At 35.2% G+C, this 59,033-nt stretch overlaps 1 protein-coding gene across 2 annotated transcripts; it reads left to right on the top strand.

Annotated features, from left to right (window-relative positions):
• The first annotated feature begins 10,488 nt into the window (after positions 1 to 10,488).
• On the top strand, positions 10,489 to 45,720 carry LOC121427726 (coiled-coil domain-containing protein 50-like). 2 transcript variants are annotated; one of them, XM_041624262.1, is made up of 11 exons: positions 10,489 to 10,635; positions 20,785 to 20,847; positions 30,174 to 30,312; positions 32,034 to 32,127; positions 34,347 to 34,518; positions 36,150 to 36,388; positions 37,084 to 37,176; positions 38,309 to 38,410; positions 41,201 to 41,293; positions 42,352 to 42,493; positions 45,475 to 45,720. In XM_041624262.1, the coding sequence occupies exons 1-11, from the start codon at positions 10,578 to 10,580 to the stop codon at positions 45,600 to 45,602; spliced, it is 1,323 nt and encodes a 440-aa protein (XP_041480196.1). In that variant the 5' UTR covers positions 10,489 to 10,577; the 3' UTR covers positions 45,603 to 45,720. The 2 variants fall into 2 exon arrangements, with proteins under 2 accessions (XP_041480196.1, XP_041480197.1); XM_041624263.1 differs by lacking the exon at positions 41,201 to 41,293.
• The last annotated feature ends 13,313 nt before the right edge of the window (positions 45,721 to 59,033 follow it).

Genomic DNA, 59,033 nt, shown 5'->3' with positions numbered 1-59,033 from the left:
CAAAAGTTGTCGAGTAGTTTAAACAACCATGCTTAATTTTACTGAGAATTAAATATTGAAAAATAAACTTTGTTGTAAAAGAATACTTGTTTAACAACTATTAAAAACAACTATTAAACAACTAGGTGTGATGTTCTTATTCTAAACAGCATTGGATAAAAATTTCAAAGTAACCAGCGCTTTTACTGTGTAGCTTTGGCATGCAAATAGCGGGTTTCATCACAGAATCCTTTCAAACATACAGTAAAAAAAAAGCTTGTCACATGTTCTTCACAGATGAAAATCATTCTATTCTGTTTTGGTCCATTTTCTTGATAATATGCAGTCGATTGGAAACAATTCCATCATGACTGAAGGTCGGAATTCATGAGTAACAACAATACATCAGTAATCGCTCCCTTTTTAATTAAAACAGGAGAAATTGCATGATGTCATCGGTTGTCATGAGTAAAAAAGGGGGAATGCGTGAGGCGAGTATTTCTAAAAAGGTCAAGCCTGCTTTGTATGCTGTCGTTAAAATGGAGATACTGTGAGTGATCATGATTCAGAATACTTCAGACTGTATTCTGATGTGATAGTTTCATTTTGCTTTTACATAAGGTATCAGTTTTTAAAAATCATTTCATCGGGTTGAATAAGAATCGATTGCGATGGCTGCCATAAGCTATGCTATTGATTACCAGGTGTTACAGGAGTTTTGTTCTCAATTTCTTTGTTTCTTTGGAAGAATTACCAATGGGCGTGATGACAAATGTCCTACGTACATGACTGTATCTGTTATATAAATAGACTGATTACAAACTTCCTACTGTTTTTCTGTTTCACTTTGTTTTGTTTCCAAAAGAATGACCTGATATCAACTTGAAGACAATAATAATTGAAAAGAACATAACATAATTTTTTTTCTCAGGATGTGTCATACTTAGCCCCCTCCTCCCCTTCTACCTCCTTTTTATCATCCAATGTCTCCCATTTGTCTCTTCCCATCTGCTATCGAGGCCTACATGTAGATGTACCCTTTGACTGAAGTATTTTATAAAGAAAGGCATGGCGGGGGGGGTTATACTTGTCAGAATTTGCTTCTTGAGGGGGGTTCTAAATTCTTCCTTTTCTCCCTCCCACTTCACGCTCTCTATGTCTATTGTCTCCCTCACTTCTTCTCATACCAAGCTCTCTCCATTATCTAGGTATTATGGTAGCCATTACAATCAATTCCTATCAAACACTACATACAAATTATATTTTTAAAAAAATTATACTTTATGTAAAGCCTAGCTATCAGATCCTCTTTTGGGTGGATATTTTATTGGATTTTGTACGAACTCATTTCGAAATTGTTACTAAATTGTACATCTGGCATTTATCTTTGAAGTTCCTGAATTCTGTAACAAATTTCTATGAAATCTCTTAAAGGCTTGAATAAAAAAAGGAAAATAAGAAAGGCAAAATCTATAGGATGTCATTTTAATTCATGATTCAGGTTTGTTTAAAGGACAAGTCCACTTCAACGGAAAGTTGATTTGAACAAAAAGAGAAAAATCCAGCAAGCATAACACTGAAACTTTCATCAAAATCAGATGTAAAATAAGAAAATTACGACATTCTAAAGTTCTGCTTAATTTCACAAAACAGTTATATGTACATCCTGGTTGGTATACAAATGAGGAGACTGATGACGTCATCCACTCACTATTTCTTTTATATTTCATAATTATATGAAATATGGCATATTCTAATTTTCTCCTCATTGTCAAGTGAAATAACCAGTAATTCCTCCCTGAACATGTGGTATAAGCATTGTTTGATATGGTTCAGTCAAGTTGTTCTTTATTGTCATATCTGTAAAAAATGAAATACTGTATAATTCAAACAATAAAAATAAAAGAAATAGCAAGTGAAGGACAACATCGACTGTCTCATTTGCATGTCATGGAATTGTGCATATCACTGTTTTATGAAAAATAAGCAGAACTTAAAATGTCACAACTTTCTTATTTTACATCCAATTTTGATGATATTTTCAGCATTGTGCTCATTTGATTTTTCTCTTGTTATTCAAATCAACATTTTTCTGGGGTGCACTTGACCTTTAAGACTTGGTTAATACGTTCATGCTAGCTATGTAATCAGGCCATCTATTGTGAGCTTTATTACTATTTACAGTGGTTATGGAACTCAATCAGTCATTCTCACACCTAATGTATGCACATCCTCCACTCCCTAGGCAGTATTCCAGCCATGAATGTTCACCCAAAAATTACCAACAAGCATTCTCATATGAGATGCTTGTATACAAAGGATTGTCAACCCTAGGTCATTTCCTGAAAAAAAAAACTGGACAAACAATTTCCTATTCCTGCATGTTCACTTCTACATTGTATGTCTTTATAACCAAAAGGACATACATTCAGTTTTTCGCAATCTTACAGTATAAAAAAATAAATAAAATCAAAAGATAGAACCTTCATTATTACATTAGAATTAAGACTGGCTGATTGCCAAAAAGCACTGCAGGTATAGAAGTGCCTGCCTCTCCCAATAGAACCTAAGAATTCTGCCCATTTCATTCTGAAAATGGTCTGGAAAATCTGATGTAAGAGTAGTAGTGTATTAAAGAGTGATTCATAATACAGAAATAATATTTTAAAATACCCTATTAAACTTGTTTTCACAAAAAAGGTGTTATTTTTCCATCCTAATTCAACACATGTTCTCGTTCTCAGTGAACCTAAAAAGTCCATATTGCGTTATTAACAGGTAGAACCAGATCACACTCTCTAGTACTCTCCAAGAAGAAAATGAAAGCAATAATGCCCTTTTGCCTGAGAGGAGTATGGACTAAAGCGAAAGTTTATCCAGACAATCACATCCCAGCTGGAACAACAGACTCTCCCTCCCCTCCTTTATTTTTATTATATTTTTTGTTATCTCCCCAGCACTATGAGGGAACAGAGGAAACAATACAAGAGGAAGAAAAACATTTCTGGAAATCTATTGTTTGCAGACGACTGTCTAAAAACTATGCACATAACAGCACTTCAGTTTGCAGAGTGTTGGGAAAAATAACAATAAAATCCATATTACAGTTCTGAAAAGATCAATTGGTGGATATTTTCAACAATCTATCATTTGTTTGGATAGGATGGGAAGAAAAATAATTTGTTAAAAAAATAAATATTGGAGACAATTTTGCTTCATTCAGTATTGTTTCAATTTCAAAGGAAATACTTCCTTAAAATAGAGCTAAAATATGAAAAGCCCTAGTATAATCTAGAGTAGCATGGTCATAGACTTATACACTGTATTTTATAGTAATTTTTACACAGATTCGAATCCTTTGTTGTTTGTTGCCATATATACGATGCCAGGCATTGTACTCTCATCAACTGAAACAGCATAGAACTGAACATAACAAAAGATTCACTTTTGCAGCAAAACCATGGAACCATTTTTTCAATTCTACCATTCCAATTGTATTTCTAATATAGTGAGCATCACATCACTTTTTTTTCATAAGCATAGCCAAAGATGATTCTTCATAAAAATATTGATTTGACAGCTTATCAGAAAGAGTTCCTTTTGCGACAACCACCAATAAACCAAATGCTTTGCATTTCTCTCAATAATGGGCTTTCATTTCTATGGGTATGTAAATTGCTTCACGAAGGAAATTGGTATTTGGCAAAACAATGCAACACTTAAACAGTGGGTTGTTATTACCAGTTTTTTTAATTTAACGTTTTCACATTGAATGATAAGAATTTATAGCAGCGTGTCTACAGTGAAATACAGGCCTGAAAAGGGTACCAGATACCACTTGTTCACTGCTACCATCTGGCCTGTGGAGAATCTACAGGTAGGACTATGGTATGCCAATGTTGTATTGAGCACACACTTTAAAAAATGATTAAAATATCACTTTTGTGACCAAAATTACTAATTTCCATACAGTTGCAATTTATTTTTCATTAGTACCTTGGAAATAATTTTTGTATTCACTAAAGCGATCAAAAACTTGAGTTTTGGGCATATTTTTGTGTACGCCCTCTATAGGTGGAAAGTAATATGGCAAGAAAATTTTCATTTTTTCAATCTATATTTAATTAAGAAAAAAATAATTCAAAAAATTAAATTTACAGAAGAGCCAAGTTATATGATGAATAGCTGTAATGAAAACTGACAGTGTAAGAAAGTCAAGCATTTATCCCATAGCAAAAGATAAAATAAGCCAAACATCGCCACCCTTTATTTTGCCACACATGGAGATGTAACTGAGAACAAGGTTATATCATAACCTTATTCATTGAATGGCTACCAGATACAAGATACACATGATATTTGATTTTGTCCTTGCAACATAAATACAAAGAAAGTTGTTTTCCACTGGTATTTATCCATACATTAACAAAACTTCACTTACTTTTCTTACAGCTTGGGGAAAACGTGTATTATGAAAACTGAACACAGAGATTGCGTCCTGATATTTTGACATATAAATCCTTGCTAGAACATGTAGATAATTGATTAAGAAAAAATACATTTAAACAAATAAAAAATTGTCAAGGACCAATCATTGTTGTGAATTTCCCACAATAACATTGGAATTTAAAATCACATCTAATAACAACTTAGACAGGAATAACCGTTGTTTCTTTGGATTTATTAAAAATTTCTGACATTTTACGGTTGAGTGGAGCCAACGATTTCAGCAGAACAACCGATGAACAGAGACTGAATCTTTTGGTCTAATCACAACTCAAGTAGATCTAGATTTATAAACTTTATTTTAAAATGTTACAATGTAGACCTCACCAAGTCTAAAAAAATATATTTAAAAAATGAGTCTTAATATAGACATAGTGGATTCACACCTTGAAAATTAATATGCATTTGGTTAATCTAAACTTTTCATAGTTCATTTTCAATTCAACTGACAGTGTGTATGTTAATTCTGAGCTCCCTGGGTGGGTTAGACCCATCCCATTGTGTTGCCGTTGGGCCTTGGGTTGGTCCGCACAGGCCACAGCTCAGCTCAGAGAGTGCCAATACAAATTTACACGTCGAAACAGCTGATAGAGAGCATACGTTGCACACGGCTCCAGCCGCCCAGCCGGGGCCTTGGCCTGGGCCTGCATGGGTCAGGGATATATTATAAGACAGTCTGATCAGAAACAAAGAAACTACTGAATAACTTACCTCGCCTATCAAAATGCAGTGACTTTGGCTCATGAAAAGGCACAATATCGATGCACAGGGTACAAATTTCGATGTAGAAAAACTTGGAGCCAAATTATTCCTGAATTTTATTCGAAATTGGTTAAAATATGATGCGAAATCTGCCTTCTGCTGGGGGCTAAGAGCACCGGTGATTCACAGCAGGTCAAGGGTCGCAGCTAGCTCGCTCGCGATGCATGATCGTCGTGAGCACATTTTTATGTTTCTTTGTTTTCGTTCGCCCATTGGTGCAAATCTTATGCAAATGAGTGGAACAGATGTTGGCTTCCGGAGACGAACCAATGAAAACATCGAAATAAATCGATAATTGATTGAATATGAATATTCATGAGATTGCTTTCCTTTTCTGTCTCTTGCCTTCGTAGATTACTATATTTATGGAAGAGCATCAAATTACAAATTGCAAAATATAGTTTTATAAAAAACGGTGTTTAGATGGAAAAAAAATTATTTTGCCTTGGGCTAGATGTGGTTGTTTCTTGGAAAAAGTTCAATAATCTTTTTTTATTTCATCATGACTTGTGAAATTTGCTTAATAAATTCGTTGACAATCTTACAAAATATTACTCTATTGCATTTTTATTCATGAAATTAATATTGATCAGTATCAGTGGCGTACCGAGGATTTTCCACACAGGGGGGGGGGCAAATTCGTCCGCCCAAAAAAAATTGACAAGCAAAAAAGGTCTTCAAGTTCAAAGGAGCGGGCAAAGGATAAGTTTTGACTCGTCAGGGGGGGGGGTGGCAGGGATACGTCCCTTGTATGGGTTGTGACTCGTCAGGGGGCAGTCTGCCCCCTCCGCCCGCCGCCCCCCCCCCCCGTAGGTACGCCATTGATCAGTTTAGTATACTTTTTGACCCAACATAGGATGTAGAGGATTATTTTCATTTGGTCTAATGCCAATTCATCCAATTGCCAACTCGTCTACGAACTGATCGTAGACCCAATGATAATCATTGGGTCTACGATTAGTTCATCCAATATCCACATGGTCCACTTGCCATTTCATCCACTCACCATTTCGTCTAATAACCATTTCGTCCAATGGCCATTAGTCCATATACCATTCGGTCTAATTATAGACTTATAAAAAGACTTGGCAAATGAATGAAAATAAATTAGATATTAGACCAACTGGTTATAAGATGAAATGGTCATAGACAAAATGGTGATTAGACGAAGTGATGATTGGACTAAATGGTTATCGGACCAAATGAATGATAGACGTAATGTTGATAGATGGAATGGCATTGGACTAAATGAAGGCAGACCATGTGGTGAGTGGACGAGTTGGCAGTAGACGAATTGGCAATTTATTCCAATGTAGATACTGTATTGCATGATTTGATTGAGACTTATTTTTCATTCTGGAATGACCAGAAGAGGTGCCCTAGAGGGGGCTTTTGGTTTGATTTTTTTTAAGATTGTGATAAGCAAGCAAAAAATGGCAAAAAATTAAGGTAAAAAGTCACCACAATATTAGACTTTCCTGACGATTTTTTATTTCTTTTGGACAAAAATGGGGTCCAGCGGCGGTTCATGGGATTTGATTATGCACACAAATTATATATATTCTATCACTAGGGGCGCTTGAGCGTTTTTTTTGGGGGGGTGTTTGTTAGTTTGTTTTTTTACTTTGTCCTGTGCGGAAGGCTTGAAACCCCCCCCAAAAAAAAAAAAAAAAAAAGGAAAATGAATCAACTGCCGCCCTAGAAGATATAAAATAATACCTTTTGGGGTAAAGTTGGGAGGCTCACCCTGACAAAAAAGTTTATGATAAAAAGAGCAAAAAAGTAGATTGCCGAATGTTTGAGAAAATTCCATCAAAGAATAATCAAGTTATTAGAATTTTAATCATTTGGTTTGTGACGTCATTAAGCGAGCAGCTTTCCTTCATATCGTATGGTAAAAAATCAATGAAATGTCATTTTCTCCGAAAATTTTCATTTTTTCTGTACCTTCATTATATCAGAATGTAGACAAATCACACCTGCTCCTAAAAAGAAAACAAAATTAGGTCATCACGAACCGTTCCAAAATTGAAATTTATGCATTTTCTAGTTGCATTAACATGATTATGGGGCAGCTAATCGCTTATGACGTCACAAATCCAAAACTTAAAATTGTAATAACCGTCTCTAACGGATTTTCCTCAAACCTTCAACAACATTTTTTTTTAGCTATTTTTACAACAAACTGTTCTTCAGAGTGAACTTCCCCTTTAACAGCAATAATACTAAGCGGCGTTAGACTATATATATGGATTAGAGCCTAACTGGAAAGTACATTAAAAAAATCATTGGATAATTAGACCAAAATTGGCTAGGTATATTACAAAAACTGGTCATGCTGGTTGTAGAGATAAATTAGGATAATACCACGTGGGACTGAGTCCAAACGGAAAATAGACGAATCCAGCAGGTATACCTATATATTCTAGGAGATTTTATTCTTTTTTTAAATAACACATTTATGTTTTTTGTCAGACTTTCAAGACTATCTTCCTGAAATTGTAGAATGAAATCCCAAATAAGATATCAAATATATATTTTTTGTATCACAACTCTGTTAAGGTTCAAGGAAAGTATGAATATAAATTTATCATTATATTTATATTTATTTATCATTCTTATAATTATACAATTCTTATAATTCATTCTCATAATTATATTTATCATTCTTATGTTGTGAAACGGAAATCAATAAAATAAAATCAAAATAAAATCAAATTTGAAAATAAAAGACGGTGCACAAGAGGAGGCAACCAAAACAATGTTGCTGTTTGAAATTGAACTTGTGTAAGAAAACTTTCAAAAGAAATAAAAGCTAACAAAAAATCTAAGAGTAAATGTTTTTTTCACACAAGTTTGCCCTTTACTTATTGTCCTTGCTTTTATTTATTATCATTTTTTAAGAAGGTTTGGGAAATAATTATGACACCACTTATACCTCCCGCAAGTATGGTTTCCTAAATATGTGGAAGAAGAAAAATCATAATCTGTCGCCCTTTTTTGATTAGTACATTATAGTGACTGTCGGAGGTCTGACATTTATTGTGTCAAAATACTATTACATGTATGTCTAAATTTTCTCCATAATTACGGAACTGATCGAAATATTATCAGCCGAGTCACAAGCAGACATCAAATCTGATATTCCTTGATAATGATGCCCTTCTTTTTTTTTTTTTTGCTTGCCAAATGTTTTTGAAAGGTATAAATGACATTGTTTCGGAGTGATCAACTTTGTTGATATTGTCGATTTCGCCCCAAATGGGATGTTTTTCTTGCCAACATAACGGGATGGTGCGGGCTGAAAATATTTATATCTTAATACATAGAGTAGAATTCACTGAGCAAAATGCCGAAAATTTCATCGAAATCGGATAACAAATTATAAAGTTATTGAAGTTTAAAATTTAGCAATATTTTGTGAAAAAAAAAGAATATTCATTAGGTGGGCCGATGATGTCACATCCCCACTTTCTGTTTTCTTATGTTATTACATAAAATCATATTTTTTTCTTTATTATTTCATACTTGTGTGAATAATATGTCCCCCTTTTAATGAAATAAGTTGCAGCAATGAATATTTAACGCACCAAATCAGTTGTCAATCCAATTTTTCTCGTTCTTATTAGTGGATTGGTAAGATTTAGTGGATTGGTAAGATTTCTGCTCTTCATGAACTCCTAAATCAGTCCTTAAAATGTCAATTTTTCTGATCTGAATATCAAAAAATTTTAGCTCGCGCTTCGCGCTCGCATTAGATTACTATGGTGAGATATGTATACTCTGACTTAATGGATTCGTAACTATAGTCCTTCAAATATCCATGTTTGGGATCAATATATACAAAAATTTCAGCTTGCGTTTCGCGCTCGCATCATTTGGTTAGTCAAATACGTAGGGTCTTAGAGAATTCCTACAAACAACCCTTAGAATGCCCCTCTTCAGGTCTATATTTCCTAAATTTTCAGCTCGCGCTTTCGCGCTTGCAGTATTTGATTAGTAAGATACGTATGATAATCATGATTACATGACTAGAAAAGGTGCTTCATGGCTGTGTTTAGATGTAATTCTAACAAAATCAGCAAAGGATGGCACTAGCATTAGATGACTATGGTGAGATATTTATACTCTTAATGGATTCTAAAATATAATCCTTAAAATTTCCTTGTTTAGGGTCAGTATATACAAAAATTTTAGTTCGCGCTCGCATTGTTTGTTTAACGAGACAGTTAAGTATCATGATCACAAAACAACTTGCTTATAATGTCAATTTTTAGCCCTCAATATAAAAAATTTTCAGCTCGCGCTTCGCGCTCGCATTATTTAATCAGTGAGATACATATTCGTTTGATGGCACTGCATGTCCTTAAAATATCTCTATTAGGTCAGTATACCTGACAACTGAGCGCGCTTCGCGCGCTCCCTAAGTGACCCGAAATTTTTGCTGGTGCCCCCCCAATGCCGTGACCCACGGTACGCCACTGCCAATAATAATGTGTGAGCAAAGCTCGTTCAAAATCTACTTCAATATAATAATAGGCCTATAGGCCTATGTACATACATCTGGAATTTGAACCAATAAAATGTCTTGTTGTTGCATTTATAACGAAATTACCTTCAATCTTGCATATGTTATGTAATTGTCCTTTACCAGAGACTCAGAGAGTCTTATTTTTAGTTGGGTGAAAGACTGATACACTTTAGAAAAATCAAAAGTGTATCAGTCTTTCAAAAGTTCTAAGGGCACGAAGAGAGAGTATACTCTTTCTTCGTGCCCTTAGAACTTTTGTCTCTAACCCTAAACATGAACCCCGCTTTTTTTTTTAAATTATCCCTCCAATAATTATGTCCTCAAATCATTATGGCGTAGATGATGTGTAAGATTGAACAAAAAAATGTTTCATGGGGAAGGCTGAGATCCCGAAAAGAACAAATGCATTTTAATTAATGCCCTAGAATAGTGACCATCAATTTTGATGGAAATTTCGGCGGTTTTGCGTCTCCGACTCCACTAAACTTAAATAGACATTTGGTTTCAAATGTAGATGTGACATCTCTATTTTCGTCTCAACTATTTGGGTAAATTCTAGTGGTGTTGATTCATCAGACATTCCCATGGACTCTACTGTTCTATGATAAATGTGTAGGCCTATTTAGACAATAATTATTGGTGTGGACACGTCATGCCAAATGAATTTTGCCGTGTTTGCGTTTCGTTTTCAATTCAAGTCTAGCGCCATCTTCTGTTGAATGGCAGCACAACTGTATTGGCTGGCAAGCGAAGCAAAGTTTGGATTTTCGACAGGAATCTCCTTACTTTTTGTGCCAAAATGGCTGAAAGCGGAGAAAGTGCCATCATAGAAGCTAACAACCCTGGTGTCAAGGAAGGTACGTGTATTATTTCAATCATCATACATACGGTAACAATTGAATTTTAATGTAGTGAATGAGAATTTAGGTTGTGTGCGAAATTTATTGTTGTTATGATAACGGAACGCCAAGTTTCCCGGACGGGGCGTTTCGGGCGTGGATGATTGAGGAATGTCGAAGCTGTCTGAAGTTGAGTGCGTAACGTATGCGATGCCATGATTGGCAATGAAATCGGCCTAGCCCTATCGCTGTGGCATGGAAAGAGTTGCCGATTTTCATTTAAGGTGATGTTCCTGTGGTATTGAAGGATTGTTATATTTTTTGGAATTTGTGCCACACATCTCAGTTGAGTACCAGTATGGTAGTGGATCGTATTACCGAACACTTTTCATGAATTTGATCATATCAAACACATTATTCCAATAAAATTCACCAAACTTTCACCATAAATACACAAATACCTACAAAATATAAATATGTAGATATTTTGCCGAAATTGTTTTTCATTTTTACGACATCAGCTTCCAATCGGACCCCTCTTCGCAAGTGAAATATTTTGGTCACTTGAAAAGGTATCGTATTACCGAATGTGTGTTTTCTATGGGAAAAGTTGGGAAAACAACAGTCAAAGTCACTGATGAGCTATTTTGACCATATTTTATTGTTTTGAGGATATAAAGACTTCGACATTGTGTTTTTGATAATTTTTCATCATTTTTCTATTTAAGTTCCCTTTGGAAGGAAGTTGCAAAGGTTTGATTATTTTCTGACGCATATGATGCGCGCGTTCGGTAATACAAGGCCGGTCGGTAATACAATCACTCACTATACTGGTAATGTTAGTCAGAATATGTTCGATAAAATGTTAGGCCTACTTGATCTGAGCAATTCGGAGCAAAGTTGATTGGCAGTTTTTGACTGAGGCGCTGAGCCTGATGTTTGTTAAACTAATTTTTGCATCTCAAATAAACAAAAATATTAAAACAGAATCTAAAAACTAAATTTTCTGAAATTAAGTGGTGTTTCTTGTCTTGGACAAGGTCTAGATTGCCGGGGTGGGGGGATTCAAATATATTGCTGTACACACGCGTGACCCAAAAAACTTGTTTAAAGGGGTGTTCAGTTTTGGATGTGGGCCGCGCATGCACTCGTTAAGGGTATCAAAAACACCAATTAAAAAAAATGGGTAGTTTTGAAAGACTGGTCTATGGTCAATCGCAGGGTCAAACGTATTTAGGGTATGTTCTTTTTTCCCAATTTATTTTTTTGAAAGACTAGCCAAACGTGTTTAGGTTTTTTTTTTTCCCCCAAGCTTTTTCCCCGGGGTCAACTTGTTAAGGGGCCAAAATGAATAAATTTTGCACATAGAGAAAAACTTGTTTAGGAGGTGTGTGGAAATAATTTGGCCATGCGTGTGTACAGCAATACATTTGACTGCCCCCCCCCACCCCCCGTGCTAGATTGCTCGGAATTCAGGTAATTATCTATGATAGAGAAACATTGTTGAGTCACTGTGATGAGTTCAGCTCAGATCTGCTATTTCTCTGTTAGAACATGCAAAAAGGGACAAAGTTCATTTTTTTAATCAGTTGTCAATTTTTGCAGAGATATTCACCATGTGCATCAAACTTACTATAATTCAACTCCCAAATGTTTAAAGAAATAATAAAAAATTGACATGAAATTTACGTTTTCATGCATAAGGGACTTTAGTACTTCTTTCTTCATTTATCCAACTTTTGTCAGTCTTGATGTTGAAATGGTTTACTGGTCTGTTTATTAGTTGCAGGTAGAACCTGGCACAGCAACAACTTGATATTAGTTTTCATTCAAAACGGACTAAGTCCATAAAAATTATAAATATAAAAGAATCATACATGGAAACACATCAGCAGAATTTTTTTGGTCATTTTTGTTACCAATATCGATGACTCTTAAACATAGTGTAAGAACTTCCTGAAAGGAAACATAGATTTGGGTGAAATAAAAAATGTTGATTTATGAAGAATGAGCAAAAGTGGATTTAGTCCCTTTTGCATGACATAAACACTTTATTTAGAGATTTAATAACATTGACCAAATATGAACTCGGAAAAAAAGTAGAAAAAGAAAAATCATGTTTTGGAACCACAGGCATAGCCCTGGGCTGCAATCCTGGACGTTTAGGGTCCAGAGAGATGTGTGAAGATTATGGTCTGTATTCTGAAGTCAGGTTTAACTTTAGACCATGGTCTAACTCTGTGCTAAAATTATGGAAAGACAAAAATGTCAAAAATTTTCCTTACTTTGTACATGTATGTTTCTTAAGTTTACTGTGCTCTTTCCTAAATCGTGAATGGTGAAGAAAGCTATCTTATTCATCCTTCAGAAACAGTTAAGAATTATTTGAGAGAAAAAAGAGCTGATACATTGAAATTATAATGTTGGACATTCATGCCACTATTTGGCTATCCACTTTAAACCAGAGCTTAAACTTTAAATTGAATTAAATATGGGCCTATGAAAACAACTACATGTACATGTAATGTACAGAATGAAAAAATAGTGAAATTGATAAAATGAGCACCTGCCCACCCCCCACATGTAGTGCACTTTCCATCTTATTTACACATGTACATTTACGTAGATGGTCAAGGCACTTTATAACAAATTGATGATCATTAGCAACAGCAAGAAATAGATGAGTAAATAAAAGTAATACAGGTTCAAAACCTTTACAATGAATGAACAAATGGTCTGTCAAATCTCACTCTGATATGTCTTGGTTTTCAAATTCTGGAAGTTAATTTTCTCAGTGTGTGCCCCTATGTATGATCTTAAACCTGTTCCTCCAAGATTTGTTTATTAATGAAACTTTTTAATCTTAAAAGATTAGAATTTAAAGATTGGAGATCTTTGATAGATTCTTGAGTTTTTGTAGGTATGTATAATGACATACTCAGATCATAGTCAGAATTCCTTAAGTGTTTGGTGAGTCTCGTACCTGCATCAATTGACACATCTGTAGCTTTTGTAGGTAGTAGTGAAAATGCTACAGGCCTACATCTGTTTCTTTGCCAAAGTTGCAAGTAAAGGAGCTAGATTTATGAATTTCTATTCTAATAAGAATATCCCATTCTCGGTTATTTGTATGTCTTTGAATGAAACCACATTTGATGAATGCAAATAAAATTCCTTACAATCGGAGTATGTCTCCCCCCCCCCCCCCCCCCCCCCCCGATGAGGCTAGAGGATATTGCAAGAATCTATTCTTTTTTTTTTAAATCAATCATGAAAATAAAATGCAAATTTGTCATTGAGAGATAGAGTTACCAGTTCAAAATTAATTGCAAAATTTGCGATTGATTCATTTAAAACATAAAATAGACTTGTAATCAATTATAAATTTCTTGCAACCCCTCCCCCTACAGTACATGTACGTAGACCCTGAGTGATAAAAAAAAAAACACTACCCCATAAGGCCTCAATCTGAGGACTTGTGATGCGCTATCATTCTTTTAGCACATACTTGTTGAAGATTCAATAACATGACTCATATTACCTTGGAGGATTAGTGTGGTATGCTGAAGATTATATTTCAAGAGACACTGCATTGATAATGCCTGAGGTCTCTCTTTGAAGAAAATGTATAATTTATTAAAGCTTTCCGATTCAGACCGGGGATTTTTTTTGTTTGTTTGATATTTTCTTTTGATTGACATGTTAAAGGAATACTCCAGGCAGAAAACCAGGCAAATTGAGTATTAAGCAGAGTGTAATCAGGTTTCATGACATTTTCTCTGGCGACAATTGTTCCACTGTAAATTCCACTAATGGAATGACCAACTTCAACCCTGGACCCTAAACCAAAAAACCTCTAATTGCAACCCCAACCCTAACTCTATAATCTTACACGTAGATGAAATAAAGCCAGAACAAATGTGTCACCTATGATTATACTTTAAAGATAAAATTCCAGTTTTGGTTACGATCTCAAAATGACTTTTTACAGAATCTAATGTAATCACCACCCAAGTGTCTGTTTGTATGAATAAAAAATATGTACCAAAGGATTCTGGGAGAAATTGTGTAATTGCTGAGAAATAAGCGCGGATTTGGTCACTTCCGTCAGGTCTTTATTCCAGCAATAATAATACATTGTCCCACATGTGCCTATCTGTGTTTGTGATCTTCAGTGTGAACGTTTTTCAGCGTAGATTTCAAGATTTCACAAAGTTCAGTTTATGTAACTGTACCAGATCTAGATCCTCGATGATATTTTGATAATTAAGCCTGGTTTTACAGACTTTCTCATGAAATCAGTGTTCACTGCAACTACTGGTATTTCTCTTTAAATCAAAACGATCGACATTGATCAACATTGGATAATTCTGAGGTTATCATTGAATTGTAAGTTTTACATTATTTTGGTGGAAAATGGGTATCGAATGCATGAAATAGGTTCGATTCCAACATTATTTGGAACAAGGAAATAACATGTGCACCATTTATACTATTAAATGTATACCTCTTTATTAGGTGGTCTGTCATTTATGACAGATCACCTCTTAATTTCGTCAGAATTTTCTTTTTATTTCTTTATTTATTTATTTTTACGGATTTTTCTTGTCGCCAAGTTATCTCAAAATAGACTTGATCAATTTCAGTGAATTTCATGTCATCTATAGGATCTGTCATGGACACGTCAAAATAAGCTTTTCAAGGTCATCACGTCATGATGACGTCATCTAGGCGCCATTTTGTAAAATCACATTATCAATCACATCTCCATTATCAATTATCAAAAATCAATCAAATTTACATCACATATACTTCAAGTCAAGGTTCATCAGGTCATGTCATCAAAGGTCACCTGGAGGTCACGACGCGCGCGTACGCGCGCGTCAAAATTTAAAAATGCTCAAAATCACTTTTTGACCAAACGAGAGTACGTTTTAGGTCATTCTAAGCATTTCAAAAATTTGCGCGCGCGCACGCATGCGTGCGCGTTTCCGCGCGTAACACCTCAACGCAACTCAGAAACACCGTTTTTTTTACATCATTGCATTGATAATAAAATTCTGAACAATTCGATACCTTGATCAACCTTCTACGACCATTAATGACGAAATTAGCACCCGTTAAAGTCTGCAGCACGTGTGCGCGCGAGCTCTCACTATAGGCCATATATGGGCAAAAACATGCCTATTGAAAATTCACTGTAGCTCTTTAAATAGTCCGTTGACCCCCAATTTTTTTTTCATATATCGATAGAGTATGAGTTGTAGATTTGATTTCATGTCACCATTGTCCCTCAATTTGATCATGACGTCATCAAAATGGCGCCTAAACTAAAAATTTCATTTTTTCAAAAATGACGTCATCAAATTTATGCAAATTTGGTTGTAACTTCTCGAATATAGATCGTTTTTCGCCCAGATTTCGATATGTTGTAGTTTAGAATGTACTCTTTCTCATCAGATACATGAATATTCGTTTTGAGAAACGAATCATTGCGTAAAACAGCGATGAAAAGAGGCATGTCATTTTTCCTCATTTTGCGTGTAATCTCTATGGGACATGACTTTTTCTCAAAACCAGATTCGACATTCCTCTATTTCGTGAGCCATATCTCCATTTTTTCTTGTCAGTTTTCCTTAAGCTTTTAGTATGTTGTAGCTGAGATTCTAAGCTTTCGGAAGTGTGCCCTTTATTTTTTGATCAGATGCCGGGATCATGCCCGTATTTCACTTGCAAAATTGGACTTGTAATTCTCAAAATTGCTTACGTGTATTCTCTATGGGGAATATCGTGGCTTTGACTGCTTCTTTTTTATTTTATTTATTTATTTACCACTTGTGGGATGGAACACCCTATCAGCACATGCTGTTTTTCGTAGGGGTCGTAAAGGGCGCGGGTTCGAGTCCTGGGGTGGACAAGATGAATTTTTTTTTCACTTTTTTTTTTCTTTTTGCCACTTCTTACATGATCCTTTATGATAATTTAAAGGTATAAAAGTTTAAATTTAGCAAGATAAAACAGATTATAATTACTTTTTTCATATCACATGTATTTTGCGTGTAATCTCTATGGGACATGACCTTTTCTCAAAACTAGATTCGACATTCCTCTATTTCGTGAGCCATATCTCCATTGTTTCTTGTCAGTTTTCTTTAAACTTTTAGTATGTTGTAGCTGAGATTCTAAGCTTTCGCAAGTGTGCCCTTCATTTTTTGATCAGATGCCGGGATCATGCCCGTATTTCGCTTGCAAAATTTGAATTGTAATTCTCAAACTTGCTTACGTGTATTCTCTATGGGGAATATCGTGGCTTTGACTGCTTTCTAAAGGGCGCGGGTTCGAGTCCTGGGGTGAACAAGATGAATTTTTTTTTCACTTTTTTTTCTTTTTGCCGCTTCTTACATGATCCTTTATGATAATTTAAAGGTATAAAAGTTTAAATTTAGCAAGATAAAACAGATTATAATTACTTTTTTTCATATCACATGTATTTTGCGTGTAATCTCTATGGGACATGACCTTTTCTCAAAACTAGATTCGACATTCCTCTATTTCGTGAGCCATATCTCCATTTTTTCTTGTCAGTTTTCTTTAAGCTTTTAGTATGTTGTAGCTGAGATTCTAAGCTTTCGCAAATGTGACCTTCATTTTTTGATCAGATGCCGGGATCATGCCCGTATTTCACTTGCAAAATTGGACTTGTAATTCTCAAAATTGCTTACGTGTATTCTCTATGGGGAATATCGTGGCTCAATGGATAACGCATTTGACTTGCTTTCTCGAGGGCGGAGGTTCGAGTCCTGGGGTGAACAAGATGATTTTTTTTTTCAATTTTTTTTTCTTTTTGCCACCTCTTACATGATCCTTTATGATAATTAAAAGGCATAAAAGTTTAAATTTAGCAAGATAAAACAGATTATAATTGCTTTTTTCATATCACATGTATTTTACGTGTAATCTCTATGGGACATGACTTTTTCTCAAAACTAGATTCGACATTACTCTATTTCGTGATCCATATCTCCATTGTTTCATGTCAGTTTTCCCTGAGCTTTCGATATGTTGTAGCCGAGATTCTAAGCTTTCGGAAGTGTGCCCTCCATTTTTTGATCAGATGCCGGGATCATGCCCGTATTTCGCTTGCAAAATTGGAATTGTAATTCTCAAATTTGCTTACGTGTAATCTCTATGGGGAATATGCTAGCTCAATGGATAACGCATTTGACGTGTTCGTCCGTATTGCTGACGTGTAGGTCCGTGTTGCTGACGTGGTGGTCCGTGTAGCTGACGTGTAGGTCCGTGTAGCTGACGTGTAGGTCCGTGTTGCTGACGTATTGGTCCGTGTTGACGACGTGCTCTGCCGGCATGATCCGTGTAGATCCGTGTGAAGCTGCCGTGTTGATGCTGTGTTCACAGTCATCTGGGGCAAAACTATCCCGGACCTCCCCGGATCATGCCGGCATTGCCGTGTTGATCCGTGAGGTATAATCATCTATCTTGTATCTGTTTGAAGATGTATGTCTGACGATTGTCATCACCACATCAATAATCACATTTAGTAATGGTCAAAACTTATTCTTAGGATGTCTACGATCAAGATTATCAATGATATCTAAATGATTTATTTCATACATCAGCCGACACTGAATGACAAATCATGACAGACCACCTAATTCGTCCGCATGACGAATTAAATTCTAGTTAGGTGGTCTGTCTTTGACAGATCACCTCTTAATTTCGTCAGGATTTTTTTTATTTATTTTTAACGATTTTCTTGTCGCCAAGTTATCTCAAAATAGACTTGATCAATTTCATTGAATTTCATGTCATTTATAGGATCTGTCATGGACACGTCAAAATAAGCTTTTCAAGGTCATCAGGTCATGATGACGTCATCTAGGCGCCATTTTGTAAAATCACATTATCAATCATATCTCCATTATCAATTATCAAAAATTAATAATATTTACATCACATCAACTTAAAGTTATGAGTCATTAGGTCAGGTCATTAAAGGTCACCTGGAGGTCACGACGCGCGCGTACGCGCGCGTCAAAATTTAAAAATGCTCAAAATCACTTTTTGACCAAACAAGAGTACGTTTTAGGTCATTCTAAGCATTTCAAAAATTTGCGCGCGCGCACGCATGCGTGCGCGTTTCCGCGCGTAACGCCATAACGCAACGCAGAAACACCGTTTTTTTTACATCATTTCATTGATAATAAAATTCTGAACAATTTGATACCTTGATCAACCTTCTACGACCATTAATAACGAAATTAACACCCGTTAAAGTTTGCAGCACGTGTGCGCGCGAGCTCTCACTACAGGCCATATATGGGCAAAAACATGCCTATTGTAAATTCATTGTAGCTCTTTAAATAGTCCGTTGACCCCCAATTTTTTTTTCATATATCGATAGAGTATGAGTTGTAGATTTGATTTCATGTCACCATTGTCCCTCAATTTGATCATGACGTCATCAAAATGGCGCCTAAACTAAAAATTTCATTTTTTCAAAAATGACGTCATCAAATTTATGCAAATTTGGTTGTAACTTCTCGAATATAGATCGTTTTTCGCCCAGATTTCGATATGTTGTAGTTTAGAATGTACTCTTTCTCCTCAGTTCACATAAATTTTCGTTTTGAGCAACGCATCATTGCGTAAAACAGCGATGAAAAGAGGCATGTCATTTTTCCTCATTTTGCGTGTAATCTCTATGGGACATGACTTTTTCTCAAAACCAGATTCGACATTCCTCTATTTCGTGAGCCATATCTCCATTTTTTCTTGTCAGTTTTCTTTAAGCTTTTAGTATGTTGTAGCTGAGATTCTAAGCTTTCGCAAGTGTGACCTTCATTTTTTGATCAGATGCCGAGATCATGCCCGTATTTCACTTGCAAAATTGGACTTGTAATTCTCAAAATTGCTTACGTGTATTCTCTATGGGGAATATCGTGCCTTTGACTGCTTCTTAAAGGGCGCGGGTTCGAGTCCTGGGGTGAACAAGATGAATTTTTTTTTCACTCTTTTTTTTCTTTTTGCCACTTCTTACATGATCCTTTATGATAATTTAAAGGTATAAAAGTTTAAATTTAGCAAGATAAAACAGATTATAATTACTTTTTTTCATATCACATGTATTTTGCGTGTAATCTCTATGGGACATGACCTTTTCTCAAAACTAGATTCGACATTCCTCTATTTCGTGAGCCATATCTCCATTGTTTCTTGTCAGTTTTCTTTAAGCTTTTAGTATGTTGTAGCTGAGATTCTAAGCTTTCGCAAATGTGCCCTTCATTTTTTGATCAGATGCCGGGATCATGCCCGTATTTCACTTGCAAAATTGGAATTGTAATTCTCAAACTTGCTTACGTGTAATCTCTATGGGGAATATGCTAGCTCAATGGATAACGCATTTGACGTGTTCGTCCGTATTGCTGACGTGTATAGGTCCGTGTTGCTGACGTGGTGGTCCGTGTAGCTGACGTGTAGGTCCGTGTTGCTGACGTATTGGTCCGTGTTGACGACGTGCTCTGCCGGCATGATCCGTGTAGATCCGTGTGAAGCTGCCGTGTTGATGCCGTGTTCACAGTCATCTGGGGCAAAACTATCCCGGACCTCCCCGGATCATGCCGGCATTGCCGTGTTGATCCGTGAGGTATAATCATCTATCTTGTATGTATCTGTTTGAAGATGTATGTCTGACGATTGTCATCACCACATCAATAATCACATTTAGTAATGGTCAAAACTTATTCTTAGGATGTCTACGATCAAGATTATCAATGATATCTAAATGATTTATTTCATACATCAGCCGACACTGAATGACAAATCATGACAGACCACCTAATTCGTCCGCATGACGAATTAAATTCTAGTTTAATTTCTTTTCTTTTTCCTGTGTTTTATTGAAACAATATAATAAAACATGAATGAAAATATACCAATGATTATAACAATAACAATCAACAAAAAACAAAAAAAACATGACAATAACGTAATGCATACAAAAGAGCAGCTTATATCCATTTAAAGATATACGAATACACAATGACGGCCATCTTTAACTCAGATTGTAAACTTATGTACGCTGTAACATGACATTGTTCTACATACCATGACAAACACAAAGTTTTATTTAATTTCTTTTCTTTCCAGTTGTCAAGAATTGGTCTGTATATGAAGATGGAGCGCTAGCATATCAATTGCAGGAGGAAGAAAGTAAGTGTTTGTATGAGAAGAGTCTTTCTAATTAGTAAAAAAAAATGATAACATTTTTTTTTCAGGAAATGATTGTAGTACTAGAAACCTGTTTTTTATGTCATATGTCACAGTACAGACTGGCAGAATACTTGGTCTGGTTGGAAGAAAATAATGATATTGATTTTTTTTCCAGAATATAGGCCTACTGTAGCTCTAGAGAAATTCTATAATGTCATATAGTTGAAAGGTCAAGTCCACCCTAGAAAAATGTTGATTTGAATCAGTAAAGAAAAATCAAACAAGCATAAAGCTGAAAATTTCATCAAAATCAGATGTAAAATAAGAAAGTTATGACATTTTAAAGTTTTATTTATTTTTTACAAAACGGTTACATGCAAGTGAGAGAATTGATGATGTCCTGCAATCCCTACTGTAAAGTGTATATCTTTTGATTTTTATTGTTCGGATTTTACAATTATTTCATTTTTTACAGATTTGACATTTACATGTAGGACCAACTTGACTGAACCATACAATATCAAAATAATGGTCATTCCACATGTTCAGTAAGGAGAAAACTTTCTTTCATAGGACAAATAGGAGCAAATCAGAATATTTCATAGAATAAATACAAAATAGTGAGTGATGTCATCAGTCCCCTCATTTGCATAGTGACCGGGATCTGCATATAACTGTTTTGTAAAATTAAGCTTATCTTTAAAATTTCTTAACTTTCTTATTTTACATCCAATTTTGATGAATTTTTCAGTGTTATCCTTTTTGGATTTTTCTCTTTTTATTCCCAACAACTTTTTGTTGGGGGTGGACTTGTCCTTTAATGTCAGGCCAACATGTGTAATCTCCATGTAGGTTCAGTCATTACAACTTGAAAAAAAAATTCTACTGGTTTTTCTGATATTGTTCGAAATTGTAGCTATCTGCCATGATTTTTTTTTTCAAAACAACTTTGTATCTAGGATGCCCCATAAAGGGAAGGGCCAAAATGCAACTTCAATTAAAGGGGAAGTTCACCCTGAAGAAAAGTTTGTTGTAAAAATAGCAGAAAAAATAATAAAACATATTCAGAAGGTCTTAGGAAAATCTGTTAAGATTAAGAAAAGATTAAGAAAGTTATTAGAATTCAAAGTTTTGGATTTGTGACATCATATATGCGAGCAGGATTCCGACATAGCGAATGGTAAAAAATCAATGAATTTCAAATTTTGTATGGTTCCTGATGACTTTTTTGTTTCTATTTATGATCGGGTGTAGTAATCGGGTGTGAAATGATTTGCCTATTGATATACAAAAGGCACAGTAAAAACCATTTTCAATTTTCTGAGAAAATGACATTTCATTGATTTCTAACCATTCGCTATGTAGGAATGCTGCTCGCATATGACGTCACAAATCCAAAACTTTGAATTCTAATAACTTTCTTAATCTTTGACGGATTATCCTCAAACCTTCACCAATATTTTTTATTATTTTTTCTGCTATTTTTACAATAAACTTTTCTTCAGGGTGAACTTCCCCTTTAATGTGGGTGTGACTACATGTACTGCATGACCTTGGGGCATTTTATGCTCAGGTTTATTTGCTCAACTGTTATATCCAATGAATTAGGATATTTTCTTAGTCATGGGTAGATGAAATTTGAGAATTTATGATATCTTCAACAGGAATGAGACAGTTTTGTTCTCCAAACATAAACGCACATGTGGCACATTTGTTTTACATGTACATGTATGCTGTCCTATAAGAAGTTTCTAATTTATATTTATTATATTTTCATGTATCCACAGTTTTTCCATACTTTGAAATAGTGTGTGAACTATTCCTTTTCCACCTTTTCCCCTCAGTTCTTTCAAATATTTGGTAATTTTGCCAGAACATATTTCCTTTTTTTCCTGGTTGTGTGTGCAGGTGGCCACCAATAAAAAAGTTATAACTTCTGAAGGTTTCCATGGCGAAGAAGAATAGTGTAGTAGGTTTCACGGTACACCATGTATCTTTCTTGGGCAAGTGTTGGTCCTGAAAAGGACCACCCAATCTCGACATTTCGACAAGTGTGTTCTTGTCGTCCTCAGGAGAAAAAAGTTATAAAGTCACATACATATCTGCCTATTCTGAATCTGTGACTTGTATATGTATAATACCAAACAAAATTCATTTGGCTCAGAAATCACAGTTCTTTATGCTATTAAAAACACCCGTAATTTCATGCAAATCCAAACAATGTTCATCTAGGGGCAGTTGTAATAATATTAAACACAATCATGTAATAAGCAGGGCCCACTGGGAGAACAGTTTTCGCAACTGAAGTGGCTACCCTGGGTAAAATATGACGTTAGTATTATTATTGTTGTTGTTGTATTTTGCATACACTCCTGCACATGTATCTGAAGGATCACCTGGATCTTGGGCAAGGCATTTATCTACATTTGCCACTCTCCACCCAGATGAAGAAAATTGGTACCCATTATATGTGGTCCTTCTTGAATGCTAATTTAGCCCCAGAGGGCCGTTTCATAAAGCTGTTTGAATTAAAGTTAAGAGCGACTTTAAGAACGACTGGTGAACCTTTCATACGCACTATTACCATCACCAATGAACATTTTGGTGCATACCATTTATCACAAGAAAGAATCACCAGTTGTTCTTAACGTCGCTCTTAACTTTAATACGAACAGCTTTATGAAACTCCCACCCAGTCAGGGTAGCCGTGTTAAAGTCGGGGTAATAGTATACAGCACAAAATATTGTATTAATCGGTATTTAGGCTTACATGTACGTTCAGGTATAATACAACATGGAATCAACGTGATGACACAGAAGAGCGAAGTTGACATTGACGATCCTGAAAATTCTTAAGAAGTACAAAGGCTACTTCTTGTGATTCATACACTGTTACTTTCTTCAAGTTTCAAGGTTCACCATTGTTTACCAACCACAAACAATGAGTGTTTCAAGTAGCAATAACAAGAGGAATACACTACTGTACACAGGTCATAATAGGTGGTTTCAAACCGCCTCGATCACAAGAATCCCCGTTAAATTACGAGAACTTTTTAAAGCTAAAAAATACCATTAATTATTCCTGCATTCACACCGCCCCGAAACACATCCTTCGGGATAAGTTCCCGAAGTTACGAGCATGCGCAGTGTGGTCTGATAAGCAGGCAAGGCGGGAGATTCAAAATCACTAGCCCAGCAGCCACCCACGCAGCCGCGCCCAATGACATGCTGGGCTAAAAGTTCCCGTAATTTGCTTTCACATCGCCAAAATACCTGCGACCTTGGAAAAATCCCCACGAAAGTTCTCGTAATTTCGCCAAGTACCTACTATTTAGCGGGTATTTTCTTTCGGGGAAATTACGCGTAGTTTGCTTTCACATTACCAAAATACCTGGTATTTTCTGATCGGGGTAAATTTCCCGATCAGAGAATACCTGGAACTGGCGAACTTCGAGGCGGTCTCAAACCGCCTATATGGGCAAATTACAGTCTTCTCTTTGGCACTTGAGGTGCTATTGAACATGTATGTCTGCAAATATTAAATACATGTCCAAAGTATGAGTGCGTTATTGGATGGCACAGTGGGGTGAAGATCTTTTAACTCTTATAATGCCAAGGGATTTTCTCCCTTGTTTCAGTTTTTCTGTTAATGAAAAAAACATATTTTCCTCTTCAAAACTTGAATTTTTTTTTCAGTTCATTTATCCTTAAAAAAATACAATCACATACACAAGGATAAAAAATTACAACAAATTAAAAGTATAAGAACTTTATATGAAACAATAAGAAACTATTAGAACTGTTAAAGAAATCAAAAGAAAATATTGTAAACATAGGTATCCACTAAATGTGCCATATCACAGACGGACATGATAGAAATGTGGTTTTTAGAATTTTTGTACATTTTTATTGTTTCTATCTAAACAGCTTTACATTTACCAATAATTGTTAATGACCTGTCAAAGCGGGCTCCCTTTGTTACTACATTAGACATGCAATTAACAATTGAACAGAATAAAAGAACAGACGTTAGACATGAATAGATGTATGAAATCACCCCCCCCCCATTAAAATACGCAATCAGAATTATAGGAATAGTTAATTACTCAATATCCAAATACCTCTGATTTATATTTGTGTGCATAATTTTGCATTAATACCCAACTTTCAGTTATCTTTTTATTCCTATCTGATTGCTTGTATATAAAGTGGTCTGCAATATTTACATAATTTTTAAAACATCAGACTTTTTAAGTAATAAACAAACAATTCTATAGGTGGAAGATTAGAAAGCTGGGAATCTTTGAACCTGATACATGTACACCTTTTTGTTGAAATTACTAAGTTGAAAAATAAGGTCAATTTTTTTGTTCTTTTTTTGGGGGGGGGGGGTTAGAAAGCAGTCAAAACATGATGGAGAAAAGTTCGAGAATGCACTCTATATGTATATTTGGTGGAGGAAAGTTTTGAAAATGCATTCCATTTTTGGTGAGGTAGGCCTAAAGTTAAAAATTACAGTCCGTATTTTATAAAGTATAATACATGTAGGTTCCCTTGCTGACATTGGCAACATTAAAGTAAAAAAAAACTTGTTTGGTCCACATTGTATTGTATTTCAAAGTTTGAATATGGTTTCCATTTCCCCCGAGCACTATTTAATCTTTCTAACCACCGCCCCTCCCCCAAAATAAAGTCCCCTTTTTCTTTCTTTTTTTTTGTATTTATATGTTTTATTGGGTCCACACTGACCAAAAATAAACAAAAATAACAAATCAGACATAATTAAAATATTTACAAGTGATCATAACATCATTAGGGAAAAAAACATATATAATAATAAAAAGAATAAATAAGAAAAAATAAATAATAAAGAAAAAAAGAGCGTCCCCTTTTTCTGACTCAATGGTCTTTCTTCTTTCATTCTCACTTACTATTTCCAGAAAACATGAATCGTATGAAATGCAATAAATAACTTCAATCATGACAAATTTTACATGAATGTGTTGGCAGCTCATTTTCTCATCAACCATAATGGAGTCTGAAATAAAATTATTGGTTCCAGTAATTTGAACTCACATTCAGTTTGATCAGTAAATTATGTCTGAGCAAGTCCTCCTATCACATATTTGTATTCCTCTGTTGTCTCACTTTTCTGACCTTGATATTGTACATTAGGCTGTAACAAGTTCTTTTGTGCTTATTTTCTGGTGTATGGCTAAAGAAGAGTTTGATGAATATTCTCTATTGTTGCAACTTGCAAATTTCATTCAAAGTTTTAGTATTGTACTCTAGAGTGTAGGCTATGTGTAATATTTCAAGTTTATGCATGTTCCTATTGTGCAAACAATCCTGTCCCATAAAGTTTTGCAATAATAACAAATGCACAATTTCTATAACAAATTTACTATCATCCAATAAGATTGAAGGATTTCAGTAGCTTTTAACTATTGTTGCAAATTTGTCATTATAACAAGTTACGGTATATGAACCAGACCCCTGTAAGGGTGTGTTTATGCTTCCATTGCGAGGACAGAATCAGCGATTTCAAACGTCGATTCCAAACGCCGATCGTAAACGTGGTTCTGAGAGTGCTGTTTATGCTTAACTTTTCAGAGCAAATCATGATCTCCAGCTGGCTTCGCATTGTAAAGCGAGGTCAAATTGGGCGCGCCTTTTTTCAAAAGTTTTTTTCTGATTGTTGTTATTACGTGGAGATAGGCAAGGAGCAATACGACTGTTTTGCCCGCGGATTTTCATCTCACCGGAAGCATGTACCAAATGACGTCATTTAAACACGTTTATAAATGTTCGCGGTTGTGTTTATGCTTCCCCAGAAAGCCTGATTCTGGTCAAACGACGTTTACAAACGCACCTTTTTGTGAGTTTACGATCGGCGTTTTGAAACAGCGTTTAAATGAAAGTAAGCATGGACGCAACCGTGTTTTGGACTAACCACGTTTGGAAACGCTGATTCTGGCCTGAAAAGTGGAAGCATAAACACGGCCTAAATTACATGTACATTTGCATGTGTCAGGGTGGTTTTTCTTTTCCAAAATCAGAAGCTTCCAGAACATTGTCAGGCTTTATTTCTCTTTATTAATAATTGATGCAAATGTTATTGTTTGACCTTTCGTAATGAAATACAAAGTTGAAATGCATGATTTTGAATGCTTTGGTCTGACAACCTGTGGCGTGCTTGATGCCTTTCCACAATAGATCAAATTGTTTTTCGTAGTTCTCTAAAATTCAGTGCAAATTTTGCAGTTTGTTTGTTTGATTCTACTCCATTTAAATTCAGTTTCAAGCGGAATCCAACCTAAATAAACACTTGTTTTTAGAGGAAAAAGAAAAATCAAACAAGTTGATGATAGGCGAAAGTTTGAACAATAGCGGACAAACGAAAAGAGAGTTATAAAATTTTACAAGGTGTAAAATTGGGTAAATACTATACCCATGGAGATTTCAAATTGGCCGCATACATGTATGTGATGTTATACATGTATATGCTTTTCACACTGCATTTCCTTAACCCCATACTATCTTTTTTTCGATTCACACTCGTTCTTAACCCCATACTATCTTTTTTTCGATTCACACTGTCTTTCTTAACCCCATACTATCTGATCAACCGTGGTTAATGCCTTAACCCCAGACTATCCCTCAGCTCGTGAATACTGATGACTTTACCATACAGAGTGTGATTAACGGGCAATTTGACTTCTCTGATTGGTTAATGCTTAGCCCCACTTTCCTTAGCCCTGTTTCGTTTTCACACTGCATCTCTTAGCACCACAATGTGGTGCTAGCACCACAATAAGCTGGCTAACCCTGCTTTTTTGCAAGGCCAGATAGTACCGTACTATTTACCGTGCTAGCCCACTTTGCTAAAACGCAGTGTGAAAACGAAGTGGGCTAAGCTTAACCCCTGGAAATTGATGGGGCTAAGACCCCCCCCTTAGCCCCACCAATTTAGGACAAAAAGTGCAGTGTGAAAAGCATATAAGTGATGTAAGGCAGGGGCTACTATTTCATGCATTCTGATACATAAAATGGCTAAAATGTCACTTTTTCCCCCCAAAGTTATACTTCAAATTGTGTTTTTTTTCTTTCATGAGGACATAAAACAAAATACTACCTGTGTTACATTTACATGTAGATTACTGCCCCAGGGGAATAAAAGAGAAAAACCACAAATCCCTATAATAAAGTACAGGCCTATGAGAAAGTTGTCCCTTGTCATAATTTACTTACCCAGTTGCCAATTTGAAATCTATATTGTCTTAGGGATCTCAATTTTAAAGCAGCCATAACTTTCTTATTGCTTGTCCGATTTCTTTCAAATTTTTACCATTCTGTTTTCTCTATTCTCCTTTCCAACACAACATTTATGACCAAGGCGGGGTTCCCCTCTAAGCCTATTTGTGTGAACTTGGCCTGCAAACAGCATACCATATTACCCATGGTGTTTACTCTCTACTGTATATCAGTAGTGTATTACATATAGCATGTATACATTTGTTTGTACTGTATTATTGATTTACATTGATTGATCATTGGTTTGTGGGTCATAATCAGGATTATTTTGTTTACTGGCTGCATGCATGTGTGTAATTCTGATTTGTGTACATAGACACTGTAGTCGTAAATGGCATATATGCAGTAAATACATGTACATGTAGTTTTATTACATCCGGGGGGGGGGGGGGGGGGCACTTCCATTGACAGTGGATACCATGCGCGACCAAGGGGTCTCGAAAAGCACCCTAAACACATATTTTCCATTTTTTGAAAATGCACCCCTTAACAAGTATTGGCATGTGAAACCCTCCCCTTAACAAGTATTTGAAACAAAATGATGCTATTGTCAAGTATTCCCTGATTTGCACCCCTAAACAAGTACAGCGATATTTTAATTGTTATGTCACAAACGTCGGTCGTCAGTTTTACCTTTACCTACATTGTTGGGTTTGGTACAGCTCCACCTCCCACAAATTGTACTCTAAACACTATAACCCTTTGGCAAAAAGTACATCCTTTATAAAACATTTCAGTCAAATTTTTTATACCCTCACAAATTCGACGCTAAACACGTAGCTTTCCCTGCGAAAATAGGTACCCTTTTTCATTATTTTAGTGTTTTTGACACCCTTATTATGCTACGTACGTAACGTGCCCTATATTGAAAAAGACATCCTTTTTCCATGTTTTTGGGTCGTGCATGGTATCTACTCATCAATGTAAGCGTCCCCCCCGATTACATCTCATGTACATACATGTTTACATGAATCAAACAATTGCTTGGTTTTAATACTGGCTGCAAAGTTTCCGGTAAAGTTTACCCATACATTGTAGATAAAGTCTTTTGTGCATTTTTGTGGCAAATAGTCTGTTTACCCACAAAATATGCACACAAAATGTGCACAGACTAATAATATACAGTGTTTGTATAATTTATGAAGCAGCAGATCCATTTCTCTATAGTCATACTTCAAGGCAGTAAATGTTTTGTCATAGAAATTATTTTATTTTTGTAGTAAATATTCTGTTTACCTACAAAAATATGTGTAAAGGGTAGATATACATGAAGGTCTATTGTGTGACTATAAAGCTGCAGGCTCATAGTTAATTTGTAAGGGTAAATTGCCAATTCGTCTACTGCCAACTCATCCACTAACCATATGATCTACTTTCATTTGCCATTCTGTCCATCAACGTTTCGCTTAACAACCATTTGGTCCAATCATCACTTGGTCGAATCACCATTTCATCTACGACCATTTCGTCTCATAAACCAGTCAGTCTAATATCCATTTCATTTTCATTCATTTTGCACAATGAACACTTAGTAAATTAGACCAAATGGTATATGGAAAATGGCTATTGGACCAACTGGTCATTAGATGAAATGGTGAGTGGACGAATTGGCAATTAGATCGTGTGGATAGTGGACGAACTGGTAGTAGACCAAATGATAGTTGGCAGTAGGACGAATTGGCATTAGACGAATTAGAAATAAACCCATTTAAGTATACAACTGCACGTACATGTACATGGCATTTATTCTGGGGTCTGATCAGCCCTGTATTCAGGGTTCTCAAGGGGGTTCAATTCCTTCATTTCCTTGGCTGAAAAATTTGACAAGCAAAAAAAAAACAGATTCTCCTGAGAAACTGTTTTTGTTCCCTATTCTTTTTGATTTTGAAAATTTAGGGGGATCGATCGTTTGGGTTTAATCAGGGTGCCGGTTCGTATGCTCTTTAATCTAATCCTGCATGTTATTTCAATCAGTGTGAATATCTCCATTTCATTTTCATATTCCATTTCAGACGTGAACCACTATACTGGGAATATCTCCAGGAGAAGAACAGTGCGAGGAGATCGAGAGGTTGCCAAAGATGTTGCCAAGGAAACAGCGCTCGAAGCATTCAGGGAGGAGCATGAGATCGCGGAGAGGAATCGGAAATTGTAAGAGTCCGGGAATCGTGAAAAAATTAGCAAAAGTGTTATTGTTATGGAGAAAATGTAATGGAGAGTCAGGAAATTTATTTATTTTTCTGAAAAGTCATTAATGAAAAATATATTGTGGTTTTGCAAATTTCTCTCTTACAGATACATGTAGGTCTTTACATGACAAAGTGACCAAACTCACCAAAGTAACCCTGTATAAAAACCAATGTATTATATTTGAGTTATTGCCTTCACACGTTGGAACAAAACGTTTCCCATTATTTTGGGTTTTCTGAATGCATTGGGGATTTATTGTGAAGAAAATGAACAACTTCAATCAGAATTTGTCATCCATGAACGGAATTTGCATTGGCCTGACTGTTTTCAGGTCAGAGAGAATGATATTGGGTGTGTATGTTATTTCACAACAGATGTGGTTTTTACTTTACTATTCTCTCTCTCTCTCTCTCTGATTTTACTCTTATAATATGAGTATATGGCATGTTTATGTATAGATAACAGCTGATATCGGGTGTGTGATGTTTGTTGAAAGTGGTATTCAATTATTGATGTTTATTACATGTTCATGTTTCTAGTGTACATGTACATGTACGTGTACATTTACGATGACTATTGACTATTTTGGATACCTGGGATAAACAACTTAGACTTTTTAATTTTTTATTCACTGGGTATAAATGTCACAATTGGAAGAATTCATACATATACTGTATATTACATATTTCTAAACATTATTTTAATGCCTATACCTGATTCTGTTACAAGTTACAACACGTGAGAAATATTAATGGGATGTATGTACATATATGATTATACATGACTACGTGTACCTATAAAACACACTTTGAGAGGGTGTTGCTGTTAAAATTCATGTCTGTGCTCTATGTGTAATTGGGTGATTTGTCAATTAGATTTTTTTCTCACGCATGCTGTCATTGAATTCTTTTTATCAAGAAAATGTACATGCTGTAGCTTTACACAATTGCTGCTTATGAGGCTATTTTCTGGTTGCCAATGGCAGCCTTAATACATGACTTATACCCCTTAACAAGAATTTGCAATGCAGGATGAGAAACGTTTCAAATCTGAAGCTGTATGAGATTTTAAAAAAGAGAGAGTTTTCTGCTTTGCTTTACAGTTCATGATTTCTTTGATTGAACTTCATGTGTAGCAGTAGTAGGGTGTGTTGTAAAAATAATTTTATGATTTTACATACTAAACATGAAAACTTAAATTTCAAATTATTCTAAGAACTTTACTAGATTTTATTTGTTACATCATGAAGATACAAGTAGACCCAGTCCCAGCATTAAGTAAGATGTTTTACAATATTATTTTTTATTAATGTTTGTTTGGTGAAAGTGAAGTGGTTTTGAAAACTACTTTTGGGTGATCAAAAGGGATGCTAGCAAAGCGATCTTTCAAAATGGTTTCCTGAACCGGTTTACAGTAAACTAGTTTTTAGGATCGTAATGAGAACGGTGTCTTGAGTTCTTAACCTGTATTTGACTCTACTCTGCGCATAGAAGCCCATTTATTTTTTTCATATCATATTTCACCTTCCTGTTTTGAGAGTAGTTTACTTTCACTAATGAAATTGTATGTTTTATCATTTTTTTTATAATAATAATAATTATTGTTATTATTGTTTGTATTGTTATTATTATTATTATTGTAATTATTATTATAATTATTATTATTGTTGTCATTATTAACAGGGAGGAGGAGGATAGAGAGAGGGCCAGACTACTCCAGATACAGATGATAAAAGAAGAGCAAGAAAAAGCTTTGCAAGCACAAGAATCAGATGAGGTTGGTTTCCCATTATATTCAACTTTTGTTTCCTTTGGATAGAGGTACTGTAGTGGTTCAAAGCACTTGATAAGTATATTTTACTCCTATGGTTTTATAATACTTCAACATAATACTAGTATTTGGTTCCGTTTGCTAAATGTTTATGTTGGATTGTTCTTAAATTATCTTTTTATGTTGATTGGATGTAAATACCCACATGGTGTATTAAAGTGGTCACTTTAATATCAAAGTTTCAAGGTATCCTTCAGCTAACAATTTTGCATTACTATCAAATTTGATTAGCATTTTTCGTCACAAGAGAAGAGTAATCAACTAAACTAAATCTGCTGGTGCTACACAAAAGACTGTTTGTGAAGCAGACTTTGAAAAATGTGGAGCAAATTGTGATGTGCAATGCGCATCTTATTGATAGATAGGCAGTAGTGCGTGTCCTCATGACACGATCTGACCAATGTGGTCATGCCTTTAAAATCGCATGCAACTAGACATTTACAAGCGACTCGTAAGTCATACTTGATCTTTGTGAAACACCCCCTAGGAAAATTATTCCCTGCAGGTACTTGCTTGATTTAAAGAGAAATGCCAGTAATTGCAGTAAACACTGATTTCATGAGAAAGTCTGTAAACCCAGGCTTAATTGTCAGAATATAATCGAGGATCTAGATCTGGTACACTTACATAAGCTGAACTTTGTGAAATCTTGAAATCTACGCTGAAAAATCTTCACAATGAAGATCACCAACACAGATAGGCACACGTGGGACAGTGTATTAATATTGCTGGAATAAAGACCCGACGGAAGTGACCGAATCCGCTCTTATTTTGCTTATTTCTCAGCAATTACACAATTTCTTCCAGAATCCTTTGGCACATATTTTTTATTCATACAAACAGACACTTGGGTGGTCATTATATCAGATTCTGTCAAAAGTAATTTTGAGGTCGTTACCAAAACTGGAATTTATCTTTAATAGTGGTATGATAGTACAGTTTAGCTTCAGTTTTGCTTGTAGATTACCGGGTAAAGGCTTGGTCCCACTGTACTTACGGATGCAGAGAGGATGTAAAACGGAAAAAATTTTGCCATCCATTGGAAAATGTCATGTATCCGTTGTGTACTCTTTGCTTACGTGTTTCATACACTCTACATGTATGTCCATCGAGCATCCGTCCACTGTGATTTCATTGTTCGCCCATTTTACCCATTGTCTGGAGCGGACGGAGCCACCCTGTAATTTTGCTGGTGCGCTGTATCTGTTAAGAATATGTTTTGTGTCATCAGCCAGTGAGACCAGGCCTTAAGATGTAGTATCAATGATAAAGACATAAAGAATATGGAGCTTTTGGCAAGTAATATGTCATCCAAATCATCAAGTCAACACAAATAAGCTTTTCACACTGCACTTTTTTGCTTAACCCTGGGAAATTGGTGGGTTTAAGGGGGGGGGTCTTAGCCCCACCAATTTCCCGGGGTTAAGCTTAGCCCACTTCGTTTTCACACTACGTTTTAGCAAAGTGGGCAAGAACGGTAAATAGTACGGTACTATCTGGCCCTGCAAAAAAGCAGGGTTAGCCTGCTTATTGTGGTGCTAGCCCCACAATTGCGGTGCTAAGAGTTATGGAGTGTGAAAACGAAACAGGGCTAATGAAAGTGGGGCTAAGCATGAGCCAATCACAGAAGTCGGATTGCACGTTAATCACGCTCTGTTTGGTAAAATCATCAATATTCATGAGCTGAGGGATAGTCCGGGGTTCAGGCATTCACCCCAGCTGAGCAGATAGTATGGGGTTTAGAAAGACAGTGTGAATCAAAAAAAAGATAGTATGGGGTTAAGGATAGTATGGGGTTAAGAAAATACAGTGTGAAAAGCATAAAAGATTACCAGGGACTCATTTCATAAAGACTAGTTATAATAACAAATACACAATAACTATATACGAGTTCACTATCAGCCAATCTAACTGAATTATTTCTTTAGATTTTAACTGTTATTGGAAATTTGTTATTGTAACAAGTTTTTATGAAATGAGTCCCTGATAATTCTAATGAATTTGTGGAACAGTTCTCTTGATACATTCAATACAAGTTTTTTCATACATTTTATGAATGAATATACATTGTTTCAAACAATTTGATCAATAATCGTATAAGGGAAATCATTAAAGAGTTTGTGAATATTCATGAGATGAAACACCCAATACCCTCATTTGCATAGATGCTTGCCAAGAGAATGCAGATGGAAGAGAAGAGGAGAATTGAAGCTGCCAGGAAGAAGAGGATGGAGGCGGACCAAATGGCGAGAGACGCTCAGCTTGCTCGACGGTTATCGCAACAGGAAAATGGGCTTCATCGACCGCCCCATTCTGGAAAGCACAGAACAAAAACAGGTAAATTTGAAATATTTTACTTATTCTTGCATGTCACAACTGGTATTTTATCCTTCATAAATTAAATCCTGTATACTGATTGGTTTAAATAGCATCATGTGACCAAACATATTCTAACTACTTTTCGATGATGTTGAAAATGAAACGTCCACTGAAGAAAATTTACTATTCTGTGACGTAATGATGGAATAGTGCACTATTCTGTTATTGACGTCACAAATCATGCAATCTCTTTGACGCACCTGTCTGTGTGGTGTTTCTACCTGGAAAGTCCCGTGAAGGCACTAATCTGGGATCTGCTGCGCGCGTGGCTATAGGAATAGTAGGTCAGTCAGCGTGTTAATCTATATTTTGATTCAGATTAAAAAAGGATGAACTACATGGACTATATTATAAAGATCTATTCTTCAGTTTCATTAAATGTAGGAAATAAAATAGATATACCAGGCCTTTATTTCGAAAGTATGGAGGGAATTACTCATCCTCAGTTGTATTGGCAAAATTACTATTTTTCCCTCGAGGCTTGTTCCCTCAGGGAAAAATAATCATGCCAGTCTAACCTTAGACAAATGATTCCCGCTATAAGTACTTAAAGCCTGGTATGTTTGTCTACTATGACATGCCTGGTCCTGTGAGATGTACCTGTAATCCATGTGCATTTGGAAGTTACACACCGATTCAGAAGTGGCATCAAACGCCTTCATCTTTCCAAGGTTCAAATCCTAAGATGGTTGGTCTCCAGGTGAAAATAATGTGTGAAAACAAAAAGTTTCTATAATTTTAAGATGGAATAGCCAAATATGGATCAGCAGTTGTTATATAACTCAAACAAAGATTCTTGCCATCTGATTGGTTGAAAGGTGTTCAATATTTGGTCCATTCTTTACTGCGTGCATTTTTTGTAATTTTCCATTGCACGGTACGCACGCTCAGTATAATCATGTGTATGTCTACTTACCTTTTTGTGTATGTGTGTGTGTTTGCGCGCATGAAGTTAGCGCAGATAAAGCTGACTGTGCGCACTCGACTCAGATCCATGAAGCAATGTGCGTCCCAAACAATTAAAGCAAAGGGCTGATGAGCTGTGATACATGGGAATCCACCGTAGACTGACTAGCAATTATCAGAGAAAAGGAGTTGCTGGAAATAGGCAAACCTAAGCTTTATCTTTTTATTCTTTTTTTAAACTTTTAAAAACTTTGTAACTTGTATCAGTTATATAAAACAAATAATGAATGCAAATATTTGTGCAATGGAAAGAATATTTACATTCGATGATAGATTAAAAGTTCCATTCAATGAGGCGTTAGCCTCGTTGAATGGAACTTTACATCTCTCATCTCATGAAAATATTCTTCCCATTGCATGCATACACATTGTTTTTTTGTATATTAATATTCTCTTCTCAAGTACTGTATACTTTTTTTCCCACCATGTGAATGGAACTATTTGCATTGTTGTACAAAGTCAGAATAGATATTTCCTGAAATCAGATTACATTTTGCCATATCATTGTTTGGTCTTTCATGACCTTCCACACAACTTTATGAACAGCTAGTATAGAATGGCCCCTTGTTGTCATTATCGTTTTAACACTTTTTTTCTATATCTGACTTGTTGACTTACTGTAGATTACGCGGAGGTGGAAGATTCGATGGGAGCGATGAAACTAGACGACTCGCATCACACGAACCATGCCCATACCCACCCTCATTCCCGCTCACAATCCCGGTCACATTCCCATGCCCATTCCCGATCATCGTCCTCCGCATCGGCGGGGGGAGACCAACCTCTTGTCGTTGCCATGGATACCAGAGATGCTGACAGCGATGAGGAGTCAGATGCCCTTGCAAAGATCACGCATGATGAGGTATGTATCAAAATGTAGGAATTTATTTACAGCATCCATTAGAAGTGAGTACAGGGCCCCGTCTTACAAAGAGTTGCGATTGATCCGATCAATCGCAACCATGGAAAGCCAGCAAAGTCAATATATAAAATACATGTTTGTTCCAAAAAAATTCTACATATGAATGTTTATCCATAAATTCATTGATTTCTTGACAATTTGGTGTGTTCTCCTTTGTTTACAAAGGACATTTTGCAAATTTCCTGTAGAAAACATTATGACACTGACGGATTTCCATAGAGTTACGATTGATTGGATTGATCGTAATTCTTTGTAACACAGGCCCCTGATCTCACTGAAATCAACTTTTCACTGTACCTCTTTGCCAAAAGATTATTTTAGCACAAATAATAATGAATAAAGAAGACATAACAAGGCCACAGATCCGCGATTTTCTAAAAGGAAGTGCATTTTGTCCCAAAAACTGACAAACAAAAAAAAGGTCATCAAATATTTGCTACACTCAACCCAGGTGAGGTACATGGGTACCTGGTAGGATTTATTCTCTGAAATGTTTGTGTACTGTGAAAGGCTACAAGGCTTAATCTGGGGCGATAATATCCAAGTCCTTTGGAAGCGCATAGAGACAGTTTTCCATACTAAATGCGATATTAACTACCGGTATACAAGACCTGTGTATTTTGATTGTTTTCCAGCAACTTGCAAGGCGGATTCAACGTGAGGAGACTCAGAAATCTAGGCCGAGGACGCTGTCCGAAGAACAACAGAAACAGTTACTGCATGATGAGGTGAGTGGGAACAGGGTAGAGTCTTAAAGAAAGTTTGCTATGAACCAATATATTATATACAGGGATGTGCCACTCAAATAAGTTGTTTTACACAAATATGAGTAGAAAACATTATGGTATGGATGGATTTCCATACAGTTGAGATTGATTAGATCAATCGTAACTCTTTGTAACGGAGGGCCCTGATTTCCTGTTTGTGCTTGTAAGAGACATGTACCATATGAAGAATATAAAGTATTCTATTGATATTCTAAATGAAATTCTAGAAGGGCGTACCAAACATGTATCAAGTGTCTATTTCCTTCAAAGGTGCAATTCAAGTTTTTATCATACTTTTTTACAAGCAAAGTTAATCAAACAACTAAGCATACTTTGTTTTTCATAGAGTGGTGGTATGTAAAATGGAAATTGATAGTTTTAATGCAATAATTCCTTCTTTTTACAAAATATCGTAATCATAGAAAATAATATATTTTGTGTTCCTAGAATATTATTTTCCATGGAAATAAATCACTATTTCTTATATTTCTGGAGCCCCATGATAAATTGTTATTCATGATTCTGTTAATGAAATATTGTCATTTAAAAAAATAATCTATTACGAAATTTTTTTAAATTTCATTATTTTCTTGTACCAGTTAATATGATTCAAAATTTTGTATTTGGATTTATATTTGAAACAACTTCAACTCTCTTCATAAGAAAATGATTTATTTCCTGCTTACATAGAAATCTTCTTTATTCATTAAAGCATACTAAGTATATCTTTGTATATATTTGCTTAATGATTCAGCAATGTTCACATTCTTAAGGAACAGTCATAAGCTTGTGTTATTAGTGTGTTTCCATTCCATTCAAATTTTCCATATATTTTATCAAAAATATTTCATTTCAAAATCATACTGAATTAAAGGCTCTAGATAATCTAAAGCCCCCCCCCCAAAAAAAAAAAAATGATAAAAATAGCATGTTTATAATTGTTTTAAAGCAAAACTAGTCTAAGTATTTTGTGAGGGCTTGATTTATAAAATTGCAGTTTTCAAGAAAATTGTTTGAAAACATTGAAAATCAAAATGATGTATACTGGCATTTGATTTCATCTGTGATTATTCCTCTGCTTTTTGTCCACTAGAAAATCGCCAGGAAAATGCAGCACGAAGAAGTGATGTTGGCCAAAAAGAAAACATACAACAAATACAAGCAGAGAGTCAGCGATGAGATTGCAGATCCAGCTGTGAGTAGTAATTATGATGATTTGTATACATGTATATTACCTACATGTCCGTCCACTGTATGCACATTTTCCACTCTTATTGGAGCATTTCAGCATGTAACGTAATACATATAAGGTAAGGAGAGAGAGAGAGTGTAATAGTGATGAGATAGCTGATCTAGCCTCTATTAACCATTTTGATATTGATAATCAGTTTTGTACTTATACGCACCCAATGTTTGCTCATTCCCCACTCCCTTTGGAGCATTCAGCATGTATCAGAAACATATATTATAAGCAGAAAGTTAGCTATGATATTGCAGGTCCACCTGTAAGTAATAAATATGATCTGCTTTGTATTCATCCACATCCATTTTATGCACATTCGCCTCTCCCTTTGAAATATTTCAGCACATAAAAAATATATTTAAAACAAACATAAGCAGAGAGTGAGCAATGAGATTGTAGATCCAGCTGTAATGATTATGAGACTCTCCTTTGATTTATCGACACCCAATGTATGCACATTTACCACTTTCTATGGAGCATTTCAGTATATAAAGATATAAAAAATACAAGCAAAGAATCAGCAATGAGATTTCAGTTCCAGCTTTATAATGATTTCCCAATGTGTGCTCATTCACCACTCCCTTTGGAGCATTACAGCATTGAACATTCAAGTGGTACTTTTAATGCAATGGGTACCCATTTAACACCTGGGTGGAGAGAGGCAAATTATGAACTCTACACCTACACTCTATATCTACACCTCCATACTGAAATACGGATTATCAGCATACATAATCCATATGCATGAACTGGAACATCCAAGTGCATATCCTTAAAAACCTAGACTGTTTATTTTAAACCACCTATTATTTTACAATATATTGATTTAATTTAAGTGACTGTTTTCAAGCTTAAAATACAAATATCTTGCCTATTAACTTCTGCAATAAGGAGAAGTACAGAACTTACTTAAAACTGTTCTACAGTATTAAACAGTAAAAAAAAAACAGACACGGTGTGAACATTGTTTTCATGGACTTGTATGCATGCAGCATTTCACATTTTTAATCTTTTACAAAATTTCTTATTTTTTCATGAATCATACAACCTTATATTGATTGTCCCTTTATAGGAGCCTATGTATTATAATTTCTAATCAAACATGCAAGGTCTGTACTCTGTCCTTCTGTTCATTTAATGTTCATTATATAAAATGTTAATTCCTTCATTTTTTGGGGTGCATTTATAATGCTTGCAAAGGATTATCGTCAAACGAAACATGCCTCCAGAAAAGTGAGCAGGCTTGGTTTTGCCATAAATTTTCAGCTTAGATGGAAGCTACATGTATTTTGCATGTCTATGCCTGATATAGCGTCAGATCGTTAGAGCTTAATGAATTTCAATAGCGATTGATTTTTCATGTGTTGAGTGAAACAAATTTGCATTTGTTGAACTGTTTGTGCAATAATGTAGCTTATGGTGGGCATTGTATTTTGGTTTTATTATTGCATGATAAAAGATTCATAGAATAGCACTTTTTTATTCAAATCTATTGCTACTATATCCTCATGTTGTTATGAATAGTTTTTTATGGATTTATTTATGTAGATGTAGATGTACATGTATGGACCTTATGATGAGTTGCTATTGGTTTAAACTGATTGTATGATTGTAACTGTTTTAATACCTCAGTCACATTTGCTTTACGGCAGCGATATGGCGAGTCGAAAACAGCTGTTTTATTCATACCACCTATATGTAACTCTGATTCCAAAAATGTTAAAATGGCTGTTTTCGAGTCGCCATATGGCGGCCATAGGGGAAATGTGACTATGGTATTAATGTAATATATTGTATTGAATGTATGGATTGAATTATAAATATCATGGTTATTTTGTTTGTCTCGAGCATAAAGATTCCAAATGTTTCTTCATTGCATGATTCTCTATCATTTTGTACCAGTCATATAGGATTGATATACGACTTACTATTGTTTTACCAATCGCTTTGTATTGCTATATTCCATCATAATGCATGCTTACCATTTTCAGCTTCCGGTTATTCAGGGTTACCACAGTCATGGAAAATCCTGGAAAAATTTGTGGTCTCGGAAAGTCAGGGATTTTGGACAATTTCTGAAAACTTGTGGAAAAAGTCATGGGCCCATATTCCGAAGTCAGGTTTAACTTAGACCATGGTCTAACTCTGTGCTAAAATTATGGAGTGCCAAAAATGTCAAAAATTTTATGAAGTTGTATGTTTACTGTGCTCTTTCCTGATTCATCGATGGTGAAGACCATTATCTATTTATACATCCTAAACAATTATAAATGATTTTTAGAGCCAAATGAGGTGAATATTATATCTCTACTGTGATAGTGATTTATGCAACGATTGGCTATCCATACTTAAACCACAACTTTAAACCTGAGTTTAAGTTAAACCCAACTTCAGAATACGGACCATGGAATTTATTTACCTCTTAGCTATGGCAGCTTTCCAGTATGTCATGTCTCGCAACTCTCATACTTGGATATCATTATGGGTGTTCATGATTTCCATTTTTCCCGGTGTTGTGACATCCCAAATTCTACATAACTCCCGGGACGTCATGGGAAGTCATGGAAAGCAGCAATTTAGTCATGGATGGAAAAGTCATGGAATTCTGTCGTCAAATTTCTGTGGGAACTCTGTTATTATTGTATTACATGATGCATTACATGTATTTACTATGGTTTTACCATTCACTCTCCATTGCTATATTGCATGATGATGCACGATTTACCATCTATTTACATACAGCCAATGGTGCATGTGAACAAGGAAAGTAAAGTTCCTGTATTAGCGGATGCAAAAGAAGGACAAGGAGTTACACTGACTGAGGTTAATTCAAGAGTAAGACATGGGCTTGATTTTTGTTTTGATTAAATATATTCATTTTTATTTCCTATTTTGTTTTGTTTGCATCTCTGCATGCAGGGTGTCTTGCTTGTTTTGCATGACAAAACACAAAGAAGAACTAAAATGTATTTCTCAAATTTTGGTACATCTTAGGGCAATTATAAAAAAATCTTATTTGAAAAATTGTTCTTCCAGAGAAAGGGAATTTTGCAAGGCTTTTCTCCTCTTTCTTTATGGGTCTTAATTATATTACTTGATTGTAAGATTACAGGTCCATTTTCATAAAACTTTGTATGATAATAAATTTACAGTAACACATTAAAAGCTACCAAAATCCTTTAATCTGATCGGCTGATAATAAATTTGTTTCAAAATTGTGCATTTGTTGTTTAAACAAGTCTTTTTGAAACAGAAACATGATGAATATCTTTAGAATGAATCCCTGCTTTATAAAACTACAAAGTTTTGAAACTACATCAAGCAATTTTTTTTCAATCAAATGATTTATTTTTCAAAATAACAACAAGAAAATTATTCACCTCTGAAATTGGATTTCTTTCATTATCTGTTAAACCATTAAATTCTGTTTCCTTGTTCATCAAATCAATTTGACGGAATTGCCCAATTAATGATATACTCTGGTACTGTTTACAATAGAAAATAGAATGCCCATAGACTTATAAAAACTATAAATAATATCTGCCAAACAATTTTTTCAGGAATATACATAATTCAGAGTAATTAGCTAGTTAAAGAAGATTAAGAAAAAAACAGTCTGTTTATAGCATGGTCCCACATGTTGTTTCTTGTGTTACCTACATCAGGAAAAGAACATAGTAATACAATGAATATGATTTTAAAGCAAGCCTTCATTTTTTAAATTAAATTTTGTTTTCTAAATAAGAATACTAGAATATGATAAAGACTTAGGATTGCTTCCAACCATTTTTTTAATCAAATTTAGATTTTTATTTCAGAAATTGAACTTAACTTTTATTACTTCTGATTTTTCTGTTGTCTACCAAGCACTTTTTTTTCTCTATTTTTTTCAGTCGAGTGGGAAGGATGCACAACCAACCAACAGGCCACATAACGGAAACATCCTGGCATCGATAGACCCAACATACAACCCTGGGGCACACACCAATGTAGTACTTACAAAGAAAACACCTATCAATACCACACATTCACCAGGTAAATAATATCATAGTTTATTAGAGATTGAACATATATATCTCTCTTGCCCCCCCCCTCCCAATGGAACATCCTGGCATCGATAGACCCAACATACAACCCTGGGGGACACACCAATGTAGTACTTAGAAAGAAAACACCTATCAGTACCAAACACTCACCAGGTAAATAATATCATAGTTTATTAGAGATTGAACATATATATCTCTCTTGCCCCCCCCCCCCCTCCCAATGGAACATCCTGGCATCGATAGACCCAACATACAACCCTGGAGGACACACCAATGTAGTACTTGGAAGAAAACACCTATCAGTACCAAACACTCACCAGGTAAATAATATCATAGTTTATTAGAGATTGAACATATATATCTCTCTTGGCCCCCCCCCCCTCCCTCCCAATGGAACATCCTGGCATCGATAGACCCAACATACAACCCTGGGGGACACACCAATGTAGTACTTACAAAGAAAACATCAATACTACACACTCACCAGGTAAATAATATCAAAGTTTATTAGAGAGTAGACAAGTATATATCTCTCTTGGCCCCCCTCCTCCCAATAGAACATCCTGGCATCGATAGACCCATCATACAACCCTGGGGGACACACCAATGTAGTACTTACAAAGAAAACACCTATCAATACCACACACTCACCAGGTAAATAATATCAAAGTTTATAGGAGATTGAACATATATATATCTCTCCTGCTCCCCCCTCACAATGGAAACATCCTGGCATCGATAGACCTAATATACAACCCTGAGGCACACACCAATGTAGTACTTACAAAGAAAACATCAATACCTCACATTCACCAGGTAAATAATATTTATATAATATTGACTGGCCTTGAGGGGAACATCAAATATATTGCCAGCAAAAGAATCATATTGGCCCGAGTCTTTAGACGAGGGCAATATGGGTCTTTTAAGGGCAATATATTTGATGTTCCCCGAAAGAAGAGCCAGTCAATATTTTTATTATCATCCAAATCAGATATCTAGAGCAAAAATCATGATAATGGGGATATTTCTTTTAAAAATAGAGTTCTATTGTGTCATGTTAATATCAGTCTAGGCTCTGCACTTTACCATTATGACGTACTTGCAAGCTCTCGGATCCAGCGTTTCTTTATTATGACGTATTGTTGGTGCGCGGATCCTTATGAAGCGTATCTCTTTATACGCATCCACAAATGCCCGGATGTGAGACCAGGGAAAATACAAAGGTATATTTTGCGACGTCTCTGCATGCAAAGTAAATGCGCACATTGAGACCGAGGAAAATACAAACAATATACCTACCCTTCCCGATATTCAGAAAATGTAGGGCAATACGGTTTTGTAAATGACCAGCTCAGATGTCTGATACGGGTGATAATATAGTTTATAATAGATTGGAGATATGTATCTCTCCTGCTCCCCCTTCACAATGGAATTCAAGAATATAATTACATTCCTGGTTAATTTATTTCAGAAACAACAATACAAATGTGGTAGCCAAAGGCTGAAAAAATGTGTGTACAAAAGGTTCATATGTAAAAAAAAAAAAAATACAGATTCACAATAATACATGGAAAAGAGCTGGTAAGAGTTCAGAAAAATCATTTATATGAGTAATAATGTGAAACTGAATAATGGAGGGTAATTACAAAAATTCAGTAATGTAGGTCACGTTTCAAGGTCAGTTTGAAAAATTATGTAATGGCCAAATTGTAAGTTACACCAGTAGTGAGTTAAGTTTATTGCAAGCGCCTTGAGCACCCCTAATAGGGTGGATATGTTTTGCGCATTATGAATGTCTTATTATTTTTATATTGTATAGTAATGTATTCTTAATAGAACTTAATACAGGCCAGTTATTTTGATAACAATGTGGACTTGATATAGATAGATCAGACAGATAAAAAACAATTGATATTTAATAAATTGGAAATTTTTTTTCAATTCAATTCTTTATTTCATTTCCATTCAAAACATAATACAAAGTAATATAAAGCAATACAAATCAAGTACAATTTTATAGTAGGGCATTCTTATTTCATGAAACAGAAAAAAAACCAGTATAATATAGAGCATAAATGGAAATGAGGGGATCCACTAAAAAGCAAAGCTTGTAAAGTGTGGATCCCCCTTGGAAATGAAGAAATTATAGTTGACTTATTCTCCTTTTTTTAAAAGGAGGAAAACTAAAAATGGGAAACGACTGACCATGAACCAGCTTCATCTGGTGGAATAACAAAAGATGATCTAACTGGAAAATATCAGATAGCTGGGATAGCTTTAATAAAAATTGAATTTCTGGGATAGCTTTAATGAACATAGCACGGAGGACATATTCAATTAATTATACATTGTTTCAGTTGCAAATTGTGAAAGGATTAATTGGTATTTGCCACAAATCATTCAGTAAAAAATACTAATTAATTAATAGCCAGTGCAAGACTTACAAATTCAATAATCGATTAATACAAAGCTGAAATATATTATGAATTGTCGAGCTGGAATACAGAATATGCTAGAAATGAAAAACAAATCATGAAGATCGGTTTATATGGTATTCATCTTCCAATTGCTATATCTTATGTTTCATTTCATTTTTTTTATTTCCTTTTCCAACAATTACAATATGACGGTTTTGTTCATCTTGATGTGAGCAATGAAAAATGAAGCAAATTTCTACATTTACACTGTACAGTCAAGATTATCAAACAATAGAAATGGAGGAGGCTGCAATTTCTTTAAAAGAAGTTATTCATTTATTTAATCATGTATTATTTTGATCTGTGGTTTCTTAGAATGTGTACAAATTTATTGAGCCCCTTTCTTATTCTTGAAAAGAATAATTTCCCATTGTTTTATTATTTGTATTTTTTTGTAATTGTACTTTTGTTGTATTGATTATTTTTTGGGCAGTTTGCTCTTTAAACCATGCTATGCTATCTATTTTTTGTACCTTCCCCCTCGATACAGAGCCCATTCCAGAGCATATCAATGGCGCCCCACCCCCAGACTTTGAGGCTGTCCAAGGTACCAAGAGGTCGACCGGCAAGGAAAAGAAAAAAGGTTCCATTTTCTCAAGGAAGAGTAAAAAGAAATAAAAAAATCTGCCCTCACCAGTGCTGTCTGGGTTAGCTTTAGTGAATGTAGGGCCAAGGACAATTTCTGGAGCTCATGAAGACATTTGAAAGTCAGGACCCATCTGTGGTTTTTCTGATTGTTATGGTGATTATCTGACCAGACGTATGTTATGGTGGTTGTGAAGAGTAAATATAAAAAGGACTTATGTGTGGCATTCGCCACATGATGTGATTTCTTCTGATACATGCATCCTTTTTATTTCCCATTGCAACTAATTGTTCATTCCCACGTATTGTGAAAAATGTTGGGGCATCTTTTCAAGATTGAAATTACGAGCTGTTCAGCAGATATGGTATGCTGACATGTCAACAATAGTTGACTGAAGAACATTTTCAAATCACTCAAGAAAAGAGTTTGAAGTTTATCCACCAACAGTTTTGTAGATAATCTTGAAATTTCTTGCCGAATGGACATGTTGTGAAGAGGTCCAGGTGCATAGTCCCATGTGTTCAAAATTGTGAGATGTTTTAAGGCAGCCAGTTGCACAGTCCAACGCATTGTCATTAATGCTAGAGGCTTTATTCTAAAATCTCCTTGTACTTTGTCAAGACTATAAAAACCATATCTTTCCTTTTGACTATTGCATGTCATATGTATCATCTCATCTTTATTTGTATCTTTCATCTTTTGATCCTAGAAGTGACCAAGGACCGAAACCAAAAAGCTTGGTTTTGTCTTAGAATAATGTTATTCCAACTTGTGAGCGATCATTGTGTAAACTCTAAATAGCAGAATTCTTTGAAATATATGGATGTACATAGTATGATGTAAGAAGCATTATATCATCAATGATTTCCTGTGTTAAAACTATTTAAGTTGTTTAAGCTGGGCATTATATTCTGTAAGCGGATTCTTCAGTAGGACATGCATTGATAAATTCAGGGGAAAAAAGTTCAAGAGGAGTCTGAATAAGAAAGAGCCCTGAAAAGACTACATTCATTGCTATGTTAAAGCTTTATGTTGCATTTGAGACAATGTATTATGAAAAGTAGCCCCCAACAATATAAAACAAATAATGTATTGCCCTGGATATCTTGGAGTCACACTGGCGAAAACCAACTCCAGACAAGCCAATCTTTATGATAATATTAATCCGCTTTTATATAGCACTTGATGCATCGGAATGACATTTCTCAATGCTGTACAGATATAGTATATCCTGGTCATTGGATCCTGGCATGCCCGTGTACAATGTATGAACATTCTCCACTCCCTGGGGAGCATTCCCCCCAAAAAAAGAGTTCCAAGACTCAATTTGCTAGGCATACTACATAGGCTTTCACATCCTACCCATTTAACACCTGGATGGACAGTGGCAAAGTGTGGATTGATGCATTGCCAAAGGACGCTAGGCCATGGTGGGATTCAGAGACACGATCCTCTTCTTTATTTGTTTCCTATGTCATATATCAGACGGTTTGGAGTATGTTTCAATGTTGTGACTATAGCATTACAAAGGTATGAAAATTGTTAAAGTAGGCACATTCAGACCGCAAGGTTCTAGAACACCAATTATTCTCTGATTGGGACGGTATACATGTACCCAGATCTACCGCGATCAAGAAAAACCAGGTATTTTGCCAATGTGAAAGCAAAATAATCAGGATGTTCCCAAAAGAAATATACAGACTAAGTAGTAAGTACTTGCCCTAATTACAAAAGTTCTTGTTGCTACCCTCATAATATGCTGTAGCAGCTCCCACTGCATCATGGGCATTCTTCTTTAAGTTTTAGGCAGTGAGAACTGCATGGACATAGGGTTGGTGTAGTGGGGGACACTACTGACTGAAAGATGCATGTTATGACCATCTTATGTCAGAGGATGTCAAATACTCAACTTACTGGCATGCTGAAACATGAAAAAATGAATATTTAATCTATTTCCTTTTTAAACTGTACATAATAAAGTTGCCTGTCTATGCCAATTCCATGTCTTCCTTTTCTTCTGAAAGTATTTCATGAACTGTCTGTCCAAACAACTAGGAAACATATAAAACGACACAAATTTTCATTAATTTCCGAATCTTTATTAAAATGCTGAATTGTTTAAGATTGAAATATTTGAGTGATATCTCTTGGAAATAGGAAAAGCCAAATGTTACTAAAAACCTCACTGTTAATATGATTAATATTATAAATACCGTTTGGTTGTTATTATTACCTCTTTTTCTTCTTTTGATTAATTTGATAGTTTACATCATTATTTAATAATTATTATATAATCTTTATGTCCATGACAGATTAATAATAATATGTAATATAGGGTATTTATATTGCGCACATATCCACCTTGTTAGGTGCTCAAGGCGCTCCTATATTACCTGGCTAAGCTAGGCGTTCATAGCGAACACAGCTTTTCAAGGAATTACTTCCTACCGGTACCCATTTACCTCACCTGGGTTGAGTGCAGCACATTGTGGATCAGTTTTTTGCTGAACAAAATTACGCCATGGCTGGGATTCGAACCCACGACCCTCTGTTTTAAACTCCGAAGACTAATCCACTGGGCCACAAACCTCCATGTAGAATTGAATTTATTGAAACATCATTGGCATCTGTCAACATTTTGTTTAAGACAATTCTACAATCGATACAAAACATATAATTTGAGGATCATTTGAGAAAAAATAAACAGGTATAACAAAGTATATAAAAATATTGCTGTATGTGCTGTATATAAAATCTATAAATATAATTTACATTAAAAAGATTTGAATGTAAATGCATAGTACTTAAAATATACCAAATAATATTTTGAAGCATTTCTATAGATATTCCTTTCATGCTACCTTCATTCACAAAATATGTATCTCTGTTAATGTATTCTTTCTGATAAAGCTGAAAATTTGTTGCTACCTGTATTCACATTATCATTATTTTTACCATTCTTTTGAAAACAAAGAGGCTGTTTTGTGAAAATTTAAACTTGATACTTTTGGTTATAAACTTGTATCACCCCCTGGAAATCATTTTTAAAAAACTTATTATTGCAATGGGTTTTTGTTTGTTATGTGTACAACTCAAACTGTGAATGGGTATTCAATTGACATCATCTTTCTCTCAAATCCAAAATATTGGTATTCAACATTTCCATAACTGCTGTAATTCAAAGTGACCAACCGCCCCAAAACAACCAATAAGTCGTCAGGGAAGGTTCTCTGTAATAGTCAAAATAGTAAATTTGTCTTCAAAAAGCCATAATTTTAAAAGTAAAAATTAACTTATCTGAAGGAGTACTTCATCTTGTTTATGCTTTAAAAAATCCAAATTGTAAAGTTGATTAGAAGACAAGATACAAGAGTTTGTTTGACACAAGTTCTTGTGGACTGCATGGAAATTGAAATTGAATTGTAATTGAAGTCGCACAGTGTGCACATCTCTTGCTTGAGTGAATGCAATCTTCGTACGTTGTTTTCTCCTTATTTTCTCAAGCTCTCGCTTTGTTCTTTCTGTATTCAATCAGGTATTTACTACTACTACTAATAATGATAATATAGGGTATTTATATTGCGCACATATCCACCTTGTTAGGTGCTCAAGGCGCTCCTATGTTACCCGGCTAAGCTAGGCGTTCATAACGCACACAGCTTTTTAAGGAATTACTTCCTACTGGTACCCATTTACCTCACCTGGGTTGAGTGCAGCACACTGTGGATTAGTTTCTTGCTGAAGGAAATTACGCCATGGCTGGGATTCGAACCCACGACCCTCTGTTTCAAAGTCCGAAGACTAATCCACTGGGCCACAACGCTCCACAAGGCTATTGTCAATCAATTTTGCCAACTATGTATCATTTTAAAGCTATGGCTGTGCTTTTTCGAACTCAATTAAAATCTCAAAATTCATTTTGGGCGACGTTTTGTTGGTTTTGGTTTGGCTGGTCACATATTATCTTGATTTCTTAAGCCAAGAGTACACCTTTGCATTTTAGGATGCTTACTGCTGCGTGAGGTGAAAACAGCAATACACAGCTTAAAGGTAAAAGAAGTAGTTGCAGCAAACAATTATTTCATGAGAAAGTCTTCATCTTGAGTTGACCTTGTATTAGCTTGTTTCATTGTGTTTTGTTGCCTGTGGCTGCAATTATTTGCATTCGGGCAAGACGCATCGATGCGAACCCGGATGTAAACGCCATTTGTTATATTGCATCTAAAAAACATTGAAATCAGAACAGGTATTAATAAAAAGTCAATTACTGAACTTCAGATTCATTGTAGAATGCATGCATTGTGCTCTAGAATTAGCTGATAAGGATTATTTAACCTATTTTCACATTTGATTCTAACATTGTATAAAAAAATAGAATCGTTTATTATTGTATTCTTATATGAAATCAAAAGGACAATCACATTGTAGCATTTGAATAAAAAGTAGTAGAATAGTAGTGTAACCATTCAAAAATTAAATAAATAGCTTGTGTATAATTTGCTTTATGCATTGAATAAACATTCAATATTATACATGTAGTATAATGGGAATCACATCTTTATGTTAACATGCCAATGTATTGGAAGACAATGTGAATATTCATAGATTTTCTTTATTTAAATATTCTTAGAGTTTGTCATTTATGAATATTCAGAGTTTGCTTTATGTATTAGACTGTACAGTGCATATCAATCCTTAAAATGGATAGAATTACGAGTGTTATTGCAAGTAGAGTACAACTGGTAGTAATTGTAATCTTCTCATTTCGTTTTCCATCTTTGCTTCCATATCAAGGCATATCTCATGCCTGATCTACTTAAAAATATGCATTAATTACAGGGTTTGCCAGTTTATAAGAAGAAAAGATCCATTGTGTGTGTGTCTTTTTCTGCAAACAACAGATCAGTATTCAAGTTAGTGTTCTGAAAAGGGTCTGATTATTTGCTAGTTTCAGCAAACTATGATTGAACGAGATGAATTTATTTAAACATTATTATTAATCTGTATAATACTGAATGCTTTTTAGCAGAAAGGTTTCATAAAGGGATTCTCAGCTCTTTGACCTGCACTGAGTTGCAATTGGTCCAATCATTAACTATGGAAAGCTTTCAGTGCGAGCTTTCCATAGTTGACTTTGGTTTGACCAATCACAAATCTGGTTCCTGTAGCAAATTTGATTAATCGATTAGCATACCATAATCATTATTTCTACATTCTTTATCTAAAATAAGTGCAGTTGATGTTTAGTGTCAACTTTACTACTATCGCAAAGTTCATTTCTGTGACATAACTGATATGTCTCTTTGGTAAATGTCACAACTTAACTTGAGATTAGAGAATGATTGCAATGATTTCAACTGTTTTTGTAGCATATTCTCACAGTTGTTTGTCCAAAGTTATGCAAGTTTTGTGAAAAATATTGTTATTCCTTTGTTTAAACACATTTCTATGACAGAAAACTTGAAATAACTGGATTAGTTGGAAAATCATTGGATTAATGTAAATTATTGACATGATAAAACGATTGGCACTAAGGCCCGTATTCTGAAGTCAGGTTTAACTTAGACCATGGTCTAACTTTGTGCTGAAATTAAGGGTAGCCAAAAGTTTCAAATATTTGTTTACATTGCATATTTCTTGTGTTTACTTTGTTCTTCCTTAATTCTTTTAAGGTGAAGACAGTTATCTTATTAATCTTTCCCATACAGTTAAGAATGATTTTAGAGTTAAATCAGCTGATACTTTGAACCTTTATTGTTGGAGGTTCATGTCACAATTGGCTCTCCATAGTTTAATCACAACTTTAAAGCAGAGTTTGAATCAAACCCAATTTCAGAATAATGGCCTAAGGATCCTATTTGTCAGGAAATAAAGAGTAAGTACTAAAAATGTAAGTTTTAAGAGATAGTACTGATATCAATTACCAAAATCTTCAGCTGAAATTTTGAACATTTGCTGCTTTGAATCAAAGATTAATCATAACTTGATGAATTTTCATAATAATGATACAGTATTGATCGTAATATCAATTTAATTTTATAAATATTATGTGAAATTATTACAATTATCTCAAGTATGAAGATGATTTATGAATTAGTTTTTGGTGTGCATTTATAAATATTATGCACTATTTATCATTGTTAGCTTTGCACATTAACCTATCATTTTGAATTGGTTTTTGATTGGAAACAAAACAAAAAGTCAATATGAGATTTTATTAGACTGACAGTTTCTGAGTTAACATATATTAGTTGAACTATATTTCTCAGTTATGTGACCTCACGTAGGTTAGAATTTTACTTTAGAAAAAAAACTTGTGAAGTGGAGCTTCATTTTCTCCTAATGAAATGTGTTTAAAATTAGGAGAGATTATCAAATTGGAATCTATTAAAGGTGAGGTTTATTGAAATAGATGAATTGTTTAAACCTTTGTCATCTTTTGTTTTTAAACGTTTCATTATTTTCATTTTTCTCCCATTTTAGATGTAGAATTTAGTGTATATATAATTCATCTGCTGTAAAAAAAGCAAATTTCATGTCAATCACATTCTTATCGTGTCACATTATATCATATTTTCTCAGTACTTTCATGTTGTATGTGCTTGAAATGTATTTGCTACAGTAATATTCAAATAGAAGTATCATGTTTTCATATTGTATATAAGATATGCTAGATGAATTACTGTATCATGTATTAATTATGAAATATATTGGTATACTGGGATCTTCTCATGATAATTTTTAAAACTTTTTGTTTGTCCAATCTTTGTTTTGTGTTTAATTGTGTGCCCCGAACAGTGTTCGGAGGATACTATGGATTTGGCCTCGTCACGCCGCCCCGTCCGCCGCAGAGATTTCCTTGTGAGTGCTCTATCAGCTGCATTTTTTGTCCGATCGTCTTCAAATTTGGCATGAAGGTTGAGTATGGTATAGCGAAGAAGCCTATCAATTTTGGTGTGGGCAGAGGTCACATGGTAAGGTCAAAGGTCATTTTCAGGTCAACATTAAAGTTTACATGCAAGACTCTCTTATGACACCTAACTCTGCAACCATAAGTCACTTTTCAACCAAACTTGGATGGTAGATGGATTTGGGGTACCTGCATGTTATGCTGCAGTCGCAGGTAACATGGTAAGGTCAGAGGTCATTTTCAGGTCAACGTTGAAGTTAACATGCAAGACTCTTTCTCCGCAACCATAAGTCACTTTTCAACCACACTTGGATGGTAGATGGACTTGGGGGACCTGCCTGCTAGGGTCATTGTCGCCATGATAATTGTATTTTTTGTCAAATTTCTGTGTGAGCTCTATCGCAATGATGGATGACGCTTTGCGACCCGCCGAGCATCTCTAGTTATTAATGACATGATGTTAATGATGGTTTTGGTGGTGGTGATGATGGTGGTGATGGTAAAAATGATGGTGATGATGATAGTGATGGTGATGATGATGATGCTGATGATGATGGTGAAGATGATAATGACGGTGATTATGATTATGGTGATGAAGATAATGATGATGAAGATGATGATTGGTGATGATGATGGTGGTGATGATGATGACGATAATGATGATGGTGATGATGGTTATGGTGGTGATGAAGATGATAGTGATGATGTTGAAGATGATGATTATGATGGAGATAGGAAATAGTGATGTGGTGGTGGTAACGTTGATGATCATGATGAATATGATGGTGGTGGTGGAGGTAAAGGTTGTGGTGGGAATGATGATGATGGTGATGATGATGATGAAGATGTTGATGATTATGGTGTTGGTGGTGATGGGATGATGATTGTGATGAAGATGATCATGATTGTGATAGGTAGTAGTGTTGTGGAGGTAGTGGTGACGTTGATGACGAATATGATGATGGTGGTGGTGACGTTGATGACGAATATGATGATGGTGGTGATGGGAATGATGATGATGATGATAGTGGTGGTGATGAAGAAAGTAATGATGATTGTAAAGATGATAGCGATAAAGATAATGATTAAGAAGAATATGATGTTGATCATGGTGATGATGATTATGATGATAATGATGACAATAATAATGATAATGCTGATGATTGTCATTGGGGTAGTAATGGTGGTAGTAGAGATGATGTGGATAATGATGCTGCTTCTGCTAATGGTGGTGCTGATGATAATGATGGTGATACTAATGATGATTGTGGTGATGTTGGTGATGATGATGGTGATATATAGATCAAAATCATATTTTTTCCCCAACACTATTTGGGTCATAGGTGATGACTGATATTGATTATAATTATGCCATCACACAGTCAATATACTTCCTTCAGCGTAATTTCCTTCAGCAAGAAACTGATCCACTATGTGCTGCACTCGACCCAGGTAAGGTAAATGGGTACCGGTAGGGTAGGAAGTAATTCCTTGAGAAGCTGTGTGCGCTATGAACGCCTAGCTTAGCCGGGTAATAGGAGCGCCTTGAAGGCTTGAGCACCTAACAAGGTGGAAATGTGTGCAATATAAATATCCTATATTGTTATTATTATACTGTTGTTTACCAAACAAAGGGTAACTTTTGTTTCAGGATAGATTCTCGCATTCATGAAAATTAAAAATCTTACCATTCCTACTGATGATAGATTTTTGGACCAAGATACATTGAAAGATGTGTATGACACCAACAGCCCCAATCACTTTAATGTTGCACAATCCAGCACTTTTTTTTAATGCTTTTTAGCCTTTATTCAGATAACATCACATTTATGCATACAAAAGTAATAAATAAAATATACAAAGTAAAGTGAAATACATGTCGCAATATAAGAAATGAAATATACATTATGATGATCATTTTTTAAACAAAGATTATCACAACCCATAATGCAAAGAAATCCATTATTTTCACATGTATTTTCTGTATAATAATGTGGTATTGTATACTAAAAAAAACAACAAACAAACATAAAGACTTTTTTAAATTCTGAGCAAATAATAAAATTGATATATATAATACTTTGTTTAATAAAGATGTAAATAAGCTGTCCCATGATAAAAAAGGAAAAAAAATTCTATCTCTGTATTTTATAATAAAATACAAAAAAGAATAGGTCTCTACGTTTATACTTAAAAAGTGTACAACAATCTGAATAAAGAAATTATATATTAAGCACACAAAAACAATCAACACACAAAAAAAAACAACAACCAAACACACAAAAACAAAACAACAAAACAAAACAGAAAACAGTGAATGTGAAGGGGAAGCAGCCAAACTAAAACCCATTTCCTTTATCTTTTTAAATTGATGGGTAAGGATCAGTGGGAGAAAGAGTTTAAAGAAAACAAGGCAAAAGCAATTTTGTGTCTCGCCCACTTATGAAAATAACCAGAAATAACCAGAAAATAACCAGCACTGATTGATGTCTCAATTCAACAGCGCCATCTCACCAGAATTGGGCCGATGGTGTACAACGTTATCTCGTTACCTGCTGTAGAGAGCCACTTTGGCTCGTATTCTGGAGTCAGGTTTGGCCACAATGCTCCACAACACAATCAAGGATGGGAAAGAAAAGTCAGAAGATAAGGAGAAGGGAAAAGAAATGGAACGAAGAAGTAAGGAACAAGAAGAAAGGAAAGAAGGAAGGAAAAAGAAAGAAAGAGAGGGAGAGAAAGAGAGTGAGAGACAAAATAAAGAAAGAAAGAAAGAAAGAAGGAGGGAGAAAGGAAAGGAAGGAAAGAAGAAAGCTGGAGGGGGAGAACGTTGAATAAAAGAACAAAGAATAGATAGACATTGAGTAGGTGAGAGAATTAATGGTAACCCCCCCCCAACAAAAAAAAGAAGAAGGAGAGAAGTGATGAAGCAATCAAAAGGGATATAATGACCTGAAAGAAATTATTGGAAGAATAGAAAGAAATAAAGGTAATGATAATGAAAATAGGCATTTATATAGCGCCATCTATCTAGAAATATTTTATTCCGAGGCGCGTTGTTATTATTATTACCCCGGCTTTAGCTCAAGCTGCCTTTCAGTGCTCATGCATTCAAGGAATTAATCCTACCGGGTACCCAATCACCTCACCTGGGTCGAGTGCAGCACAATGTGGATAAATTTCTTGCTGAAGGAAATTACGCCATGGCTGGGATTCGAACCCACGACCCTCTGTTTCAAAGTCAGAAGACTTATCCACTGGGCCACAACGCCCCACAAGGTAGGGGGGGGGGAGGGGAGGGGAGGTGGGATGATACTTCGATCATCTGAATTTGGAAGGATGCACCTTTTTGGGGTCTTTTTAATACACACCGGATATATGTTATATAGGCCTATCTCATACAATTATGTACAACTAGAATATTTGCCATCATATACACTCTTAATTCCAAAGATTTAATATAAATTCAGATCGGCTGTGAATGGTGACCAGCCATTTTTCATTATTTATCTTTGGTCTTTAGGATTAACTTTTAAATCTCAAATGATTTAAATTCAAATCTTGTAGCTTTATTTTTAAATGTTAATGGTTTCAGCTAGTCACAATTTCCAGCTGATCTTGATTTATTCTAAATCATTGGAATTTAGAGTGTATAAACTTCCATTTCAAAGTTTACATTTTGCACAAAAAAAAATGTTACTCAGGAATGATTGAGAATTGTTGTTATTCTTTTTTCCGATCGTCACAACGTCATATCAACCGCCGATGAGGTAACACTACTGCGTAAACAACGGTATATGATCCCGTGTATACGATATAACATGTGACGTCATAATTCTACCAGCCATAAAAGCCCACGTGACTGCCCCAAGCCTACTCAATTAGTTACTAATAACCATGACAACGGGTAGTGTCGCTCTCCGCGAATGCATGTCAATGATGATAATTCAATTCAAATTTTATGATAAAGAAAAAACCCCACGCCATCCGATACTGTATAAGGGGAATAGATTTTTGACAACTGATACCGAACAATATCTAAAGCTTGAGTAAAAATGAGAATATTAGATTCGTTTGCACTATTTCGTAATATGACGCTATGCACTCGTTCAATTTTTCATCTATTTATAGGTTTTAACGGTGCTATATTTATCAAAGAGAATAATGGGGGCTGGTGGTGTTGGGGGTGTTTTTTACGTATGTTATCAAACAAACGAACAGAAGACTAGCCTAAATTAGTAGCAAGTTGAAAATGCTTTTTTATACTCTATTCATCATTTTCTTCTTCAACTTATTTTCTATCTTTCTGTTTATTCTTCTCCTCTCATCCTCTTCCCCATCCTCCCCCATATTCGCATCCCCCTCTTAGTTCCTCCTCCTTTTTACTCCTCATTGTTCTTCTTCTTCTTTCTTCTTTTTTTCTTCGTCTTCTTCTCCCCTTCCTCTCCTCATTCTTCTTCTACTACTTCTTCATCTTCCCCTTCCTCTCTTCCAGGGGCGGAAATCTCTCCCAAAAGGTAGGGGGGGGGACAAGGGTCTGGAAAATTTGACAAGCAAAAAAAAAGGCTATTACCTAAAATTTAAGGTCATTTCGACGAAAATATATTTGACAAGGAAAAAAAAAGGTCATCTCGTTCCAAAACGCATGTTTTATTCCCATTTTGAGTTATATATTTCTTAGCATCACCAAAGACCCAAAATAGTAAGGGGACCGTTTGATATTGTGTCCCCCCTACTATTTTGAGTAGGGGGGACACGTCCCCCCTGGGATTTCCGCCCATGCTCTCTTCAAAAGTTCTTGTACTACTCCCTCTTCCCCCTCTCCTTCTTCTTATTCTTCTCTCTTCTATTTTTTTTATGGTAGTTTGCATGAATACAGGCTGAAAGTAATACGATCACTGCGATTTGCAAACACTTTGATTTGAAGAAAAAAGAGAATAAGAGGAGTATAGCGCTAGCAAATTTGACTTTGAATTATATACAATTTCTCCAAATAGGTGATAAGTAATTAATTGGGGTAGGGGAGTGGTGAAAATAAGCCAAATGCGGGGCCAAATGACCCTTTGGAACATAATTCTACAATAGTCCTGACAATGAAAATAATGATTGATAAGAATTGAAATTTATTACTTTAATAGAAGCTTCGATGTGCTTTTTGGCAAGAAATAAAAATGCCCGGGAAATTAGAAAAGAAAAATTGCGGAAACTTAAAAAAACAAATCACCGAGCTCGAAACTTCGGGTTCATCATCTATTAACTCTGGACACCCCCGTTTTATTAATGGACGAATCTGACCCATATGTTTTGCATTTTGTGTTGCTCGTCTTCGAAGCACCTTCATCTCCCTCGCTCGATCTCAGCTGTGCAAAAATGGGTAACGCTCATGGGTAAAACAGTCCTACTCTACAGGTGCATTTGGTAGAAAACAAATCTTGTTTGGAACAAACCAGGGATTGTTTCGGCTGATTCCAGTTTTGAGACTAATTATTGGATTTTATACGAGAAACTAGAGATCGGAGGAGATCCCCGGTCGTGAGGGGCCACCATGACGACCAAAGTGATATATTTCAGCGTCGGCGGAAGGGAGGAACAGGCCGAGTTTCGTTCAGATTTTCCAGCAGATGACGTTAAAGGTAGGAACTCGTGTGGTGGTGATGGTTGTTTACCGGTGTCCAAGCCGTAAGTCTCCCGTGGCAGGGCGATGGCTTATCGCTCGGAGGCGATGAACTACGTACGAGCTCTAATTGTATTAGGCTGTGTAGTGAAATATGAACCTTTTTAACAGCAAAATTATTTTACAAATGTCTTATACCTTAGATATGGGCCTTTATAATTCATGTAGCCCTATCATTCACAAATTCGTGCAAAATAATAAATTGCAATCAATCAATTTTTAGTTTGTGAACAATGAATGACACGTTTTTTCTTTAAAAAATGAAACAGAACTTTGATGTTAGTGCTGAAACCTCTGTTACTTTGTTTCATATTTTCCTTTCATTAATTGTTGTCAAAAGTAAAAAAAAAGAAGAAATATTCCTCTGTATAGATGTTCATCAACTGCCTGCTGATCTAGATTTTTTTTAAAGGGGTTCTATTTGTCAAAAAAATTGACAATCAAAACTTGAAAAGCCATAAAATGACTTAATTTGGGAGCGATCACCTTTTCAAAAGGTGATCGCTCCCAAATGAAGTCATTTTACGGGTTGAAATTCTGTATGTAAAAAAGCATATCTCACAATATATAAAAAGAAATAATATGTGCAACTAAATTTCATTACCACATACTAAAGGCTCAAAGACTAATTATTGCATGTAGGGGAGACCGGGGTTAGTTGGAACATAGGGTAAGTTGATACATTGTAATTTTCTTTAATGCCTGTAAAGTAAATTTATGCAATTCTGAATTTCTGCCCTCAATTTATTGTTATTGATACTACAACTGTTGTATTATTAATAGCAATAAATTGAGGGCAGTATTGCATAAATCTTCTTCGCAGGCGCTAAAGAAAATTACAATGTTTCAACTTACCCCATGTTCCAACTAACCCTGGTCTCC

The sequence above is a fragment of the Lytechinus variegatus genome, chromosome 14 (genome assembly GCF_018143015.1).
Source record: "Lytechinus variegatus isolate NC3 chromosome 14, Lvar_3.0, whole genome shotgun sequence".
In the NCBI taxonomy this organism is placed as follows: domain Eukaryota; kingdom Metazoa; phylum Echinodermata; class Echinoidea; order Temnopleuroida; family Toxopneustidae; genus Lytechinus; species Lytechinus variegatus.
Note: the sequence above shows the minus strand (reverse complement) of the source record. Positions and strands in the feature narration are given on the sequence as shown.

What these genes read in the sequence shown, in the direction of transcription:
- LOC121427726 (XM_041624262.1), top strand. Translation starts at nt 10,578, where the DNA reads ATGGCTGAAAGCGGAGAAAGTGCCATCATAGAAGCTAACAACCCTGGT. An exon ending in TCAATTGCAGGAGGAAGAAA is followed by an intron (nt 20,848 to 30,173) that starts GTAAGTGTTTGT and finishes ATTCCATTTCAG; the next exon opens with ACGTGAACCACTATACTGGG. An exon ending in CAATACCACACATTCACCAG is followed by an intron (nt 42,494 to 45,474) that starts GTAAATAATATC and finishes CCCTCGATACAG; the next exon opens with AGCCCATTCCAGAGCATATC.